The sequence below is a fragment of the Triticum aestivum genome, chromosome 7A (genome assembly GCF_018294505.1).
Source record: "Triticum aestivum cultivar Chinese Spring chromosome 7A, IWGSC CS RefSeq v2.1, whole genome shotgun sequence".
Taxonomy (NCBI): domain Eukaryota; kingdom Viridiplantae; phylum Streptophyta; class Magnoliopsida; order Poales; family Poaceae; genus Triticum; species Triticum aestivum.
Genome location: NC_057812.1, coordinates 455,087,809 through 455,159,897, shown reverse-complemented (window position 1 = coordinate 455,159,897; position 72,089 = coordinate 455,087,809).

The window sequence follows — 72,089 nt, the reverse complement described above, 5'->3', positions numbered from 1 at the left end:
TGTGTCAGCGCTCAAGGTGGTGAAGGAGTTCCTCCAATGTCGCATTGCTCCTCTCCAACGCCACTCTCGCAGGATGTGGGACTTTGCGGGGCATAGAGACCGCATGCGGTTTCAGGAGGAGGACTTGGCGCCTGAAGTGCTGCGGACGGTGCTCAGGGTCTTGACTGGCGATCCTTCCCTGGGCAGCCTTCAGAGCAATGGTGTCCTCTTGTATCTTTGCTCCGGCAGGGCCGATTTTGTGAGGCAGATGCCCAGCTTTGACGAGTGGGGACTGCACCCGGCTGGCTTCATGGGGCCCCGCAAGAACCCAACCGCTGTAGTTGCTTCCCCTTCTGCCCACAGCGGTCCTTCCTTGGGCGACAGGGCGGGGAGACGAGAACCGCGGGAGTTGAGGCGACCGATGTTGAGGTGCCGACGCTGCGACAAGCCTCGAAGGCGGCGTCTCCCGAGGCCCACCCTGGAGCGGCGGTGGGTGCGGAGTCGCGGCTTATGGTTCCTGACGCCGAGGCTCCCGAGGCCCCAGCCGTTCCTCGTGAGGCGACGCCTGATGGCGCCCCTCAGGATGACTCCTCCAGCGCTGATTATCTTGACGCTTCTTCTGCACCAGAGGCCGACCCCTGCGCCGAGCGCTTAGGTCGGTTCCGCGTAGACTTCGTGGCCCTCTGCAAGAGAAAGGAGGCCTTGGGTGGCGACGACCGCCCTTGCCACTTGTTGAAGCGCAGGAAGTACTTTGCCATGGACGAGTAAGTCTTCTTCTTTCTTTGCTCATTTACTTTGCTATCCCTGCGACTGATTGTGGCCCTTTCAGATCCTGCCCTGCGAGACTCGCCGAGTCAGCCCGGGAGCCATCCCCCCAAGTTTCGCCTTCTCCGCTGGCCCTGGGCTCACCGAGCTCGAGCGGCACCCCTGCTGCCAGACCGGTTGATGGAGTGGTCCGTTCCATAGGGCACCTCGAGCCTGCACGCCCGCTGTCCTTTCTTCATGAGTCCTCCTAGGGCACATCCGGCTTGCCCCGCGTTCCTCCTCTAATCATAGATGGTGAATGGTTGAAGTCTGTCTTTGGCTCCTCCTCTGTGGGTGGACCGATGCCAGGCCTGATTCCTAGAGAGGTCCGTTCAGTGATGGCTAGGGCGCCAGCCCCCAGCTCCGCGCCGGGAGGGGGGCTTGCTGCATTGGGGCCCTCTGCATGCTCCGGTGGAAGAGGGTGATGCGGATGACGTGCTCAGGCGCGTCCGGGAGCGACGCGCCCTTCGCGAAGAGTTCCTCCAGAGGGCGGCGGATGCGGTGAGCCGGATCAGGGCAGAGCTTGCTAACGAGGATGCGTGCCTGGAGGCCGAGGGTTTGCGCCTTGCTGAGAAGAGGCACAAACTAAGGGTAGCCGTCGCCCTCGCGCGTCACCAACGTGATCTCGACAACGCGAAGGCTGAAGCGTCGCTGGTAGCTTCACGGGAGGCCTGCTCCCAGGCCGTTGAGGAGGCTCGGGAGGTAGACCGATGACGCAAGGATGCGGAGGAGCGCGCATGGGAGCTCCAAGCCTGGAGAAACTCCCTGGAGCAGCAAGTGGAACTGCGCCAGGCGGCCCTTGAGTCGATGGGGGGGGCCCTCTGTTGACCGGGTGGAGCTTCTGAAGCGCGAGGAGGCGCTGATGCTGGAGGCCGCCGAGCGCAATCTTGACCTTGAGCGGTTGGAGACGAGGGAGCGCCTGGTGGCTCGGGCGGAGGATGACGTTTCTGCGCGTGAAGCCCGGGCCCAGGAAGAAGTCGATCGCCGTGTGGCGGAGGCTCGCTCGGCCTTCGAGCGTGAATACGAGACGAGGTTGGGGCTGATCAGGGCCGAGGCTGAGGGTAGGACCGCAGCCCTCAGGGCCAAACTGGCCGAAGCGACGCGACGTGTGGACTCCTCCGCAGCCGCCCTCAGCGCGGCACAGGCGGAGCTATCCTCTTCCCGGGCCAAGCAGCTTCTTCTCCAACAGAGGGTTGATGACGCCGAGGCCGTCGCGCAGCGGAATGAGGACGAGATCCGTCGGCGGCGGGTTCTAGAGCATGAGCATGCCCCCATTATTCAAACGCTCAGAGAAAGGGCCAACACAACTTTGGGCAACATCTGCGAGGCTGCCACTAAGGAGCCGCACGAGGTCAACTACGCCGACAACCTCCAGTTTTTCACCGATGTGGTGACGCTTCTGGAGAACCACTCTGAAAGGTCCCATTGGCTTGTCGAAGAGAGGAGCCGAGCCTTGCTCGGGCATGCATTCTCCCGCGTCTTCAGCTATCTACTGGGCAAGGAACCCCACTTCGACTTCGACGCTGCCATTGCACCCTTGCCCATAGCCGTCCGGGGCGACCTGGCGCGATGGGTGGAGGACAATGTGGACGCCCTCATCAGGGCCTTTGCGTCTGATGATGACGGCGTGGTCGTGGCCGCCAATGAAGGCGGTGTTGTGGACGAGCCTGGCGCTGACGGGGATGCTGGCGGCGGCAATGTCAACGACGCCAGTGATGCCTCCGAGGATGCCCAAGAAGACGCCGTGAGTGATATGTCCGACTGACCGCATGTCGCTGCTGTTTATCCTGCACGAAGAAGGTTCGGGCTTAGCCCTGAAGAATGTAAGAGCATTTTGGGAGGAGAAGCCCCTCATGTAAAGGTTTGCAATTAGTACCCTGGTAAGCATAATGTTGCATGTGAACTTAGCCGCTGGCCCGGTGATGGGTCAGCTGTCTTGTGTACCTTCAGACCCCGACGAGTCCCGAGCGGGCCTGCGGGGGCCACCGCACCTCGGGTGTCTTCTGATTAACTTGTAGATTCTGCGATGAAAACCTCCGGAAAGGGTGCGGTAACAACGGTCCTGGTTGTAAGCGTGCCTGGCCCGGACCGGCTCGCGAAGGGCTCGCGAGGGGGGGGGCAGCCGATGCTAACTTTGGACGCAAAGCCGAAACCAGAACGCGAGAGATTGCTCGAACGAGACTAAACACCCCTTCCCCAAACACACGCAAGCATCAAGCTCAAATCCAACTTAAATCCAAATCGAAGAACTTTGTCAACAAGGAAAGGCAAAAGCAAAAGGCCGCGTCCGGCACCTAGTCTAGTATTCGACGTCTTCTCACCAGCGTGGAGCTAAGTGCTGCCACTGGGCGTGGGCAGGAGCCCCCGAGGCCCGAGGACGGCTCTCCGGAGACTCCGGGGCGTGTACAGCCCCACTCATTATTACGTGAGAGTGTCACAGGCGGCGAGCTTCACAGGCACTGGGCCTTCTTCACAGGTACCAGCCTTGTTTCATATTGCCAGACAAGGGCCCTGCCTTGCGCCTCACTCTGCCGCCATCGACAGCGACCGAAAACCAGGACGACGCCAATGGGGTAGAGCGGTCGCCAGCGGTTCCCCCGATGACCACGGGTCCCCTGCCGGGGGCAGGCCCTGGGGCAACTCCCCGGCAGGGGGCCTACCTCCTGAGAACGCCTTGCTCCGACCGCCATGGGGACGAACCCGAATCTCGGCCCCTCTCCTGCAGCCCCCTGCGCCCTCCTCTTGAGGGGTATGAGGCTGCAGGATTGGGGCAACCACCTGCTGCGGCGACATGTATCTCCTGCGACCCATGGTTAGCATAAGCTTCCTCCTGAGGGATGAGTGGTACCCGATAGTTGCCGCCGCTGGTGTGGTTGTCGAGGCTCTCCTGGGTTTCCTGAAAGAGCTCAGCCCCTGGCGTCTCCTCGCCCCAGCCTGGCCCGAGGAATGAGCCGTGATCTTCTTCCAGTGCGCACCCTTGATCCACCATGCGGGGCACATAAGCTTCTGGGGCCACCGCCCCGTGCGCCTCGTCGTAGCGCCCCGCATGCCACGCAGCCTGGCTTGGAGCGCCGTCTTGGGGGTGATGGCACGGCGGTCCACCGAAGCCAAAGGCAGCGGCGTGCACCCCTTCGCTGGCCAGAGAAGAGGCCGGCGTGACTTGTCGCCCAGTGCCGGCGGAGGTGTTGACGCTGAAAGGGCCCTGGAGTCCGCTGGAAGTTGCGTGCGCGCGCATGACGCCGCCATACGGCCTGCCGGGAGCCTGCGGTGGCAGCTGGACGCAGAAAGGAGGTGTTCCTGAGGCGGCGGCATCCAGGAGCTCGGCTACTCGCTCCAGCAACACGTCGCGGCCGCCCTCCAGCAGCCGGCACCATAGCAGCTCTCGGGCCACCATGAGCGCGGCCCTGGAGTTCGCTTGCTCCCGTCGGGTGTACGGCGCCGTGGCCGCAGCGTGGTTTGAGGCCCTTGCTGTGGCCCGCACCTGCCATGGTGTGAGGGAAGGCGGCGTCTGGCCGCGTTGCCCGCGCCCCGCAGCGCCCTACGGAGCGCGGGCTGCCTGAGGCGCAAGGTTGAGGTCGCCCTGGGTTGGTGACATGGCGTGGGCGGGCCACGCTGCCCAGCGGTCGGTGTTGGCAACCGGGTCGCTTGACATCTGAACGGCGAGGTGACGGAATGTGAGGCGGAGGAAGAAGGATTCCGGTGCACCCTTACCTGGCGCACCAAAAGTCGGATTTCGGGTTACGGCAGACCCTTGAGGTTCGAACACTGGGTGCGCGTGGAGATCTCTCCCCTTCCGATCTATGTCCAATCTCCTCGCGTGATCTAAGCTGGGAACAACGAACAACACAAGGGACACGAGGTTTATACAGGTTCGGGCCACCATTGTGGTATAATACCCTACTCCAGTGTGTGGTGTGGTGGATTACCTCAGGGGCTGATGATGAATAGTACAAGGGAAGAACAGCCTCGCGAGAGGTGTTCTTGAGCTGGTGTGATGAACTGCTTGGATGAGTCAGTCGCCTCTCTCTCTGCTCTTGGGTGTGTCGATCTCTCTCTCGATGTCTCGATCGATGATCCTCTACCCTGTGGTGGCTAGCTCTATTTATAGAGGCCCTAGGCCTCTCCCCAAATAATGAGCGGGAAGGGCGCCAACAATTGGCCATTTTCAAGGGGAACATCTAGTACAAGTTATCCTGACAAAAGGTGGTCTTTGGCTACCAAAAGCACTGGTGATGACGCCGTCTTGGGCTCCACGGTGACCTCCGTCCTGCCGCTATGTTGGTCTTGGTCTCGTTGCACTGGAATGGCAACCTTTGCCCGGTGCCTTGGCCTGTGCTTGCCCCCTTTGCACCAAAGGGGAAACAAGGACACTGCGCAGGCCGACGCCCACCTAGCGCCCGCCTGGTCTCGATCGTCATGGCTTGCATCACGGGCTCCTCGCGAGGTACCCCTGCCTTGATCTCTTCGCCTCCTCGCGAGCCTGCCTGATGTGGCTGCCTCTGAGGAAGCTTCCTATCGTCCGCCCTACAAGGCTTGGCCCCTCGCGAGGGTCTTGAGCTTGAGCTGATGAAGATGGGCCGCGCTGGGCCCCCACTTGAGCCACGCCGCAGGCCGCACGCAGGCAAGTCTGGGGACCCCCGTTCCCAGAACGCCGACAAATAGGATCATTATAAGTGGCAGTCTTTTCTTCAACTTTAATAGGTGCAGCTACTTTTACTTTAATGGGAGGATGATATTTAAACCACTTATCCCTAGGGAGATCAACATGAGTAGCGAAAGATTCACAGAAAGAAGCTACTATTTCAAAGTCAAGTCCATATTTAGTGCTAAATTTACCGAAAACATCGGTATCTATAAAAGATTTAACACAATCAAACATAGGTGTCATACCTGACTCCTTACCTTCGTCGAGGTCCAATCTTTAGAGTTGCGTTTAATTCTTTCCAAGAAATCCCATTTGAATTCAATAGTCTTCATCATAAAAGAGCGAGCACAAGAAGTATCGAGCATGGTGCGATTGTTATGAGAAAGCCGAGCATATAAATTTTGAATGATTATTTCTCTTGGAAGCTCATGATTGGGGCATGAATATAACATTGATTTAAGCCTCCCCCAAGCTTGAGTGATGTTTTCTCCTTCGTGAGGCCAAAAATTATATATATAATTGTGATCACGATGAACAAGATGCATAGGATAAAACTTCTGATGAAATTCCAATTTCAATCGTTTTTAGTTCCATGATCCCATATCATCGCATAGCCTATACCATGTCAATGCATCTCCCTTCAAAGATAAAGGGAAGACCTTCTTCTTAATAACATCATCGGGCACACTTGCAAGCTTAAATAATCCACGAACTTCATCCACATATATTAGGTGCTCATCAGGATGCATTGTTTCGTCTCCTGCAAAAGGATTAGCTAGCAGTTTTCCTACCATACCCGAAGGAATCTCAAAGTAGACATTTTAATTTTCAGTAGGTTCAATAGGTTTAGGAGCAACTCTTTGCTCTACTGGTCGGGGTGAAGATACCCCGAACAAGCCCCTCAGAGGATTAGATTCCATAGTAAAAAGTGACAGTAAATTTCAGCACACTATATAAATCCTTACCAAATTAGACCTACCAAAGGTGCTTCACTCCCTGGCAACGGCGCCAGAAAAGAGTCTTGATGACCCACAAGTATAGGGGATCTATCATAGTCCTTTTGATAAGTAAGAGTGTCGAACCCAACGAGGAGCAGAAGGAAATGATAAGCGGTTTTCAGCAAGGTATTCTCTGCAAGCACTGAATTTATAGGTGACAGATAGTTTTGTGATAAGATAATTTGTAACGAGCAACAAGTGAAAAAAGTAAATAAAGTGCAACAAGGTGGCCCAATCCTTTTTGTAGCAAAGGACAAGCCTGGACAAACTCTTATATAGAGAAAAGCGCTCCCAAGGACACATGGGAATATCGTCAAGCTAGTTTTCATCACGTTCATATGATTCACGTTCGGTACTTTGATAATTTGGTATGTGGGTGGACCGGTGCTTGGGTGTGGGCCCCCTCTGGAACTTCTTGCGCTCAGTATTTTTTATATATTCTAAAAATAGCTTCCGTGAAGTTTCAGGACTTTTGGAGCTGTGCAGAATAGGTCTCTAATATTTGCTCCTTTTCCAGCCCAGAATCCCAGCTACCACCATTCTCCCTCTTTATGTAAACCTTGTAAAATAAGAGAGAATAGGCATAAGTATTGTGAAATAATGTGTAATAACAGCCCATAATGCAATAAATACGGATATAAAAGCATGATGCAAAATGGACGTATCAGCCGGGGAACCTCTTGGTAGCTTCCTTCTTCACGCATGGGCACACGACGTGGCGGATCACGCCGCGGGACCGCGCGTCTTGGGCGAGGACACCGTCTTGACGCGAAGGGGGCGGTGGCGCTCCGTGAGCTGCTCGTCTTGGCACGAGGGCGCCGTCTTGATGCGGAGGCGGCGGAGGCGCTTCGTGAGCTACATCCCCCGTGGCTGGAGGTGGGCGAGGCATCGAGAGGGATGGTGCAGGAGAGCCCCTAGCGGCGCTGACGAGCTCAGCGATGTGGCCTAACCAGTCCTCATAGAGGTCGTCGACCGGGTGGTAGCGCAGGAGCTCGCGTGCCATGAGCAGCGCAGCCTGCGCGTCCGTGGGTGCGCAGCGAGCGTGAGACGATGAGCCAGCCGGAGTCAGCGACGGGGTGGAGGTGCGGCCGTCCTGCCGCACGGAGGGGTGCAGTGATGATGCTTGTTGCTTTTTCGCTGCCGGGCCGGTAGCGGCGTTGGCAACAGTAGATGGAGAACGACGGGGAGGCCCACCGATAGGGGTTGTCTGAGCGATACGGGCGGCGAGGGTGGCCCGACGCTCGGCGCGGGCTCGACGCGCGTCTGACATGGATGCGGTGGAGCAGTGGTAGACGGATCAACCGAAGGAAAGCTTCAGCACACCCCTACCTGGCGCGCCAAATGTCGGATTTCAGGTTCCAGCAAAACCCTTGAGGTTCGAACACTGGGGTGCGCACGAAGATCTCTCCCCCCTCTAGCTCACGCCCTCACCGCGATCTCAAGGCTTAGCGCGTCGAACTCGCAGAACAAAGGGACACAAGATTTATACTGGTTCGGGCCACTGATGTGGTGTAATACCCTACTCCAGTGTGGTGTGGTGGATTGCCTCTTGGGCTGAGGATGGACAGTTACAAGGGAAGAACAACCTCCTGAGGAGAGGTGCTCTTGTGCTTGGTGAGTTTGTGTGGTGGCCTTGGTGGAATGGATCCGGTCCAAGATGAGATGCCTCCCTATGGTGGTGGCTAGTCTAGTCCTATATATAAAGGCCCGGGTCCTCTTCCCAAATATTAGGCAGGAAGGAATCCCACAATGGCCAATTTGAAGGGGGACAGCTAGTACAAGCTATCCTGACAAAAGATGGTCTTCGCCTGCCAAAGCCTCTGGTGCTGACGCCGTCCTGGGCTGCGGAGTGACCTTTGTCCTGCCGTCCTGCTGGTCTTGGTCTCATTGCACCAATATGTAAACCTTTGCCTGATGCCTCGGGACTCCTCGCCTGCGCTTGCCTCTTTAGCACCAAAGAGGAAACGAGGACACTGTGTGCATTGGCGCCCGCCTGGTGCCCTCCAGGCCTTGGTCGTCATGGCTTGCGTCATAGGAACCTCGCGAGGTGCCCCTTGCCTTGATCTCTCCGCCCCTCACGAGCAGCCTGGTGAGGCCGCCCCCGAGGAGGTTTTGTGTCGTCCGCCTCATGAGGCTCGGGCCCTCACGAGGGTATTGAGTGTTTGCTAGTGAAGATGGGCCGTATGGGGCCGCTGACAGAGCCACGCCGTGGGCCGCAGGCAGGCAAGTCTGGGGACCCCCATTCCCAGGATGTCGACACCGCTGATGGCCCAAAGTGGTCAGCATCACTGTTTGCTCCTGGTCGCGGTGTTGGATGAGACACCCGGCTCTCTCCGACTTACTCTTGAGAAGACATCTTGATCTAAATCTGAAGCAGAACAGTTCGAAACAAAAACAGGAGATATTTGCGTGGTACGGTGGTCAAAACCTTTGGGAGATTATATAATGAATTTTTACTGACCAAAAGAAGTATTGTGTAAGAAAACGGAGTCCGGAGGGCACACGAGGTGCCCACGAGGCAAGGGGCGTGCCCAGGGGGGTAGGGCACGCCCTCCACCCTCGTGGATGCCTCGTGTCCTTTCCAGACTGATTCTTATTTTCCTATTTTCTTAAATATTCCAAAACGAAGAAAAATTGCTATTAGAACTGTTTTGGAGTTGTTTTACTTACCATACCACATACATCTTCCTTTTCGAAGGCTGAAACATTCTAGAAGGTGTCCCTTATAAACTGCTCCGGGGTTACAGTTTCAATGACAATAGTTTCAACATTTATAGGATTACTTGAGATATAATGTTTGATTCTTTGACCGTTCACCACCCTCGGATTTGTGCCTTCAAAGTTGTTGACTTTTATGGCACCGAAATGATAGACCTCCTCAATAACGTAAGGACCTTCCCATTTAGAGAGGAGTTTTCCTGCAAAAAAATCTTAAACGAGAGTTGTATAACAATACATAATCACCTACATTAAACTCACGTTTTTGTATCCTTTTTCATGCCATCTTTTAACCTTTTCTTGAAACAGTTGGGCATTCCCATAGGCCTGGGTTCTCCATTCATCAAGTGAGCTAATGTCAAATAGTCTCTTCTCACCAGCAAGTTTGAAATCATATTGAGCTCCTTAATGGCCCAATATGCCTTATGTTCTAGTTTGAGAGGTAAGTGACATGCTTTTCCATAAACCATTTTATATGGAGACATACCCATATGATTTTTATATGCAGTTCTATAGGCCCATAATGCATCATCAAGTTTCTTGGACCAATTATTTCTAGATCTATTAACAGTCTTTTGCAAAATTAATTTAAGCTCTCTATTACTCAGTTCTACTTGACCACTAGACTGTGGGTGATATGGAGATGCAATTCTATGATTAACATCATACTTAGCAAGCATTTTACGGAAAGCACCATGAATAAAATGTGAACTACCATCAGTCATTAAGTATCTAGGGACTCCAAACCTCAGAAAAATAACTTCTTTAAGCATCTTAATAGAGGTGTTATGATCAGCACTACTAGTTGGAATAGCTTCTACCCACTTAGTAACGTAATCAACAACAACTAAAATATGTGTATACACATTAGAGGAAGGAAACGGTCCCATATAATCAAAGCCCCAAACATCAAATGGTTCAATAACAAGTGAATAATTCATAGGCATTTCTTGATGTCTACTAATATTACCATTTCTTTGACATTCATCACAAGACAAGACAAACTTACGGGCATCCTTGAAGAGAGGAGGCCAATAAAAACCGGATTGCAATACCTTATGTGCAGTTCTATCTCCAGCATGGTGTCCTCCATAAGACTCGGAGTGATACTTGCTCGGATTTGTTCCTGTTCATGCTCAGGTACACAATGTCTAATAACACCATCTACTCCTTCTTTATAAAGGTGTGGGTCATCCCAGAAGCAATGTCTTAAATCATAGAAAAACTTTTTCTTTTGCTGGTATGTGAAACTAGGTGGTATAAATTTATCAACAATGTAATTAGCATAATCAGCATACCATGGAGCAGTACGAGAAGCATTTATGACAACTAATTGTTCATCAGGAAAGCTATCATCAATAGGTAGTGGGTCATCAAGAACATTCTCTAACCTAGACAAGTTGTCTGCAACGGGGTTCTCAGCTCCCTTTCTATCAATAATATGCAAATCAAATTCTTGTAGTAGGAGAACCCATCTAATAAGTCTAGGTTTAGCATCTTTCTTTTCCATAAGATATTTAACAGCATCATGATCAATGTGAACAATTACTTTAGAATCAACAATATAAGGTCTGAACATATCATAAGCAAATACAATCGCTAAAAATTCCTTTTCAGTAGTAGCATAATTTCTCTGGGCACTGTCTAGAGTTTTACTAGCATATTGGATAACATTTAATTTCTTATCAACTCTTTGTCCTAAAACAGCACCTACAGCATAATCACTAGAATCACACATAATTCAATGGGTAAATTCCAATCAGGTGGCTGAACAATAGGTGCAGAAATCAAGGCTTTCTGAAGTATTTCAAATGCTTCTACACAATCATCATCAAAGACAAAAGGAACATCTTTTTGTAAGAGATTATTCAGAGGCCTGGAAATTTTTGAGAAGTCTTTAATGAACCTCCTATAAAACACGGCATGACCAAGGAAATTTCTTATACCTTAAATGTCTTTAGGACACGACATCTTTAGGAAACTTCAATACCTCTTTTAGAAATTTTATGCCCCAAGACAATACCTTCATTAACCATAAAGTGGCACTTCTCCCAATTCAAGACAAGATTAGTTTCTTCACATCTCTGCAAAACATGATCAAGGTTGCTTAAGCAATCAAGAAAGGAAGTTCCATATACAGAAAAATCATCCATGAAAACCTCAAAAATCTTTTCACAAAAGTTAGAGAATATAGCAGTCATGCATCTTTGAAAGGTAGCAGGTGCATTACATAAACCAAAAGGCATACGTCTATAAGCAAAGCTACCGAAAGGGCAAGTAAAAGTGGTCTTTTCCTGATCCTCTTTTGACACATGTATTTGAGAGAAACCGAAATAACCATCTAGAAAGCAAAAATTTGTATGTTTAGATAACCTTTCTAGCATTTGATCAATAAAAGGTAAAGGGTAATGGTCCTTTTTAGTAGCTTTATTTAGTTTGCAAAAATCAATTACCATTCTATAACCTGTAACAATTCTTTGTGGGATCAATTCATCTTTATCATTAGGAACAACAGTAATACCTCCCTTCTTAGGGACACAATGGACAGGACTTACCCACTGACTATCAGCAACGGGATAAATTATACCTGCCTCCAGAAGCTTTAGTATTTCTTTTCTTACCACTTCTTTCATCTTAGGATTTAACCGTCGTTGGTGATCAACAACCGGTTTAGCATCTTTTTTCAATTTTATTTTGTGCTGGCATAGAGTGGGACTAATGTCCTTAAGATCATCAAGAGTATATCCAATAGCAGCACGGTGCTTCTTCAAAGTTTTCAATAATTTCTCCTCTTCTTGCTCTGAAAGGTTAGCACTAATAATAACAGGATATATCTTCTTTTCATCAAGATAAGCATATTTAAGAGTATCAGGCAATGGTTTAAGCTCAAACACGGGATCACCCTTGGGTGGAGGAGGATCCCCTAGAATTTCGACAGGCAAGTTTTGTTTCAAAATAGGTCCCTGTTTAAAGAATACTTCATCTATTTCCCTTCTTTCATTCATAAACATATCATTTTCATCGTCTAGCAAATATTGTAATAAAGGATCATTAGGAGGCACGACAATAGAAGCGAGACCAATAATTTCATCTTTACTAGGCAATTCTTTATCATGGGGTTGTCTATGAAATTTAGCAAAATTAAAGTCATGAGACATATCCCCTAAACCAACAGAAACAATATCCTTTTTGTAGTCTATCTTAGCATTAATAGTATTCAAGAAGGGTCTACCAAATATAATGGGACAAAAGTCATCTTGTGGGGAACCAAGAACAAGAAAATCAGCAGGATATTTAACTTTCCCACATAAGGCTTCAACATCTCTTACAATCCCAATCGGTGAAATAGTATCTCTATTGGCAAGCTTAATTGTAACATCAATACCTTCTAACTCTGCAGGTGCAATATCATGCATAATTTCTTCATATAAAGAATGAGGTATTGCACTAGCACTAGCACCCATATCACATAAGCCATGATAGCAATGATCTCCTATTTTAACAGAAATAATAGGCTTTCCTACAACATGTCTATGTTTATTTTTAGTATCTGGTCTAGCAATTCTAGCAGCTTCATCACAAAAGTAAATAACATGCCCATCAATATTATCGGCCAAGAGATCTTTAACCATAGCAATACTAGGTTCAACTTTAATTTGCTCAGAGGGTGTAGGTGTTATAGTATTAATCTTGCGAACCACAATTGAAGATTTAGCATGATCATTTACTCTAGTAGGGAAAGGTGGTTTCTCAATATAAGCGGTAGGAACAATAGGATCAACATTATAAGTGATAGTCTTTTCTTCAACTTTAATAGGTTCAACTACTTTTACTTCAATGGGAGGATTATATTTAAACCACTTCTCCTTAGGGAGATCAACATGAGTAGGAAATGATTCACAGAAATAAGCTACTATCTCAGAGTCTAGTCCATATTTAGTGCTAAATTCACGGAAAACATCGGTATCCATAAAAGATTTAACACAATCAAACTTATGGGTTATACCTGACTCCTTACCTTGGTCGAGATCCCAATCTTTAGAGTTGCATTTAATTCTCTCCAATAAATCCCATTTGAATTCAATAGTCTTCATCATAAAAGAACCAGTACAAGAAGTATCGAGGATGGAGCAATTATTGAGAGAGAGCCGAGCATAAAATTTTTGAATAATAATTTCTCTTGAGAGCTCATGATTGGGGAATGAATATAACAATGAATTAAGCCTCCCCCAAGCTTGAGCGATGCTTTCTCCTTCGCGAGGCAAAAAATATATATAATTACGATCACGATGAACAAGATGCATAGGATAAAACTTCTGATGAAATTCCAGTTTCAATCGGTTGTAGTTCCATGATCCCATATCATCACATAGCCTAAACCATGTCAATGCCTTTCCCTTCAAATATAAAGGGAAGACCTTCTTCTTGATAACATCCACAAACTTCATCCACATAGATTAGGTGCAAATCGGGATGCAATATTACATCTCCTGTAAAAGGATTAGCTAGCAGTTTCTCTATCATACCCGAAGGAATTTCAAAGTAAAATTTTTTAGTATGTTGAGGAGCAAATCTTTGCTCTACTGGTTGGGGTGAAGATACCCCGAACAAGCCCTCAAAGGATTATGTTCCATAGTAACAAGTGACAGTAAATTTCAGCACACTATATAAAATTTTCCTTACCAAATTCCACCTACCAAAGGCGCTTCACTCCCCGACAATGGCGCCAGAAAAGAGTCTTGATGACCCACAAGTATAGGGGGTCTATCGTAGTCCTTTGATAAGTAAGAGTGTCGAACCCAACGAGGAGTGATACGTCCATTCTGCATCATGCTTTTATATTGATATTTATCGCATTATGGACTGTTTTTTCATTTTATGTCACAATACTTATGGCTATTCTCTCTTATTTTACAAGGTTTACATAAGGAGGGAGAATGCCGGCAGCTGGAATTCTGGGCTGGAAAAGGAGCAAATATTAGAGACCTATTCTGCGCAACTCCAAAAGTCCTGAAACTCCACGGAACATCTTAAAATAAATAAAGAAAAATCCTCGCCAAAGATGAAGGCCAGGGGGCCCACACCCTGCTCACGAGGGTGGGGGCGCCCCCCTAGGGCGCGCCCCCTACCTCGTGGGCCCCCTGGTGGCTCTCCGACGTCCATCTTCTCCTATATGAAGTCTTTCGATGAGAAAAAAATAAGAAGGAACTTTTCGGGACGAGACTCCGCCGCCACGAGGCGGAACCTTGGCGGATCCAATCTAGAGCTCCGGCAGAGCTGTTCTGCCGGGGATACTTCCCTCCGGGAGGGGGAAATCATCACCATCGTCATCACCAACGCTCCTCTCATCGGGAGAGGGCAATCTCCATCAACATCTTCACCAGCACCATCTCATCTCCAAACCCTAGTTCATCTCTTGTATCCAATTCTTGTCTCAAAGTCCGGGATTGGTGCTAGTAGGTTGCTAGTAGTGTTGATTACTCCTTGTAGTTGATGCTAGTTGGTTTATTTGGTGGAAGATCATATGTTCAGATCCTATATGCATATTATTACCCCTCTGATTATGAACATGAATATGCTTTGTGAGTAATTACGTTCGTTCCTGAGGACAAGGGAGAAGTCTTGCTATGAGTAGTCATGTGAATTTGGTATTCGTTTGATATTTTGATAAGATGTATGTTGTCTAGCCTCTAGTGGTGTTATGTGAACGTCGACTACATAACACTTCACCATTATTTGGGCCTAGAGGAAGGCATTGGGAAGTAATAAGTAGATGATGGGTTGCTAGAGTGACAGAAGCTTAAACCCTAGTTTATGCGTTGCTTCGTAAGGGGCTGATTTGGATCCATATGTTTCATGCTATGGTTAGGTTTACCTTAATACTTTTGTTGTAGTTGCGGATGCTTGCAATAGAGGTTAATCATAAGTGGGATGCTTGTTCAAGTAAGAACAGCACCCAAGCACCGGTCCACCCACATATCAAATTATCAAAGTATCGAACGCGAATCATATGAACGTGATGAAAACTAGCTTGACGATATTCCCATGTGTCCTCGGGAGCGCTTTTCCTATTATAAGAGTTTGTTCCGGCTTGTCCTTTGCTACAAAAGGATTGGGCCACCTTGCTGCACTTTATTTACTTTTGTTACTTGTTGCTCGTTACAATTTATCCTATCACAAAACTATCTGTTACCACTTATTTCAGTACTTGCAGAGAATACCTTGCTGAAAACCGCTTATCATTTCCTTCTGCTCCTCGTTGGGTTCGACACTCTTACTTATCGAAAGGACTACGATAGATCCCCTATACTTGTGGGTCATCAAGACTCTTTTCTGGCGCCGTTGCCGGGGAGTGTAGCGCCTTTGGTAGGTGGAATTTGGTAAGGAAAAATTTATATAGTGTGCTGAAATTTACTGTCACTTGTTACTATGGAAAGTAATTCTCTGAGGGGCTTGTTCGGGGTATCTTCACCCCGTCCAGTAGAGCAAAGAGTTGCTCCTCAACCTACTGAACCTATTGAAAATGAAACTCCTTTTGAATTTCCTTCGGGTATGATGGAAAAACTGCTAGCTAACCCTTTTACAGGAGATGGAACAAAGCATCCTGATGAGCACTTAATATATGTGGATGAAGTTTGTGGATTATTTAAGCTTGCAGGTATACCCGATGATGTTGCTAAGAAGAAGGTCTTCCCTTTATCTTTGAAGGGAGACGCATTGATATGGTATAGGCTATGTGATGATATGAGATCATGGGACTATAAAAGATTGAAGTTGGAATTTCATCAAAAGTATTACCCTATGCATCTTGTTCATCGTGATCGCAATTATATATATAATTTCTGGCCTCGCGAAGGAGAAAGCATCGCTCAAGCTTGGGGGAGGCTTAAATCAATGTTATATTCATGCCCCAATCATGAGCTCTCAAGAGAAATAATTATGCAAAGTTTTTATGCTCGGCTTTCTGAAAACAATCGCACCATGCTCGATACTTCTTGTGCTGGCTCTTTTATGATGAAGACTATTGAATTCAGATGGAATTTATTGGATAGAATTAAACGCAACTCTGAAGATTGGGACCTCGACGAAGGTAAGGAGTCAGGTATGACACCTAAGTTTGATTGTGTTAAATCTTTTATGGACACCGATATTTTCCGTAAGTTTAGCACTAAATATGGACTTGACTCTGAGATAGTAGCTTCTTTCTGTGAATCTTTTGCTACTTATGTTGATCTCCCTAAGGAGAAGTGGTTTAAATATCATCCTCCCATAGAAGTAAAAGTAGCTGCACCTATTAAAGTTGAAGAAAAGACTGTCACTTATAATGATCCTATTGTTCCTACTTCTTATGTTGAGAAACCACCTTTCCCTGTTAGAATAAAGGATCATGCTAAAGCTTCAACTGTTGTTCGTAAAAGCAATATTAGAACTTATACACCTCCTGAGCAAGTTAAAGTAGAACCTAATATTGCTATTGTTAAAGATCTCTTGTCTGATAATATTGATGGGCATGTTATTCAGTTCGAAGGTGAAACTGCTAGAATTGCTAAACCTTGTGATAAAGATAAACATAGACCTGTGGTAGGCGTGCCTGTTATTTCTGTTAAAATAGGAGATCATTGTTATCATGGCTTATGTGATATGGGTGCTAGTGCTAGTGTTATACCTCATGACTTATACGAAGAAATTAAGAATGAAATTGCACCTGCTGAGTTAGAAGATATTGATGTCACTATTAAACTTGCTAATAGAGATACTATTGCACCAATTGGAATTGTTAGAGATGTTGAAGTCTTGTGTGGGAAAACTAAATATCCTGCTGATTTTCTTGTTCTTACTTCTCCACAAGATAGCTTTTGTCCCATTATATTTGGTAGACCCTTCTTAAATACTGTCAATGCTACCATAGATTGCACAAAGAATGTTGTTACTGTTGGCTTGGATGATATGGTTCATGAGTTTAATTTCTCTAAATTTAGTAAACAACATCGTGAGGAAGAATTACCTAGTAAGGATGAAATTATTGGTCTTGCTTCTATTGCCGTACCTCCTAGTGATCCTTTAGAACACTATTTGCTAGACCATGAAAATGATATGTTCATGAATGAAAGAAGGGAAATAGATGAAGTATTCTTTAAACAGGAACCTATTCTGCAACACAATTTGCCTGTTGAAATTTTAGGGGATCCTCCTCCACCCAAGGGTGATCCCGTGTTTGAGCTTAAACCTTTGCCTGATAATCTTAAATATGCTTATCTTGATGAAAAGAAGATATATCCTGTTATTATTAGTGCTAACCTTTCAGAGCATGAAGAAGAAAGATTATTGAAAACTCTGAAGAAGCATCGTGCTGCTATTGGATATACTCTTGATGATCTTAAGGGCATTAGTCCCACTCTATGTCAACATAAAATAAATTTGGAAGCAGATGCCAAACCAGTTCGTGATCCTCAACGACGTCTGAATCCTAAAATGAAAGAAGTGGTAAGAAAAGAAATACTCAAGCTTCTGGAGGCAGGTATAATCTATCCCGTTGCTGATAGTGAGTGGGTAAGTCCTGTCCATTGTGTCCCTAAGAAGGGAGGTATTACTGTTGTTCCTAATGATAAAGATGAATTGATTCCACAAAGAATTATCACAGGTTATAGGATGGTAATTGATTTCCGCAAATTAAATAAAGCTACTAAGAAAGATCATTACCCCTTACCTTTTATTGATCAAATGCTAGAAAGATTATGCAAACATACACACTATTGCTTTCTAGATGGTTATTCTGGTTTCTCTCAAATACCTGTGTCGGCTAGAGATCAATCAAAGACTACTTTTACATGCCCTTTTGGTACTTTTGCTTATAGACGTATGCCTTTTGGTTTATGTAATGCACCTGCTACCTTTCAAAGATGCATGATGGCTATATTCTCTGACTTTTGTGAAAAGATTTGTGAGGTTTTCATGGACGACTTTTCCGTCTATGGTTCCTCTTTTGATGATTGCTTGAGCAATCTTGATCGAGTTTTGCAGAGATGTGAAGAAACTAATCTTGTCTTGAATTGGGAAAAGTGCCACTTTATGGTTAATGAAGGTATTGTCTTGGGGCACAAAGTTTCTGAAAGAGGTATTGAAGTTGATAAAGCCAAGGTTGATGCTATTGAAAAGATGCCATGTCCCAAGGACATCAAAGGTATAAGAAGTTTCCTTGGTCACGCTGGATTTTATAGGAGGTTCATTAAGGACTTCTCAAAAATTTCTCGGCCTCTGACTAATTTATTGCAAAAAGATATACCATTTGTCTTTGATGATGATTGTGTAGAAGCATTTGAAATACTTAAGAAAGCATTAGTCTCTGCACCTGTTGTTCAGCCACCTGATTGGAATTTACCCTTTGAAATTATGTGTGATGCTAGTGATTATGCTGTAGGTGCTGTTCTAGGGCAAAGAGTTGATAAGAAATTAAATGTTATTCATTATGCTAGTAAGACTCTAGACAATGCTCAAAGAAATTATGCTACTACTGAAAAAGAGCTTTTAGCAGTTGTATTTGCTTGTGATAAGTTCAGATCTTATATTGTTGATTCTAAAGTAACTATTCAAACTGATCATGCTGCTATTAAATATCTTATGGAAAAGAAAGATGCTAAACCTAGACTTATTAGATGGGTTCTCTTGCTACAAGAATTTGATTTGCATATTGTTGATAGAAAGGGAGCTGAGAACCCCGTTGCAGACAACTTGTCTAGGTTAGAAAATATTCTTGATGACCCACTACCTATTAATGATAGCTTTCCTGATGAACAATTAAATGTTATAAGTACTTCTCGTAGTACTCCATGGTATGCTGATTATGCTAATTATATTGTTGCTAAGTTTATACCACCTAGCTTCACATACCAGCAAAAGAAAAAGTTTTCTATGATTTAAGACATTACTTTTGGGATGACCCACATCTTTATAAAGAAGGAGTAGATGGTGTTATTAGACGTTGTGTACCTGAGCATGAACAGGAACAGATCCTACGCAAGTGTCATTCCGAGTCTTATGGAGGACACCACGCTGGAGATAGAACTGCACATAAGGTATTGCAATCTGGTTTTTATTGGCCTACTCTCTTCAAGGATGCCCGTAAGTTTGTCTTGTCTTGTGATGAATGTCAAAGAATTGGTAATATTAGTAGACGTCAAGAAATGCCTATGAATTATTCACTTGTTATTGAACCATTTGATGTTTGGGGCTTTGATTATATGGGACCTTTTCCTGCCTCTAATGGATACACACATATTTTAGTTGCTGTTGATTACGTTACTAAGTGGGTAGAAGCTATTCCAACTAGTAGTGCTGATCATAACACTTCTATTAAAATGCTTAAGGAAGTTATTTTTCCGAGGTTTGGAGTCCCTAGATATTTAATGACTGATGGTGGTTCACACTTTATTCATGGTGCTTTCCGTAAAATGCTTGCTAAATATGATGTTAATCATAGAATTGCATCTCCTTATCACCCACAGTCTAGTGGTCAAGTAGAGTTGAGCAATAGAGAGCTCAAATTAATTTTGCAAAAGACTGTTAATAGGTCTAGAAAGAATTGGTCCAAGAAACTTGATGATGCATTATGGGCTTATAGAACTGCATACAAAAATCCTATGGGTATGTCTCCGTATAAAATGGTTTATGGAAAAGCATGTCACTTACCTCTCGAACTAGAACATAAGGCATATTGGGCTATTAAAGAGCTTAACTATGATTTTAAACTTGCCGGTGAGAAGAGGTTATTTGATATTAGCTCACTTGATGAATGGAGAACCCAAGCTTATGAAAATGCCAAGTTGTTTAAAGAAAAAGTTAAAAGATGGCATGACAAAAGGATACAAAAGCGTGAGTTTAATGTAGGTGATTATGTATTGCTATACAACTCTCGTTTAAGATTTTTTGCAGGAAAACTTCTCTCTAAATGGGAAGGCCCCTATGTTATCGAAGAGGTCTATCGTTCCGGTGCCATAAAAATCAACAACTTCGAGGGCACAAATTCGAAGGTGGTAAATGGTCAAAGAATCAAACATTATATCTCAGGTAATCCCATAAATGTTGAAACCAATATTATTGAAACCATAACCCCGGAGGAATACATAAGAGACACTTTCCAGAACGTTCCAGACTCCGAAAAGGAATAGGTATGTGGTGCGGTAAGTAAACCGACTCCAAAACAATTTTTAAGGCAATATTTCTCCGTTTTGGATTATTTAGAAAAATAGAAAAATAAGTAGCACTACGGGAAGGACACAAGGGCCCCACGAGGGATGTGGGCGCGCCCTACCCCCCTGGGCGCGCCCCCCTACCTCGTGAGCACCTCATGTGTCTTCCGGACTCCGTTTTCTTGCACGTTACGTATTTTGGTCGGTAAAAATTCATTATATAACCTCCCGAAGGTTTTGACTCCCCTATCACGCAAATTTCCTTTGTTTTTGTTTGCGAGCTATTGCCGCCGCAGATTAGAGCAAGATGTCTTCTCAAGAGTCAATTGGGGAGAGCCGGGTATCTAATTCGGCACCGGAACCAAGGGCAAACAGCGACGCTGACCACTTTGGGCCAGCAACGGAGGAGGAGATGGAGGCTGACTTGATGAGAGTAGATGCCATGGAGGATCAAGAAGTCACCTCTCGCCTCCGAGCTGGGTTCACGATGGGGGAACTACAGAGCTCAGCTATTCCAAACTCGGTTATCCCTTCTAATGTTAGATTTCTTTCTTATGAAAATATGAAGAGGAGTGTCACTTGTTCTCCCGCAGCTATGCAACACCCTTGGGTGCAAGGAGCTTTAGCTGTCACAGGAAAGCTTCGTAAGGAAATAATGGACCTCAAACAGCAAGTCAATAAGCTCGAGGAGGAGAACCGCATCCTGAGGGGAATCATCGCCAAGAATATTACACCAACAACAAAGAAGGAGACATAATCACATGGGTATGGGCACTCCCCTTGGCAACTGCCAAGCTTGGGGGAGGTGCCCCGGTATCGTATCACAATCACAACTCCTATCTTTACCGTTTTTCTTAGTTCGATCCTATTAGTAGTATCTTGATCTAGTAGAATAAAGTTTATGGCATGATCTAGTTTTGAGTTTTGCTTTATGATCTCTCTATGTAATCGAGTTTGTGAACTATATATAAGAAAGATTAGTGTTGAGTCAAGGGCTTGATTGTTTTGCCATGATCTCGGCTGAATAAAAGAAAAGAGAAAAAGAATAAAAAGAAACAAAAAGTTCATATTGATCTTATTGAGAGTAATGACTTCACATAGAAAGAGTATGATGATTAAAAGTTGTTGGGAGTTGGCAGACATAGCTTTGGTCATTGTTGCAATTAATAGGAAGTAATAAGGAAAGAGAGGTTTTCACATATAGATATATTATCATTGACATCTTTTATGATTGGGAGCACTCATTAAAATATGACATGCTAAAGAGTTGATGTTGGACAAGGAAGACAACGTAATGAGTTATGTCTTTCTTATATCTGAGATAAAGTATGTTGTCATGGATCCTCTAACTTGTTGAGCTTGCCTTTCCCCCTCATGCTAGCCAAATTCTCAGCACCAAGTAGAAATACTACTTGTGCTTCCAAATACCCTTAAACCAGTTTTGCCATGAGAGTCCACCATATCTACCTATGGATTGAGTAAGATCCTTCAAGTAAGTTGTCATCGGTGCAAAGCAATAAAAATTGCTCTAAATATGTATGATTGATTGGTGTGGGAGAAATAAGCTTTATACGATCTTGTGATGTGGAAGTAATAAAAGCGACGGACTGCATAATAAAGGTTCATATCACAAGGGGCAATATAAAGTGACGTTCTTTCGCATTGAGATTTTATGCATCCAACCATAAAAGCGCATGGCAACCTCTGCTTCCCTCTGCGAAGGGCCTATCCTTTATTATTATCTTCTACCTTATGCAAGAGTCATGGTGATCTTCACCTTTTCTTTTTCATTTTATCCTTTGGCAAGCTCAGCATGTTGGAAAGAACATGATATATATATCTAATTGGATGTAGGGGAGCATGAACCATTATTGTTGACATTACCCTTGAGGTAAAAGGTTGTGGGGCAAAACTATAAGCCCCTATCTTTCTCTGTGTCCGATTAAAACTCCGTAACCACAAGTATCGCGTGAGTGTTAGCAATTATGGAGGACTAAATGATAGTTGAGTATGTGGACTTGCTTTTTAGCTCTGACATAGACTCTTTCTGATGTTATGATAAATTGCAATTGCTTCAATGACTGAGATTATAGTTTGTCGGAGCCCAATAAGGTTTATGATTTATACTTTTGCATTGTGAATAGATCATCACTTGAACATAAGTAATCATATGACAAAATCTATATATGTTGCTGTTATGAGAATAATCATGATGCCTTCATGTCCGTATTTTATTTTTATCGACGCCTCTACCTCTAAACATGAGGACACATTTATTGTTTTCAGCTTTTCGCTTGAGGACAAGCGAGGTCTAAGATTGGGGGAGTTGATACGTCCATTGTGCATCATGCTTTTATATCGATATTTATCGCATTATGGACTGTTATTTCACTTTATGTCACAATACTTATGGCTATTCTCTCTTATTTTACAAGGTTTACATAAGGAGGGAGAATGCCGACAGCTGGAATTCTGGGCTGGAATAGGAGCAAATATTAGAGACCAATTCTGCACAACTCCAAAAGTCCTGAAACTCCACGGAACGTCTTAAAACAAATAAAGAAAAATCCTCGCCAAAGATGAAGGCCAGGAGGCCCATACCCTGCTCACGAGAGTGGGGGGCACCCCCCCTAGGGCGCGCCCCCTACTTCGTGGCCCCCCTGGTGGCTCTCCGATGCCCATCTTCTCCTATATGAAGTCTTTCGATGAGAAAAAAATAAGAAGGAACTTTTCGGGACGAGACTCCACCGCCACGAGGCGGAACCTTGGCGGATCCAATCTAGAGCTCCAGCAGAGCTGTTCTGCCGGGGATACTTCCCTCCGGGAGGGGGAAATCATCACCATCTTCATCACCAACGCTCCTCTCATCGGGAGAGGGCAATCTCCATCAACATCTTCACCAGCACCATCTCATCTCCAAACCCTAGTTCATCTCTTGTATCCAATTCTTGTCTCAAAGTCCGGGATTGGTGCTAGTAGGTTGCTAGTAGTGTTGATTACTCCTTGTAGTTGATGCTAGTTGGTTTATTTGGTGGAAGATCATATGTTCAGATCCTATATGCATATTATTACCCCTCTGATTATGAACATGAATATGCTTTGTGAGTAATTACGTTCGTTCCTGAGGACAAGGGAGAAGTCTTGCTATGAGTAGTCATGTGAATTTGGTATTCGTTTGATATTTTGATAAGATGTATGTTGTCTAGCCTCTAGTGGTGTTATGTGAACGTCGACTACATAACACTTCACCATTATTTGGGCCTAGAGGAAGGCATTGGGAAGTAATAAGTAGATGATGGGTTGCTAGAGTGACAGAAGCTTAAACCCTAGTTTATGCGTTGCTTCGTAAGGGGCTGATTTGGATCCATATGTTTCATGCTATGGTTAGGTTTACCTTAATACTTTTGTTGTAGTTGCAGATGCTTGCAATAGAGGTTAATCATAAGTGGGATGCTTGTTCAAGTAAGAACAGCACCCAAGCACCGGTCCACCCACATATCAAATTATCAAAGTATCAAACGCGAATCATATGAACGTGATGAAAACTAGCTTGACGATATTCCCATGTGTCCTCGAGAGCGCTTTTCCTATTATAAGAGTTTTTCTGGCTTGTCCTTTGCTACAAAAGGATTGGGCCACCTTGATGCACTTTATTTACTTTTGTTACTCATTGCTCGTTACAATTCATCCTATCACAAAACTATCTGTTACTACTTATTTCATTACTTGAAGAGAATACCTTGCTAAAAACCGCTTATCATTTCCTTCTGCTCCTCGTTGGGTTCGACACTCTTACTTATCGGAAGGACTACGATAGATCCCCTATACTTGTGGGTCATCAAGGAGCAGAAGGAAATGATAAGCAATTTTCAATAAGGCATTCTCTGCAAGCACTAAGATTATCGGTAAGAGATAGTTTTGTGATAAGGTAATTTGTAATGGGTAACAAGTAATAAAAGTAAATAAGTTGCAGCAAGATGGCCCAATCCTTTTTGTAGCAAATGACAAGCCTGGACAAACTCTTATATAAAGGAAAACGCTCCCGAGGACACATGGGTATTATCGTCAAGCTAGTTTTCATCACGCTCATATGATTCACATTCGGTACTTTGATAATTTGATGTGTGGGTGGGCCGGTGCTTGGGTACTGCCCTTCCTTGGACAAGCATCCCACTTATGATTAACCCCTATTGCAATAATCCGCAACTACAAAAAAGTATTAATGTAAACCTAACCATAGCATGAAACATATGGATCCAAATCAGCCCCATACGAAGCAACACATAAACTAGGGTTTAAGCTTATGTCACTCTAGCAACCCATCATCTACATATTACTTCCCAATGCCTTCCCCTAGGCCAAAATAATGGTGAAGTGTTATGTAGTCGACGTTCACATGACACCACTAGAGGAGAGACAACATACATCTCATCAGAATATCGAAGGAATACCAAATTCATATGACTACTTATAGCAAGACTTCTCCCATGTCCTCAGGAACAAACGTAACTACTCACAAATCATATTCATGTTCATAATCAGAGGGGTGTTAATATGCATAAAGGATATGAACATATGATCTTCCACCAAATAAACCAACTAGCATCAACTACAAGGAGTAATCAACACTACTAGCAACCCACAGGTACCAATCTGAGGTTTTGAGACAAAGATTGGATACACGAGATGAACTAGGGTTTGAGATGAGATGGTGCCGGTGAAGATGTTGATGGATATTGACCCCCTCCCGATGAGAGGATCGATGGTGATGATGATGGTGATGATTTCCCCCTCCCGGAGGGATGTTTCCCCGACAGAATAGCTCCGCCGGAACCCTAGATTGGTTCCGCCAAGGTTCCGCCTCGTGGCGGCAAAGTTTCGTCCCGAAAGCTTGCTTATGGTTTTTTCCCGGGCGAAAGACCTCATATAGCCAAAGATGGGCACCGGAGGCCTACCAGGGGGCCCACGAGGCAGGGGGCCCGCCCAGGGGGTAGAGCACGCCCCCACCCTCGTGGATGGTGGGTGGCCCCCCTCTCGTGCTTCCTTCGCCCAATATTTTTTATATATTCTGAAACTGACTTTTGTGAAGTTTCAGGACTTTTGGAGTTGTGCATAATAGGTCTCTAATATTAGCTCCTTTTCCAGCCCAGAATTCCAGCTGCCGGCATTCTCCCTCTTCATGTAAACCTTGTAAAATAAGGGAGAATAGGCATGAGTGTTGTGACATAATGTGTAATAACAACCCATAATGCAATAAATATCGATATAAAATCATGATGCAAAATGGCCGTATCAGTACCCGCGAGTGATGTGAAGTCGGGTTGATTTGGAGGATACCCGCAAGTTTTCAATGCGGCGCGGCCGGTCATTCTTAGCCCTTCCCGCAAGTCCATGAGACGGGGCGATGGGATCACATATCATGGATCATTGATCATTATCGCACTACCAAGACACTAACGGTTTGGATATTTGATCCGAGTAGGCATTTGGCCTTTTTCGCACGAACCACCGCGCGGGAGTAAGTATGGGCACTCTTCATCGTATGTATCAGCCGAAAGTTCAACGGACCTCAACGATGGAACGACGTGCGCCGGGTTGGACTGGAAAGCCTTGCTTGTATAAGGGGGATATGTCTGCTCACCGGCCGCATACGCAACATGCAGGATTGCAAAGGGCGATGGCCCATGACCCCTTCACATTTAGGATGTAGACCAGCGTGCTGGCCTCTCTATTGAGCCTAGGTAGGACAATGATGTGTTGATCAGCCAAGGCCGGTTATGACCTGATGGTGTGTCTGACCAGAGTTGATCAAGCGTGTTGGGTAAGTTGGTGCACCCCTGCAGGGAAGTATTCTATCTATTCGAATAGCTGTCTCCATGGTAACGGAAGCTCAGAGTTATCCCGATTGATACAACTAGAACTGGATGCTGAGGCATGTAATGGAAATGATGGCTCCGCGATTGTTTCCTCGCGGGGAGTTGAGGAATTGATCTCTGGGCATGTTACAACATACTTACTATTATTATCATATGCCACTCTTATCTCTTCTAATGTTGTAATATACTTGGAGCTGCTTGAGATGCTAGTCTTCAATAGGCTAGGCTTTCCCCTTCTCTTCTGGCATTCTGTAGTTCAGTCCACAGATACTACCCATTTCATTGACACCGATGCATATGTAGTGTAGATCCTTGCTTGCGAGTACTTTGGATGAGTACTCACGATTGCTTTGCTCCCTCTTTCCCCCTTTTTCCTTTCTTTCCGGATGTCGCAACTAGATGGTGGAGCCCAGGAACCAGACACCATCGTCGACGACTACTACTACTACTACGAGGGTGCTTACTACTACATGGAGGCTGCTGACGACCAGGAGTAGTTAGGAGGCTCCCAGGCAAGAGGCCTTGCCTTTTTGATCGTTGTTGCTTTTGTGCTAGTTTTCTTAAGGCAAACTTGTTCAACTTATGTTTGTACTCAGATATTGTTGCTTTCGCTGACTCTTGTGTATTCGAGCTTATGTATTCGAGCCCTCGAGGCCCCTGGCTTGTAATATAAAGCTTGTATTATTTTAATTTATGTCTAGAGTTGTGTTGTGATATCTTCCCGTGAGTCGTTGATCTTGATTGTACACATTTGCGTGTATGACTAGTGTATGATTGAATCAAGGGGTTCACAAATTGTTAATTGCAACAGGCTTAACGGCATCCTAATTCATGTTTTGTAAGTTTGTATCCATTGAAATACAACTCTTTAAAAATGGATTCAACTATTAATTGCAACATGCTTAATGGCCATTGAAACTGGTACTGTTAAAAATGCAATTGGCAGAGTTAAAAATCACAAGGCAGGTGCTGCCAGAGCAGATAATGGCCTAGTTATCTATAAAAAGGTAGGGAAAATAGATAAAACATGTTAGGCATGTTTACTTCAACATGCTTAATAACTCGACCGTACAAAACATAGCCATTAATTGCAACTAGTATTAGTAAGATTGAACTAGTGAGTACATACTTGGTAAGTCCTGAGAGGTAGTTTCTGGGGCACTTCATCTTGGCCAGAGCCCGCCCAAAGTCAGCGGCGGCGGAGGCGAGTTGTTCCTCCGGGTCGAAGCGTGGATTAGTGCCACTGACACATGTACCTACAGGCAACCAGTAAATGGTAGAGGTTAGACTGCAATTGCACAAATGATATGAAATACTATAAGACATGGGATGCAGCTAACCTCGATGGCAAACAACAGCATCGGCCGTTATGACCCTGCGTAAGTACATGGACAGGCATGTTAAGTACAACAGGGTTAGCAATCACCAAAAATAGCAAATGGGCAACATCACTAGTATATCTTCATTGCGGAGAGTAGCATGGTAGCAAAGGGAAAGATTAAAAAATGGATACAACTGTTTATTGCAACAGGCTTAACAACATCCTAAGTCATGTTTTGTAAGTTTGCAGCCATTGAAATACAACCGTCTAAAAATGGATTCAACTGTTAATTGCAACAGGCTTAATAGCCATTGAAACCGGTACTGATAAAAATGCAATTGGCAGAGTAAAAAATCACAAGGCAGGTGCTGCCAGAGCAGATAATGGCCCAGTTGTCTATAAAAAGGTAGGTAAAATAGCTAAAACATGTTAGGCATGTTTACTTCAACATGCTTAATAACTCGACCATACAAAACATAGCCATTAATTGCAACTGGTTTTGGTAAGATTAAACTGGTGAGTACATACTTGGTAAGTCCTGAGAGGTAGTTGCTGGGGCACTTCATCTTGGCCAGAGCCCGCCCAAAGTCAGCGGCGACGTAGGCGAGCTGTTCTTTGCTACCTCTTGAGCATGCGTTGGTTTTCCCTTGAAGAGGAAAGGGTGATGCAACAAAGTAGCGTAAGTATTTCCCTCAGTTTTTGAGAACCAAGGTATCAATCCAGTAGGAGACTACACGCAAATCACCTAGTACCTGCAGAAACAAATAAGAACCTTGCAACCAACGCGATAAAGGGGTTGTCAATCCCTCCATGGCCACTTGCAAAAGTGAGATCTGATAAAGATAATAAGATAAATATTTTTGGTATTTTTGTTGTATAGATTGAAAAGTAAAAATTAAAAGGAAAAGTAAATAGTAAACTAGAATTGTAGATCGGAAACTTATATGATGTAAAGTAGACCCGGGGCCATTGGTTTCACTAGTGGCTTCTCTCAAGATAGCATATATTACAATGGGTGAACAAATTACTGTCGAGCAATTGATAGAAAAGCGCATAGTTATGACAATATCTAGGCATGATCATAAACATAGGCATCACGTCCGTATAAAGTAGACCGAAACGATTCTACATCTACTACTGTTACTCCACACATCGACCGCTATCCATCATGCATCAAGAGTATTAAGTTCATAAGAACAGAGTAACGCATTAGGCAGGATGACATGATGTAGAGGGATAAACTCAAACAATATGATATAAAACCCATCTTTTTATCCTCGATGGAAACAATATAATACGTGTCAGTTCCCTTTCTGTCACTAGGATCGAGCACCGCAAGATTGAACTGAAAGCTAAGCACTTCCCCCATTGCAAGAAAGATCAATCTAGTAGGCCAAACCAAACTGATAATTCGAAGAGACTTACAAAGACATCAAATCATGCATATAAGAATTCAGAGAAGAATCAAATAATGTTCATAGATAATCTTGATCATAAACCCACAATTCGTCTGATCTCGACAAACACACCGCAAAAAGATTACGTCGAATAGATCTCCAAGAACATCGAGGAGAACTTTGTATTGAGAACCAAAGAGAGAGGAGAAGACATCTAGATACTAACTATGGACCCAGAGGTCTGTGGTAAACTACTCACACATCATCGGAGAGGCTATCGTGTCGATGTAGAAGCCCTCCGTGATCGAATCCCCCTCCGGCAAATCACCGGAAAAGGTCCCCGGATGGGATCTCACGGGTATAGAAGGTTGCGACGGTGGAAAAGTGGTTTCGTGGCTCCCCTAGATGTTTTCAGGGTATAAGAGTATATATAAGCGAAAGAAGTAGGTCGGTGGATCTCCATGGGGCCCATGAGGGTGGGGGCGTGCCTACCCCCCAGGGAGAGCCGCCCTACCTCGTGGCCGCCTCGCTGCTTCCTTGACCTCCACTCCAAGTCTCCTGGATTGCGTTTGTTCCAAAAAAGATCCTCGCGAAGGTTCCATTCTGTTTGGATTCCGTTTGATATTCTTTTTTTGCGAAACACAGAACTAGGCAAAAAACAACAATTTGCATTGGGCCTTCGATTAATAGGTTAGTCCCAAAAATAATATAAAGGTGCATATTAAAGCCCATTAAACATCCAAAACAGATAATATAATAGCATGGAATAATCAAAAATTATATATATGTTGGAGACGTATCAAGCATCCCCAAGCTTAATTCCTGCTCGTCCTCGAGTGGGTAAATGATAAAAACAGAATTTTTCATGTGGAATGCTTTCTAACATAATTTTCAATGTAATTTTCTTTATTGTGGCATGCATATTAAGATTCGAAAGATTCAAGACAAAATTTAATATTAACATAAAAACAATAATACTTCAAGCATACTAACCAAGCAATTATGTCTTCTCAAAATAACATGGCCAAAGAAAGTTATCCCTACAAAATTATATAGTCTGGCTATGCTCTATGTTCATCACACAAAATATTTAAATCATGCACAACCCCGATGACAAGCCAAGAAATTGTTTCATACTTTTGATGTTCTCAAACTTTTTCAATCTTCACGCAATACATGAGCGTGAGCCATGGATATAGCACTATAGGTGGAATAGAATGGTGGTTGTGGAGAAGACAAAATGTTGAAGATAGTCTCACATCAACTAGGCATATCAACAGGCTATGGAGATACCCATCAATAGATATTAATGTGAGTGAGTAGGGATTGCCATGCAACAGATGCACTAGAGCTATAAGTGTATGAAAGCTCAAAAAAATAAAACTAAGTGGGTGTGCATCCAACTTGCTTTCTCACGAAGACCTAGGGCATTTTTAGGAAACCCATCATTGGAATATACAAGCCAAGTTCTATAATGAAAAATTCCCACTAGTATATGAAAGTTACATCATAATTAAGAGACTCTCTATTATGAAGATCATGGTGCTACTTTGAAGCACAAGTGTGGAAAAAGGATAGTAGCATTGCCCCTTCTCTCTTTTCTCTCTTTTTTTATTTGGGCTTTTTTATGGCCTCTTTTCTTTTTCTTTCTTTCTTTCTTTCTTTTTTTCGTCCGGAGTCTCATCCTGACTTGTGGGGGAATCGTAGTCTCCATCATCCTTTCCTCACCGGGACAATGCTCTAATAATGATGATCATCACACTTTTATTTACTTACAACTCAAGAATTACAACTCGATACTTAGAACAAAATATGACTCTATGTCAATGCCTCCGGCAGTGTACCGGGATGTGCAATGAATCAAGAGTGACATGTATGAAAGAATTATGAAGGTGGCTTTGCCACAAATACGATTTAAACTACATGATCATGCAAAGCAATATGACAATGATGGAGCGTGTCATAATAAACGGAATGGTGGAAAGTTGCATGGCGATATATCTCATAATGGCTATGAAGATCTAACATCCCAAATTTTCAATTTGGAATGTTATACATTAGGTCATCTTTGCATATCATATTTTATTGCATTTTGGCTTGATCCTAGAAATTCTACGCAACTCAAGGACCCACGGAGAGAGTTGGGGGATTTCGTTATTTTCATATTTGAGTTTTTCTCGAATTTGGAAAAGAGGATCGTTTGACTTTAATTATTTTCTCTTCGATATTTATTTTATAAAAATAAAAGAGAGCGGATAAAATGACTTCCTCAAAATAAAGAAATATTGGAGATTTAATGTTACAATCAACTAAGAGTTCTATTCGGATTTTTATCGCTATTTTATTTGAATTAGGAAAAATATGTGTTTTTCAAAATTGCATTAGAGGCCCAAATAAATGTTCTACTTGTGCGGTAGATTTTTAGACGACCGGGAAAATTTATTTCAGGATTTTTGGAGTCCGTTTAGTATTTCTTTTATTTGTTTTTCTGTGCAGAATTTTTTTCAAAAAAAAGAGGAAACCGACTTTCGGCCATACCCGCCCGGGAATCCGCCCCGGGGGGGGGGGTTTATAAGCCGCGGAGGCCACAGCCCCGCAGCCCACCAGCCCGCCCCGCCAAAACCCTAGCCGCGCCAGCCTGCCCCCGCCCGCGCCGCGCGCCGCTGCCGCCGCCGACCCGCCGGAGCCGCGCCGCCGCCTCGCCACCTCGCCGTCGTTGCTAGAGTTTGCCGCCGCCGGTTTCCTTTGGCCGGTTTTGTTTTTCGGTTAAAACCTAGATGCGTTTTTTTATTATTTAGATCGGTTTTATTTTTCCGGTTTAGTTATATAGCGGACGTTCATCCATACGTTCGTTTTAACGAACGGATTTTTGCCCGCTAGCCGCAGACAGCGAACGTTCGTTCGTTAGCATGTTCGTCAGTTTTTCTTTTTCTTGGATTTTTTCGCGATTATTTTCGATCGTGATTTCTGATCCGATTTTCATTTTAGTTTAACTTTTCGCTCATTTATCGGAATCAGGCGATTCAAGCGCCTAGAGTTTCGTCTCGAAGCCCTCTTTCTGTTTAATCAACTTAAACAAGTTTTTGCTACTGTAAAATTTGACTTTAGCCCTCTTCTTAAGTTGAACTTTCTGGTTAGATATTCTTATTTGAGTTTTACCCGTGCATTTTTGCTTGATTGCTTATTGTATGCTTGTTTGATTGTGATAGAGTACCCGGAGTGCGAAGCGTGCTACTACGAGTCTCTAGGTTTCACGGATCATCAGCAAGGCAAGTAACACTTTGATCATACCTCTTTACTACCTAGTTTTATTGCATTAGATCAATCCTCAAACAATTGCATGATTAGGATCTGATTAATGTGGGTTTTGGGAAGTAGATGAGGTAGTACCTATTCACCTGTTTAGTATCAAACCTTTGGGAATTACTTCTACATTGCTTATATTGCTATGCTATGCTCGTAGACGTGGCTTGGGTTTGAGTGTATTCATGACAGATGTGAGTATTGTTAATTAATGGTTAACTTAAGGTGGCAACTTTAATACACATCTGGGTGGATTGAGGCACCCGGGGAACCTAGTGTTGCCTGTATTTTTGGAAATCCCGGGGTACCGTGTGATTCTCCTATGGACTGCCACCCAGGCTCAAAGGGATCATAAGATTATTCATGCTAGAAACTTCTGTGTGCAGCCACATGCCATTATGGGCTCTGGCATAGTTGAGTAAGTTGTGGAAAACCTTTCCATGATGGGCTAGCAGATGTGGAGGATTGTAGGTGTACAGGCCTATCTATCGGTTAAGGGGACCTCTTCGGAAAGACTGTGTCTCGGTCATCCGTTTCTCAAACATCATGCAATGCGAGAAATTCAACGGAGGAGAGCGAGTCTTGTGGGGAAAAGTGCGCAAACCTCTGCAGAGTGTACAAACTAATCATGGTTAGCCGTGTCCCCGGTTATGGACATCTTGAGTATCTAGTTCTTGGATTATCATGTGGATCTCATCACTCTTAATATAATTTGATTGGGTTTAATGATGATGTTTAATTGGGATTGAGTTGGGTGAACCTTCTCAATGTTTAACAACCACCGTGATAGTTAAATAAAATTTATTCCTTTGTTGTAGGAAAAAAATGGCTTTCCGCAAAACATATTAACCATACAGCCTCCACCAGCCATATATGCATGTAGTGATAGCATTATTCTGTTCATTACTCTCTTGTGTTACATTGCCAGCATATTCCATGTGCTGGCCCGTTTCGGGCTGCAACGTATCATGTTGCAGACTTTTCAGACGAACAATAAGGAGCCTTAGGTCGTGGTCTTTCACTCAGTGATGCCGTTGGAGTTGATGGACTCACTTTATCTTCCAAGCCTTCCGCTGTTATTGTATTAGATGGCCTTAAGCCATATTTATTGTAATAAGTTCTATTTTGAGACATTCGATGTAATAAGTGTGTGATTGCTACTCTGTTATAAATCCTCAAGTACGGTGCGTGTCAGCATTACCGATCCAGGGATGACACTGATTCAGTGAGATCAGACTGTTTGAGGTCTGGTCGCTACAAGATGGTATCAGAGCACACGCTGACTGTAGGACACGACCACTAAGCTAAAGCCCTAGATCACTACTCTCTTCTCATTCATGACTCCTCTCCATTTTCTAGTCTTTAGGATGGCGGACGCAAGAAACAAGTTTGCACTACCAGATGAAGACACGCCTTTTGGACGCCACTTAAAAGAAGTCACTAGGTACCTGAACATTGGAATACCAAGCTTCACCGGGACTTACAACGCCACTTTACCAGAAGAGAAGCGTTGGATGATTCGAGTTCAAGTTCCAGGAAGGACATTCACGCCAGTCACTGAGCCCATAGAGTTTTCCTTTGATGAACCAACCTGGAGTCTAGGAAAGAGTATGGCAGCCCACATCACCATGGGACGCATTGGAGAAGTTTACCAAAAGGATATCAAGGATACTATATACCAGATTTGTGGGTGCCGAGATGAGCAATGGGAGATGATTAGCACCAAGAAGGATAGATCCATTGCAGCTTTCATCCAAGAGTTAAACCAGCACATTCGTCGCCAGGAGAACCAGATGTGTGCAGGCATGATAGATCTGAAGAAGGCGATGACCAGGATCACGCAACTGGAGGAAGAACTCAAGTCTACACATGATGGATACGAGGAGGAAATGATGATACTAGTGGAGATGAATGATGATCTGACAAGGAAGCTAGGTGTATTCATGGGAGACCCCGCGCCAGGAGGAGAAGACGATGATTCTATTTGCCCGGAGAACTACATCATCATCGACGACACCGACTCGGACCCCGACGATAGCGATGATGACTATGTTGATGAAGTTGGAGCGGATATTACAGAGTCTTCCACCGATCAATTTTTCTAGTCGACCACCATATCAGTAGTAGTATTCCACCATGTATATAGTATAGTCCGAGCACTTTTGTAACGATAGTTCTAGACTGATTGTATGCCCTTGCTTAATTGATTGAGTGATATGATTGTGTTTGTCTCATGTGCATATGGGTAGTGTTTTCTCACTAGACCTCATTCTATTCTATTCTCTTCCCTCTAAACCCTCAGATGCCTCCGAGACGTGACCCCGGATTTACCTTTCCATCGGAGCTCACTCAGTTGATCCAGCAGCAGAATACCTTGATGCAGTTGTTAGTTCAGAACCAAGGCAACAACAGCAACAACAACAACCCACCACCACCACCCCCAGCTGACAACTTAGCCCGTTTTCTGAGGTTGCAGCCGCCGGTGTTTTCTAGTAGCACCGAGCCGATAGTGGCAGATGATTGGCTCTGCATGATTGGAAGGCAGTTAACCACTGCAGGATGCATAGATGCTGAAAAGGTGTGTTTTTCCGCGCACCAACTGGATGGACCAGCAGCCTCATGGTGGGAGAATTACACTGTCACCTATCCTATAGCCAATGTTACATGGGACCAGTTCCAGTAGGCTTTTCAAACTCGAGAGGACCCTACAGCATAACCATGGAGGTCACAATCACACTAGAGGAAGTTCACACAACCATAGTGGCTCCAAGAGCGGAAATGGTAATGGAGGAAGCAATGGACAGAACCGCTCCAACCCAGCAACCCCCACCAAGAAAGATCTAAGCCACGTTACTTGCTACAAGTGCCAGAAGACAAGACATTACGCCAATGAATGTCCTTAAGCTAACAACGGAAATGGAAAAGGAAGTTCTGGGAAGAATCCCAACCCTTTCAACAGGGAACAAGTGAACCACGCTAACATGGAGGAGATTGAAGCCCAGCCAGATGCAGTAATAGGTATGTTTTTGGTTAAGTCATTTACTGCAGTCATTCTTTTGATATTGGTGCATCGCATTCATACATATCAAGGGGATTTGTGGATAAGTATAAGCTGCCCACCAAAGTTCTTAGTACACCTATGTTAGTGAGCTCGCCAGGAGCAGAGTATATGGCAAGCCAAGAATGTTTTCAGATGCCATTGACCATAGGTAGGCATGTTTTCCCCTCAGATCTGATAATTTTGGAGTCTCAAGGTTTGGATGTGATTCTGGGTATGGATTGGCTATCAATGTATGGAGGAAACATCGATTGCACCAGTAAGTCGATCTTGCTCACCACCCCAGAAGGAAGAAGGATCAAGTATGTATCCCGGCATGTGCCGATTAGGACTCAAGTAAATTCCTTATCAAGAGTTGTATAGGTGGAAGTACCAGTGGCGAGGGATTTCCCGGATGTATTTCCAGAAGAGTTGCCAGGCATGCCACCGGATAGAGACATCGAGTTTTTGATTGAGCTTTTGCCAGGCACAGGGCCAATATCTAAGAGACCGTACAGGATGCCCGCACAGGATTTAGAGGAAATTAAGAAGCAGATTAATGAGTTACTGGATAAAGGATATATTCGCCCAAGCTTGTCACCTTGGGGATCACTAGTACTTCTAGTGGAGAAGAAGGATGGATTGTTGATTATCGAGGATTGAATGAGGTGACGATCAAGAACAAGTACCCACTACCAATGATCAATGATTTGTTTGATCAGCTGCAAGGAGCTAAGGTGTTTTCCAAGATCGACCTGCGATCAGGGTACCACCAGCTGAAGATTCGAGAGCAGGACATACCTAAGACAGCTTTTACCACGAGGTACGGGCTATATGAGTATACTGTTATGTCATTTGGCCTGACTAACGCACCTGCCTATTTTATGAACATGATGAACAAGGTGTTTATGGAGTTTTTGGATAAGTTCGTAGTGGTGTTCATTGATGATATTCTGGTCTACTCGAAGAATGAAGAGGAGCATAAAAAGCATTTGCGATTAGTACTTGGGAAGCTTAGAGAACATCAGCTATACGCCAAGTTCAACAAGTGTGAGTTTTGGTTGAAGGAAGTTGGATTCCTTGGACATGTTATATCTGGAGAAGGAATAGCGGTAAACGCCACCAAAGTCGTCACTGTGACAAATTGGGAGGCACCCACGTCAGTTGGAGAGATCCGGAGTTTTCTTGGACTCGCAGGATACTACCAGAGGTTCATTGAGAATTTCTCGAAGATTGCAAAGCCTATGACGGAGTTGTTAAAAAAGGACACCAAGTTCAAATGGACTGAGGAATGTGAGGCCAGTTTTTAGGAGTTGAAGAAACGCTTGGTTACATCACCAGTGTTGATCCTGCCAGATCAACGCAAGGATTATGAAGTGTATTGCGATGCTTATCATCGAGGACTTGGAGTAGTGCTTATGCAGGAAGGAAGAGTTGTTTCATATGCCTCACGACAGCTTAAAACCCATGAGTTAAATTATGCTACGCATGATTTGGAGTTAGCATCCGTAGTGCATGCGTTGAAGACTTGGAGACATTTTCTCATCGGAAACCATTGTGAGGTATACATGGATCACAAGAGTTTGAAGTATATCTTCACGCAGGAGGAGTTGAATCTCAGTCAGAGGAGATGGTTGGAACTCATTAAGGATTATGACATGAAGTTGCACTATAATCCCGGAAAGGCTAACGTAGTAGCCGACGCGTTGAGCTGCAAGAGTCATGTCAATACACTCATGACCGGAGAGTTACCCAAGGAGTTAGCAGACAATCTTCGCGAGCTATGTTTGGAGATAGTTCCGAGAGGTTATGTAGCAGCATTGGAGATTCAGTCTACTTTGATGGATAAGATCAGAGAAGCTCAGAAGACGGACAAGGAGATTGCCGAGATAAAGGAAAGGATGAGCAAAGGAAAGGCTAAAGGATTTCGTGAGGATGAGCACGATACCTTATGGTTCGAGGACCGCGTATATATGCCAAATGATCAGGAGATCAGGAAGCTGATTTTGCAGGAGGCCCATGATTCTCCATATTCGATTCACCCAGGAAATACTAAAATGTACATGGATTTGAAGGATAGTTTCTGGTGGACCGGAATGAAGAAGGATATTGTGGAGTATGTAGCAGTTTGTGATGTATGTCAGAGAGTGAAGGCAGAGCATCAGAAGCCAGCAGGATTGCTACAACCATTGCCGATACCCGAATGGAAATGGGACAAGCTAGGTATGGATTTTATCATGGGATTGCCCAGGACTCGTTCAGGCTATGAATCGATATGGGTTGTAGTCGATCGTTTGACGAAAGTAGCTCATTTCAACCCAGTGAAAACCACCTACACAAGTGCTAAGTTAGCAAAGATATACATGACCGGGATCGTATGTTTGCACGGAGTTTTGAAGACCATTGTATAAGATAGAGGAAACCAGTTTACCTCAAAGTTTTGGAATCAGTTGCATGAAACTTTGGGAACCAGGCTAGAGTTCAGTACAGCTTTTCACCCGTAGACAGATGGACAGACTGAGAGAGTCAATCAGATTTTGGAGGACATGTTGAGAGCTTGTGCGCTAGACCATTGATCTAGTTGGGACGACAATTTGCCTTACGCAGAGTTCTCTTACAACAACAGCTATCAAGCCAGCTTGAAGATGGACCCTTTCGAAGCATTGTACAGAAGGAGGTGCAGGACACCGTTGTTGTGGGATGAAGTTGGAGACCGACAATTGTTTGGACCAGATTTGATTAAAGAGTCTAGAGAGAAGGTTAAGCTAATTTGCGATAGACTCAAGGTAGCCTAGTCCAGGCAAAAGAGCTATGCGGATTCTAAATGCAAGGAAACAGTTTACGAAGTCGGAGACGGAGTGTATCTTCGTGTATCACCCCTTCGAGGAGTGAAGCGCTTTGCAGTTAAGGGAAAGTTAGCACCACGTTTTGTGGGACCATACAAAGTTTTGGAACGTATGGGAGAAGTTGCTTACAAGTTGGAATTGCCTAAAGGATTGTCAGGAGTTCACGATGTGTTCCAAGTTTCTCAGTTGAAGAAGTGCCACACAGAGATTGCTGATATTCCTCTAAGAGATACAGTGCCACTGGAAGCGATACAGTTGGATAGCGATTTGACCTACGAGGAAAAGCCAGTCAAGATTCTCGAGTTTGCCAGCCGAGTTACACGCAGCAAGGTTATCAAGTTTTGCAAGGTTCAGTGGAGCCACCATATCAAAGATGAAGCCACCTGGGAACGCGAGGAAGACCTACGGAAAGATCACCCTCACCTATTTTCTAGCCAACCCGAATCTCGAGGGCAAGATTCATCTTAAGGGGGTATGTAACACCCACGATGCGGCTATATCTCCTACGTGTCGGAGCACGACTTAGAGGCATAGCCGCATAGTAGGCATGTCGCAAGAGGGGTAATCTTTACACATCCCATGTACTGAATAAGAAAGGGATAAAGAGTTGGCTTACAATCGCCACTTCACACAATACATAAATATAGCATTACATCATCCAGAATACAATCAAGGTCCGACTACTGTCAGGACCCCGACTCAATGTCACATCGATCTAGCCGGTAACACCTCATATCACTTTGCGGCCTCACGCACGGTATCCCCACGGGTGTCGCCTTACCTTTGCCCGGGACCGTTTGCGCCATAGTCAGTCTGACCAGTTTCAGCACTGATGGCTTTGTTGACCAGTTTCTGAAAAGATGTGCACTCATGCAGACGGAGGTCACGACGAAGCTCAGGACTAAGTCCCTTACGGAACCTTGCTTGCTTCTTGGCATCAGTAGACACTTCCTCAGTTGCATATCGTGCGAGATTACCAAACTCCCTGCTATAAGCATCCACAGAAAGTCGGCCTTGGGTGAAACTGCAAAATTCTTCACGTTTACGGTCCATGAGACCCTCCGGAATGTGATGTTCACGGAAAGCCTCACTGAACTCAGCCCAAGTAGTGACATGGCCCGCCGGGCGCATAGCTCCATAATTCTCCCACCATAGACTGGCGGGGCCTTCAAGATGATATGCAGCAAAGGTGACCTTGTCAGCCTCCGCTACCAGCACGGAACGCAGTTTGTGAGCGATACTGCGAAGCCAGTCATCAGCGTCGAGAGGCTCGACGGAGTGGTGGAACGTGGGTGGATGTAATTTGATAAAATCACTGAGTGACACCACGTTAGTCCTCTGATGGTGTGCTGTGTTCTGTTCAATACGCTCCAACAAACGGTTGGTCTCCCGCTTGTTTCTCTCAACTTCCATCATAACCTCGGCTAGTGAAGGAGGATGAGGCAGATTTGCATCCCTGACTTCACTGCCTTCGGCCTGCTCTTGAGAAGCAGGGTTAGCGCGCGTGTTGACCATCCTAGGTAAACAAGACAACGATTTGTCAGGATGATAAAATTCCAACATAGGATACAAAATGTAAGGAATAACTCGGAATGCAAGATGATCATCCGTATGACATGGTAGATACAGAAACTGCTTCTTTATTCCACCGTCATACACACCATACAGGGTTTAGTACAAGACCAAACAAGTACTATTACGGTGAAAAGAGGATTACATCTCATCGGAGGCATCCCAAGCTCCTATACATTATTTTTCTACACCTCCGGAAAGAGTACAAGCTAGGTCATATCCCACGAGTCACGCGGGACGATAGAAGACACAGCTAGTGCGAACTAGTGATACTACCGCTAACTCAGACCGATCCGTAGTAGTCCTCGTAGAAGTCACCTCCATAGTCTGGAAGCTCAACATGATCATCCGGAAACAGACGATCTCGCGGAGCTTGTGGACCATAGGGGCTAGGATGAGGTCTTGGACCAACAGACGGTGGCCTGCGGGGACCGCGAGGTGGGGTGATGCCTCCTACATCACGCCAAACCATCACGTCTGGCAGAGCAGATCTCACAGGATAGAGATCGCGCATATCTGAATATCCAGCTTGCACCGCCGGTGCGAACCGAGTCAAAGTGGCCCAGTGGTCAGCACGGGTATTGAAGAGCTCTAACCTCAAGGCCCGATTTTCACGGTCCTTATCCTCGAGCATCTCAGCAGTGGTGCGAGTCCGTGAATCCTCCTGAGTGGGGTCAGCATAGATAGCCTGGAGATACCCTTGTGCTCCCGGAAGTGATCCTGGCATATACCGGAAATCAGAGTCCCGAAATAGTCCAGATCTGACTCGCATAATGGTCATCATAGAGTAGGCGGCGTCCTGCACAGCCATCTCAATAGTAACCCCGAGTCCATAGGAGCAGTGAAGGGGCTCGGTGGATCCAGGATAGGATGGAAATATCCTGACAGTGCAGAGATACTGGCTCTTATTAAAGTCTCGGAATTGCTCTTCGACCGTGTACTCAGGATACCAGCGGTATCCAACCTCAGTCATTACCCTGACCAACTTGGCAGTATGGCCGGGTACATCTAGGCATCGAGTCAGGCGAACCACTTGATTGAGGTCGCGAGTGGCCATCTGAAAGCACAATCATAATGCAAAGGCATTAGAATTTCTAGCAAAATTTCGGCAGCATAACAGCTGTAAATGCTCAAGAAGGATTTTGAGACATTTGACAAAGGATTACATACACACTCATCATCATCATAACAAAGTTCTGAATCCATTCTAACAACATAATGTGGTAGTAGAACTGAACTAGGCTTGTATCCATCAAACTTATAAGGTACTACTGATTAGTAACACGTGATCCTGATAGAGAGAATAGATCCTAATTCCTTATCCCCCGGTGGAAGAATGGACTGACTCAGATCAGAATGTCATAAGATAAAGGAGTAAAAAGAGCCTTACATTCCAACCCACAAACAATTCCCCTACATATAACTAAAGAATTTCTAGACTCAACATCGACCAGTTTGGCTTGGAGAACCTACAGGCAGTCCGGCTCTGATGCCAACGCTGTCAGGACCCCGACTCAATGTCACATCGATCTAGCCGGTAACACCTCATATCACTTTGCAGCCTCACGCACGGTATCCCCACGGGTGTCGCCTTACCTTTGCCTGGGACCGTTTGCGCCTTTTGGCTCACGTATATGATAGTGTCGCTAGCATCCATATGATAAGGAGTCCGGGCTGACATGACTAGTCGTAAACCCAAAGTGGCACAGACTTACAGGGACAGGCATCCATGACCCAGCTTCGAACGTGTCGGTCATCAGCAAGTGGGTCCGGGCTGTAGCACTGGGCTAGCAGGACTCCGGTAAACCGGGCTGTAGCGGGCTAACAGGACTCCGGTACTCATAGCGTGACATTTCCCCGAAGGGACAGACACAGGAACGAAGAAGGACACATGCCGGCCAGCCTAAGTGTTCCAGAGCAGTAGCAAGCTACCATGGCTCAGCGGTAACACTAGGAGACATTTCCCGGTAAGAGAGGCTACTGAAGATAAACAACTAGATAGTCAGATCCCACACATACCAAGCATTTCAATCATACACACAATATGCTCGATATGTGCGAATACAACGAAGCATCACAACATGACTCTACGACACAAGTACTTTATTTAAGGCTCAGGGAGCCATACATACCATACACAAAGGTACGGGTCTCACGACCCAACATACAAGTCATACAGTCATACAAACCAGCAGCGGAAGTAACTTGTCTGAGTACAGACAACTAGTAAAATAAAAGAGGCTTGGAAAGCCTAGCTATACTATGTGGTCCTTCACAAGCTCAGGGTCACCACCTGGGTCTTTAGCCTACTCGTTGATGTCAACGTCTACATAGAACCCATCAGAAGGGGTTGCAGCGTCTTCTGTAAAAATGTAAATTATAGCAACATGAGTACAAAGGTACTCAGCAAGACTTACATCAGATCCTACATACATGCATATTATCAAGAAGGGTTGGTGGAGTTATTGCAGCAAGCCAGCTTTGACTCTTGGCTAGACTATCCTACGATACTCCAACTTGAAATGGTTTTGCGCACACGAGTCCACTACTCACCAATTCAATACACTACCGAGGATCCACCTCCGTCTTCCTACGGAAGAGCCAACCTCGGCACTCACACTTATCTTGAGGCTTTTAGTAGTTTCCATTTACTTGTCTATGAACTGTATAGGCAACCAAGTAGTCCTTTACCGCGGACGCGGCTATTCGAATAGATTATGATAACCCTGCAGGGGTGTACTTCTTCATACATGTTTCCACCACTTAGCGTCTGCACACGACATGTGCTCGGCAGACTTCAAGCGAAAGCCGACGTGGGTGTAGACCACGACCTACCTAAACACTTAAGCCTCTAGTCCAGGTTTATCGCCTATTCAGGTTCCATCCGCAGGGAGTCCGGCCGAGGTTTCCCATACGGCCCCGAACGATGTGAACAGGGTTCCCGAGATACCTAACGGGTATTCGGTACACCGTGCCACGTACCTACCGCATCACAGCCCACCCCTACGGTCAGCGCTGTCCACGGCCTCCAGTAGGCTACAAACACCAGAAACTACTTGCAACTCCTGGACAGAGAGCTAGGGTGAATAAGAAGTCGAGCGGGGTCATATTTCAGGGCCCAATGCATGGTAGTAGCTGTATCTTAAATCACGCATACAGATCTCAGTGCTTAAGGTCGGCTTCAATGAAACAACCCACCATGTACTCCTACATGGCCTCTCATCGATACCTTTACCAAATCGTGTTCACCACACCACTCTCATTACCGACATAAACATTTCACTCTAGCCCATCACCCAGATGAACCAGACCTGACACGACTCTAAGCATAGCAGGCATAGCAAGGTAGGAACAACACATACATATGGCTCAAACAACTCCTACACATGCTAGTGGGTTTCATCTAGTTACTGTGGCAATGACAGGTCATGCAGAGGAAATGGGTTCAACTACCGTAGCACACAGCAGTTTGAAACGTGTTGTCTTAATGCAGTAAAAGAGAGCAGGAGCGAGAACATGGGATTGTATCGATATGATCAAATGGTTGGTTGCTTGCCTGATGGTTCGATGCACTGATACGGTTCTTCGTTAGGGTAATCACGGTACTCCTCGGAGGCAGAACCTGTCGCAAAGGACACCGATACACAACCATCACCAAACAATGTGCAACAATATGATGCATGCATGAAACATGGCAATATGAGTGTGTTGGGCTAATGCAACTAAAACCAGAAGGGTTTGAGCAAATTTGAATCAAGGATTCAAATTTCAAATTCAAATATGGCCTTTTAAAGTGCTTTTCCTTGTTCTGCTTAAAACATCAATTTAACTTGTTTGATCATGCATGAAAATAGTACAGATGGATAGATTGGATTTTTCTGATCATTTTTCATATATAATTTGTCCAATTTGGAGTTACAGAATAAAAGTTATGAATTTTTGAAGTTTAAATAATATTCTGGAATTTCCTGATTTAAATTAAATCCAGAAAATCAATTACTGCGTCAGCCTGACGTCAGTGTGACGTCAGCAGGTCAACGGAACAGGTCTGGGTCAAACCTGACAGTGGGTCCCGCATGTCAGGGTGGTTATTTTAATTAAGATTTAATTAAAACTAATCCTGTATAATTAACAGGGCTGGGCCCCACCTGTCATTGACTCAGGGGAGTCAACCAGGGCCCACCCGTGGTCAAAGTCAAAGCCAGCGACGCCGGCGTTTAGCCGCCGGCGAGCCCGACGCGGCGGCGGGAGTGGTTTTGGCCATTTCGGCCACCAAATGGGCCGCGGAGACCACCGGAGTGGAGCTGAGGACAAACCGCAGCTCTTGGCGGAGTCCGTTGGGGTCGGGGTGGCCGGAGTTGGCACCGGCGACGACTTTGGCGGCCACCGGGGTTCGGTCGAAGATGAACTTGGCGCTAGAGGGGTCGGTGAGGCTCGTGGAGTGGCTAGCTAGGTGTTGTGGGACTCGGTGAGTAAGATGGACACCATCTTGTGGCCGGAGTGTGGCCGGAAGCACGTCGGCGACGAGGTCCGCGACGGCGCGTGCGGGTGAGCTTGGTGTGCTCGCTGTGGTGCACGAGAGAGAGAAAGAGAGGAAGGGGAAGTTAGCCCAGCTCACTGCGGTCTTGATGGAGAGGACGGCGTGGTCGGGGACGAGCTGCTGCGGCGGCGACGGCGAAGGGGATCTCCGGCGATGGCGGTTCGGGCGAGGTTGGTGCGGCGGCTTCGGGGCACGCGAGCGCTCGGGGCTCGACTAGCTCGAAGAAGTGGAGGACGGCGGAGCTTCTGGACACGGTGGCGCGGCGTGGAGACGAAGGGGAGCACGGCTACGGCGGAGGTGCGGCGACGGTGGCGTCGGCCATGGCGTGGGAGCGCGAGGGAGAGGAACTGGGGGCGAATGGAGGTGTCCAGGAGGGTCGGGGCGCGACGTGGAGCTCGTCCAGGCCATCAGGGCGGCGAGAGGGGGAGGCAGGGCGGCGTGCAGCTGCGTGGCGAGCTGCGGTGCCGCCGCCGAGCACCTTGGCTGCCTGCTTGGCGAGCCAAGCAGCTCGCTGGAGCGGTGGCCGGGCTGGGCCGGCCAGGTGGGCCCGCGGTGGCGCCAGGTAAGTTTTCCCCTTTTTTTCTGTTTCTGTTTTTATTTAATATATCTGCAACTTTGTTGAATTTAATAAAATACCTAGGCAACTTCAAAAATCACCAAACTATTCCTAGCCCATAGTTGGATTATTTCCAACATGAAACATTTTAGTTTGGAGATATTTGAGCATTTAAATATTTTATATAATTTTAAATGCCCAAATTCAAATATTTATGATTTAATTCAAAAACCCTAGGATGGCCTAGGAAAATGTGCACCACTTTTGGCAGAGGTTCTGAACCAAGACAAAAATGATGGGCATTTTAGAAGGGCATTTCAGGTTCATTGAAAATTATTTTAGTAACCCTAGTTGGTTTCAGAGGGGACTGGGGGTTCTGTCATCCCCATTTCAAGTTTCTGATGAAAAAGTAAACATGATGCAACACTCTAATGCATGGCTAACTAGGATGTGACAACTACGGAACCAAATAAAGAAAGACAACCCCTAATGCTAGATCCCCGATCGTCCCGACTGGGCTCCACTACTGATCAACTGGAAACGAAAAACAACACAATGAACATGATCTTCATCGAGCTCCCACTCGAGCTCAGTTGCGTCATCTGCACTGGTATCATCGGCACCTACAACTGTTTTGGAAGTAATCTATGAGTCACGGGGACTCAGCAATCTCACACCCTCGCAATCAAGAGTATTTAGGCTTATGGGTAGGAAAAGGTAGTGAGGTGGAGCTGCAGCAAGCACTAGCATATATGGTGGCTAACTTACGCAAATGAGAGCGAGAAGAGAAGCAAAGCATGGTCGTGAACTAGAAGTGATCAAGAAGTGATCCTGAAAGCTACTTACGTTAAAGCATAACACAAGAACCGTGTTCACTTCCCGGACTCCGTCGAGAAGAGACCATCATGGCTACACACGCGGTTGATGCATTTTAATTAAGTTAAGTTTCAAGTTTTCTACAACCAGACATTAACAAATTCCCATCTGCCCATAACCGTGGGCATGGCTTCCGAAAGTTCAAAAACCCTGCAGGGTGTTCCAACTTAGCCCATCACAAGCTCTCACGGTCAACGAAGGATATTCCTTCTCCCAGGAAGACCCGATCAGACTCGGAATCCCAGTTACAAGACATTTCGACAATGGTAAAACAAGACCAGCAAGACCGCCCGATGCGCCGACATCCTGATAGGAGCTGCACATATCTCGTTCTCAGGGCAACACCGGATGAGCGCTCCGTACAACTAAAACCAACCCTCAAGTTTCCCCGAGGTGGCGTTGCAAAGGACTCTAGTTCGGACCAACACTTAGACAAGCACTGGCCCGGGGGGCTTAAAATAAAGATGACCCTCGAGAGCGCGACTCCCAAGGGAAAAGTATGTGGTGGTGAGGCAAATGGTAAAACCAAGGTTGGGCCTTCATGGAGGAGTTTTATTCAAAGCAAACTGTCAAGGGGTCCCCATAACACCCAACTGTGTAAGGAACGCAAAATCAAGGAACATAACACCGGTATGACGGAAACTAGGGCGGCAAGAGTGGAACAAAACACCATGCATAAGGCCGAGCCTTCCACCCTTTACCAAGTATATAGATGCATTAATTAACAAAAAAGATATTGTGATATCCCAACATATCCATGTTCCAACATGGAACAAACTTCATCTTCACCTGCAACTAGCAATGCTAGAAGAGGGGCTGAGCAAAGCGGTAACATAGCCAAACAACGGTTTGCTAGGAAAGGTGGGTTAGAGGCTGACATGGCAAAATGGGAGGCATAATATAGCAAGTGGTAGGTATCGCAGCATAGCAATAGAGCGAGAAACTAGCAAGCAAAGATAGAAGTGATTTTGAGGGTATGGTCATCTTGCCTGAGATCCCGCAAGGAAGAAGAACTAGTCCATGAAGAAGACAAACGGACGAAGTCGAACGAATCCTCACAAACACGACGTTATCGGAACTAACCCGAAGAAGCAATACTGGAAAGAAGCAAACAACATAGTAAACAACCATCACATAAACATGGCATGATGCGCAACCAAGTATCATGCATGTCCGGTTTAATTAGGCAGGGCATGGCAAAGTGCACAAACAAAACTACAAGTTAAGTGGAGCTCAATATGCAACGAGTTGCATATTGACGGAACACCACATGACTTATTTAGTTCTCTCCCGTTTATGTACTCAACAATATTAAATGTTGGTTAGCATGGCAAGAGGTGAAGCATACATAAACTAACTATCTAGTCAAGTTTAAATGAGGCCGGAAATAACAAACCACAATTCCGGTAAATCCTCATGAGCATATATTAGATTTGGTATTGTTCTGCCCTAAAGCATATTTTAGAGTTGTTAAACATGGAAAGCAATGCCACCATGTTAAACTAGGCAATTTTCTACCCCATTTACATATAAAGATTATTTAAATCCGAGCTACGGTTAATTAGTTATGAAATAAATCATTTTACATGGCAACATGGGAAAATATATGCAAACATCATTTTAAACATTTTAAACATGCATGAAAGTTGGATATTATGAAACTAGATGAAATTTTAGTCATTTTACATATATAAATTATTTACATCCGATGCACGGTTGTGAAGTTATTAAATGCATGAAGTTACAGGGTTTTCTGTAAAACTGTAATCTCCTCGAAAATGATTAAATTCGTCCAAAGAAAAAAAATGTTATACGGGCCGAATCTGAATGCACTGCTAGCCCTGCTGGCCCAACAGAGAGGGGGGCTGTGGGGGCTCACATTGGCCTGCGAGGCCTAGCTGGAGAACGCCCTGGCGCTGGGCCTTAAGGCGATGCAAAGGGGGCGGCCCATATGCACTACCACTCGTCCTCCCCGCTCGAATGAGCACAGAAAATAGAGGAGGCGGCGCACAGCATGGCAGTGTCCAACGACGGGTCCCGGGGGCGCAGACCAGCAAGGAGGTGACTGGAGGTTGTAGATCCGAGCACGGGACGACAAGGGCAACCGGATCCTGGGCGGAGAAGGCCGGCTCGAATTGCGAAGGGCATAGAGAGAGAGAGAGACCATGAGAGAGCAGAGAGACAGAGAGGGAGCGACAAAGAGAGAGGAAGGCAGGGAAGGCGGTCTAGCGGACGAGGGAGCCCCTCAAGCATGGGCTCTCGGGCACGGGGCGGTGGCCTGGTTTCGGGTGTGGGCGATCTCTTGAGTGGCTCGAGGCAGAGGCACCATGGATCGAGAGAAAGGAGTTCGTGTTTGTCTGCTCGTGCACGGGCATGACGAGAAGGAGGCTGCGACGCGAGGCTTGGTGTGGTACTGCTGCGCGAGGAGTCCGGCGAGGTCCGGCCGGAGCGGCGAGGAGACAGGAGGGGCAAGCCGTGGAGGCCTCGGGCGGCTGCAGGGGCTCGGGCTCCTCGATCCAGATCGAGGCAAGGAGGGGCTATGCTCTGGATTGGCTGGTTGGTGAAAATGAGGAGATTAGATGGGTGAGATCCCGATGGGACCAGGAGGTGGCGGCGGGATGGATGGAATGGACGGGACAGGCTAGTGGTCTAGGGTTAGGCTATATATAGCAGGTGGATTATGTTAGGGGCTGTCGGATCCCTCCGATCGTAATCGGACGATCGAGAAATAAATAGTTGGGAAGTCCAAATGGGAAAAAGGAGATGTTTTGTAGATGTTTGGGGATGATCCGAATCCAACGGGGACGACTGCCCGGGTCGGGTCCGGGACAGCTTTCGGACGCGCGCGCGAGGAGGGCCGCGGGCTGACGAAAGAGGTTAGGTTGGGCCTGGCGGTATGTAGTGGACTGTGTAGACGGTCTAGGGAGGAAAAAGAGGGAAAGCCCGGCACATGTTTCCGGATACCGGAAATGTCCGACGTATGGCCGGCTATACTGTCGCTATATTTATCCGCTGGGGCATCAAACGAACTCCGAATGCAATGAAACTTGGCAGGCGGCCTATTGACAACATAACAACACCGCATGCCAACTTTCAACCCATTCTGAGAACATTATCCGGCCACTTATAAAATAATATTTCGGACATGCCGCAGGCGCGTGTGAGTGTGGCTGGGCTCAGAACGGACAACAGAAAGAACTGGGGAACCGGGACGGATGCAAGTTTTGAAAACACGATGATGCAATGCACATGATGACATGGCGAGATGCAACACGCAAGCAAATGACATGGCAAAGACAACAAATAACTGGAAGACACCTGGCGCAACGGTCTCGGGGCGTCACAACACTCCACCACTACGAGAGGATCTCGTCCTGAGATCTAGGATGGCACCGGAGGGAAATGGAAGAGAAAGAGAAGAGGTAAAACTAAGTTGCTTCTTTGACCAATGAGTGAAACCAAAGAACCTTGCGAGGTTGAACCATTTGAGAAAAGAAAACAACAGAGATGATCGAAATTGAAAACACTCTGTTAGAAAAGAGGAACACAGAACATTACTAGAGCCTTGTAGGTTGAAAGACATAAGAAAAAGGGTTGCAATGGACAAGAAGTACATGCAAGCACTCCGGTAGAAATGAGATGTACAAGGAACAATAAAGGTCAATTACGACAACACTCCGGTTAAAACAAGATAGAGAAGGAATAAGAATGATATAATTTGGACAGCACTCCGACTGTAAATGGAAGGAATTGAATATGAACTTGGGAAGATAAGAGCATACTTGATGAAATGAACAACACACTGCTCCAGTACTATTGAAAGAATGGCACAAGAGGTAAGAAATATTTCAGACATCACTCCAGTTGAGAAGGGAGGCAAAACTTGACAAAATGGGAAGAACTTGAAAAGAGGGCACGACACTCCGGTTAAATGGATAAGAAAAGGGAAAGAACATGATCTTTGACAAAAATGGGATGATGAGTGAAGAGAGCAACATCGCTATGCCTCCGAAACGAAAGAATATAAGTTGAATCGTTGGAAAGGAAAGAATTGAGAAGAAAATGACAACTTCTGCCACTACTGATCTTGGAAAGCACCCTTCCAAGAAGGTTATGACGAAGTTTTTGGGAAATGAACAATGAAAAGAATAAACTTGTTGTGGGCTTATTGAAAACATCTCAAAAACTTGAGGTGAAAACCTGCCACAAACGGAAACAATTGCTTGCTTTAGAGCGACGAAGAGATGAAAACATCTTTCATCGCGAGAATAGGAGGAAACTTGGATTATTGATAAGCACCCCAATAGCAACATTCCTTAGGGAAGGTTTTAGGTGAAATATAACCCAAGATAACTACAATGAAGAGATTGATGGGTTTAAGATACCCCATTCTTGACAACATGTGAATCATGAAACATGAACTCAAGTTATGACGAATGACATAGCACCACCTCAAATGATACGGTAGAAAGAATTGCACTTCGGAATGCAAGATGAAGAAGGCTTGAACTCCTCAAACAAAACATGTGTTGGGCATCATGTTTATTTTAGAGTATATCTTGGCGGATCTTAGCTCCGAGAGAAATCTTGAAGAACAATTGAAGAATGAAAAGTATCCTTGCAAACCATCATGTTGAGCCTTCGTGAAGAACTCCCGTAATAAAAGAATGATCAAAAGGAAGTGAAGGATGAAAAGAATAAGACTTGAAGCCTTGCAATGATTAGATGGAGCTTTGAAATGATATAACCAAGAAAAACTTGGAACTCCGAAAAGAAAAGATAAAGCATCTCGGAGCGATAATGTGATATGATGAACCACTCCGGAAAGAAGAAACTAGATCACTTGGATGAAACAATAATAAGAATTACGTTATGCGTATCCTTCACCAATTAAATTGATGAAGAGCAAACGGATTTGGCATACTACTTATTCTCGTAGAACGGATTAATATAGATATGGCGCAAACTTGGGAAGGTCTTCAACGGACCACCGGTAGGATTTGAAAACAACGAATGAATTGATATGAAAACAAAGGAAGAAGAATCTTGAACAAACCACCATAAGGATTGAAAATGAAAGTAGCGAAGGCACAATTCATCGGGAAGAATTGGAAAATGAATGAAGATACTTGCTAGCATTTAGATACATGAGAACGAAGAGATCCTGAACTGATTATAGGATATTTGAACAATGCACCAGTAAGATTTGTATAACGAGAGCTGAAAGCTGGAACGAATAATATTTGAAAAGATGGCCTTCGGAGGAAAGAAATGGAAACAACTCATGAAATGCTCCGGATGGGTGAAAAGAATTCTCAAAATCAAAAAAACTATGAGAGGATGGCGTCAAGCTTGAACTATGCATCTCTGAGAGAACGGATAAGATATGGAGGAAAACCCTTCTTCGGTCTTCAAATGTTGAGAATGATGATGAGAAACACCACCATGAATTGTTGAGATACTCCGGAATAATGCAGAATATAAAGTTTGAATCAACAATGAAAGGAATTTGAAAGGTCTTGGAGAAAGACATTTGACTGATGATAACTCATCCTTACGTCAACCTTTGAAATGAATTTGAGAATAGCTCCAAGAAAATAGAAGAGTTAGGTAAGATCCTGGGAAAGAACTATGGGTTAGGGCCCACTCAAAAGATACACTGTTGAAATGGTTTTGAAGAGAGATTGCACCGGTTCAATTAAATAGCTTGAATGAGATAACATGCTCGAAAGAGCTCGAACGAATGGAGAGACTTCCCATCAATAAAAGGATACTCGATTAAGACATCTGATTCCTTGAAGGAAAAGGGGGGGGGTGGGTGGGAAAAACAAAGGCAACTTGGGAACGGATGAAATGAACACCGTTGGGAAACCGAGAGGTGATCTTGCGGATATTGGAAAAGATCGGATCCACTTGAAGAGAAGCACACCAGTTGGAAAAGAATTGGCATGACAATCTCGATAAGCAAGAAGGATTAGCATCCACATAGAAATATGAGGACACCGCTTAAGGAAGGTATGGAATCAACACTTGACATTGAAGCAACTCGAATACCACAACTCAAAACAAAACAAAGGATTATCTTGCAAAATAAGGCGAAACAAACATATGATAGAGATTTCGTCCGAAGTTTTCGTGGTGGGTGTCGGATTTCGGGTTCCGGCAGACCCTGGAGGTTCGAACACTGGGGTGCGCGCGGAGATTTCGCCTCCTACCTCCCTGCACCCCTCCGCCACGCTAGGATCAAAGCTACGAAAAGAACAACACGAGGGACACAGGGTTTATACTGGTTCGGGCCACCGTTGTGGTGTAATACCCTACTCCAGTGTGTGGTGTGGTGGATTGCCTCTTGGGTTGATGATAGTGGACAGTACAAGGAAGAACAGCCTTGCGAGGGTCTGTTCTTGGCTGGGGCGATGAACTGCTGGGAGAGTTCAGCCACCTCTCTCTCTCTCTCTCTCTCTCTCTCTCTCTCTCTCTACCACCTCTCTACTTGTCGAGCCCTTGGAGGAGACTGAGCCGAACCCCCCTTTGCTACGCGGGTGGCTGGTCCTATTTATAGTGGCCCTGGTCCTCTCCCCAAATATTGAGCGGGAAGGGAGCCAACAATGGCGGGCTAATTTGAAGGGGGACAGCAAGTATCTGCTATCCTGACAAAAGTAGTCTTCGTTTGCGCAAAGCTCTGGAGATGACGCCGTCTTGGGCTCCACGGTGACCTCCGTCTCGTAGTCCTCCTGGTCTTGGTCTTGTTGCACCGAAATGGCAACCTTTGCCTGATGCCTCGGTACTCCGCGGCTGCGCTTGCCCCCTTTGCACCAAAGAGGAAAGGAGGACGCTGCGCGGGCTAGCACCCGCCTAGCGCCCTGAGTTGTCATGGCTTGCGTCATGGGCACAAGGCGAGGTACCCCGCCTTGATCTCTCCGCCTCCTCGCAGGCAGGCAAGTCTGGGGACCCCGTTCCTAGAACGCCGACAGTAGCCCCCGGGCCCAAGGCGCGCCCGGCGCCCGGACTTGGCCGTGCAGGGAGACGGAAGGGCAAGAGCGAAGCGCGGCGGGCCCTAACAGCCTACGGCCTTAGGCGCCGTGCGGCAGTTGATTGGACGTGGGCGGCACTGTTCCCCCGCGCCCTCCTTATTTTGCTCCTTGCTAGGCGGACCTGTAGTCGTACACAGCCGTTCCCCTTTTATCGCTCGAGCGCTTCCTGTCCTTCCTCCGCTCGAACCCTGGTTTCTGTTTTCAATTCAATCTCGAATCCTCGCCCCCCTTTCCTATCGCCATGGCCCCGACGAAGAAGGGAAGAGGGAAGAATCCCGTGTCTCCGCCACGCCCGCCGCCGTTGGCGGCCCCCGCCGAGGGCTTGGGTAAGGTCAGCTTGGCTCTGGCCACCATCTTCAATGAATGCGGGAGAACGACGGCCTGGCCCGCGTCCCACTTCTCCATCGACAGGATAGTTACCGAGGTCCCATATTTTGCCGACGCCCTGTGGGCAGGTCTGGTTCCCCCCTTTTCTGATTTCTTCAATGTCGTGCTCTCCCACTATCAGATCCACATGCTGCATCTAAGTCCTGAGTCCATCACCCTCCTTTCGGTCTTCGCCTTTGTTTGCGAAGCCATGGTGGGCATCCCTCCTTCGGTTGCCTTGCTGCGCCACTTCTTCTCGCTGCATCTTGTTGACCATACCCAATGCTAGGCGTGCGTGAGCTTCGTTGCCGCGCCTGAGACTGCCGCCTCAGGGATTGACTTCAAGCTCCCCCTGCCCGCGGTTGGGTTCCGCGAGCGGTGGCTGTATGTGGACGCAGGGGTGCCCAGCCCCCTGCTATCGGAGCCGACCTCGCCTGCTGTCCCCAATTCTGGCTGGGGCTAGGAGACGCTCGAGAGCCCCCGGCTCGTCTTCGTCTGGCGCCGCTTCGCGCTCTTGAGGTCGCTTGGCGTGACAGCGCCCAAGGTGGTGAAGGAGTTTCTGCTATGCCGTGTTGCTCCCCTTCAACGCCACTCTCACCGGATGTGGGCCTTCCGTGGGCGCGAGGATAGTATGAGGCTCCAGGAAGAGGACCTGGCTCCTGAGGTGCTGAAGACGGCGCTCTTGACCCTGGCTGGGGACCCCAACCCGGCAGCGTCCGGCAGGGAGGGGCCTTGCTTGTACCTCTGCCAGAGCAGGGTCGACTTTGTGAAGCAGATGCCTGCCTTGATGAGTGGGGGCTGCGCCCTGCCGGCCTTCAGGGGTCTCGCGAGAATCCGGTGGTGGTGACTGCCCTTCCAGTCGGCCAAGGCGACTCGTCCTCGAGTGGCGGAGCAGGGAGGTACGAGGCGCCAGAGGCCGAGGGGGCTCCCGGCGTGGTGACGGCACCGGGCGAGGCTCATGAGGAAGCAGTTATCGGGGCCCGTACCGCTGAGGCTGAGGGTGACAAACAGCTGCCCTCTGCGCCTGCGACTGGGCCCCTGAGGCTCCAGCTGCTTCTCTTGGGGAGGCGATTGGCGGCGCACATCAGGCAGGCGCCCCTGACGCTGATCGTCTTGACGCTCCATCCTCGTCGCAGGTCGGTCCCTGTGCCCGACTCTTAGGCCGCTTCCGCGTGGACTTTGGGGCTCTCAGGAAGAGAAGGGAGGCCTTGGGCGATGGTTACCTTGTCGCCTGCTGAAGCGCAGAAAGTACTTCACCACTGATGAGTAAGCCTTCTCCTTTCCCTGCTCCTGATCCTTCCGTTGCTCTCACTGACGCTTGCTCCGCAGGCCCCTTCCAGCCGAGCTTGCTGAGACGGCTGAGGGGCCGTCCCCTTTGGCTTTGCCCCCTCCACCGTCCTCGAGCGCCTCGAGTAGCGAAGCCCTTGTGGTGAGGGCGATCGAGGAGGCGGACCATCCCGAGGCGTATCGTGGCCTCGCGCACCTCGCGATCCTCCTTCGCGAGCCTTCTCGTGGCATAGCCAACCTGCCATGGGCTTCTCGCCTGGTCGTGGACTGCGATTAGCTGAGGCGCTTCCTGCTCTCTTCTCCTGAGGTCGGGCTGGCCCCAGGCCGGGCTTCTGACACGGCGTGCCCGGCCGTCGCGAGGGCGCCAGCCCCAGCCCCAGCCCGGAGGGGGAGCGCTGACCTGCAGCCCCCGGCGCTTGCTTGGGGCAGATGATGGTGTGGAAGACGTGCTTGAGCGCGCTCGGGAGCGTCGCACTCTCCACCAAGGATTCCTTCGAAGGGCGACTGACTAAGTGAGCCTGCTTGGTGAGGAGCTTGCTGATGAAGACGCGCGCCTTGAGGCCGAGGGCCTGTGCCTGGCTGCAGAGAGGCGCGAGCTGGAGGGCGCCATCGCCCTTGCGCGCTGTCAGCGTGACCTTGATGAAGCAGAGGCCAAGGCGTCATTGGTGGCCTCTCGGGAGGCCCGATCTCGGGCTGCTGAGGAAGCTCGGGAGGCTGACAGGCGGCGAACGGCTGCAGAGGAGCGGGCTCGGGAGCTCCTGGCCTGGTGCCACTCGCTGGAGGAGCAGGTGGATCTGCGCGAGGCAGCCCTCGCGCCGATGAGGGTGGCCTCCGGCGACTCGGCGGAGCTCCAGAAGCGTGAGGAGGCGCTAACGCTGGAAGCCGCCAAACGTACCCGCGAGTATGAGCGTCTGGAGACGAGGGAGCACTTGGTGACGCAGGCGGAGGATGATGTCGCTGCACAGGAAGCCCGTGTTCTGGAGGAGGTCGGACGTCGGGTGGCGATGGCGCGTTTGAACCTCGAGCACGAGTTCGAGGAGAAGCTGGGGTTGGTCCGGGCCGAAGCCGAAGGCAGGACTGCTGCCCTGAGGGCCACGCTGGAGGAGGTGATGCGGCGGGCCGATGCTTCCCGGGCCGCCCTTGAGGTGGCGCAAGGTGGGCTAACCACCTCCCAGGCTGAGGTGCTCCTTCTTCGCCAGCGGGTGGAGGAGGCTGAGGCCGTCGCGCGCCAGAACGCGGACGAGATACGTCAGCGGCGGCTCCTGGAGCATGAGCACGGCCCCATGCTGACCATGCTCCGGGAGAGGGCCAACGCGGCCTTGGGCAACATCTGTGAGGAGACCGTTGGCGAGCCGCACGCGGTTAACTACGCGGGCAACCTTCAATTCTTTACTGACGTGGTGACGCAGCTGGAGGCGCGGTCGATCAGGGCTGACAGGTTGGTGGAGGAGAGGAGCCGCGCCCTGCTCAGGCGCGCCTTTTCTCGTGTCTTCAGCCATCTCCGGAGCATGGATCCCCACTTTGATTTCGACGCCGCCATCGCCCCAGTCCCCCAGGCCGTCCGAGGTGAGCTGGCGCACTGGGTGGAAGACCATGTGGAGACTCTTATCAGGGCCTTCGCCTCGGACAACGACGATGCGATCGTGGCGGCCGACGAGGGCGGCGTGACAGGCGGCCCTGACGCCGCTGGTGGCAACGCGGGCAGCGGGGGTGAGTTCAGCAACGCCAGCAACGGCCCCGATGGCGCTCCTGAGGACGCATTGGGAGATTCATCCGACTGATTGCGCATTGTTCCTGCTTACCCTATATGAATAGGACTCAGGTTTTGGCCTGATAGCTGTGAGAGCATTTTGGAGGGGGAGCCCCTCATGTAAAACTTGTGCTTATCGTATCAGTAGAAGCTACATTGTCCATGCGCCCGCGCCAAGTGGTTGGCTTAAGCGACGTGCTGCTCGGCTAATTTATCTTTGTCCCGTGCTGGCTCTGGGGCAGCCCGCAGGAGGCTGCGGAGCCGGGAGTGTTTCCTAATTAAATCCGTCAGACCTGCAGTAAGACGCCGTCCTGAGAGGACGCGACGGCGGCAGTCTGGGCTGCGCACGAGCTAGGCCTGACTCGGCTCGCGAGGGGCTCACGGGGGAGGCAGCGGAGGCGAAGCGGTAACCGAAACGCGAGAAATTGCTCGAACGAGACTAAGCACCCCTTCCCCGAACACACGCAAATCTCAAATTCGAATCCAACTTGAACCCAATGGGGGAAAGCGACAGCCAAAGGGAAGAGCAACAAAAGCAAACAAAAGGCCGCGTCCGGCACCTAGTCTAGTCTTGGACGTCTTCTCACCAGCGCGGAGCTAAGTGCTCCCACTGGGCGTGGGAGAGCCCCAGGGCCTGAGGCCGGCACCCCTGAGACTCCGGGGCGTGTACAACCCCTCTCATTATTACGTGAGAGTGTCACGAGGCGGCGAGCTTCACAGGCACTGGGCCTTCTTCACAGGTACTGGCCTTGCTTCATATCGCCAGATGAGGGCCCCGCCTTGCGCCACACTCTAGTGCCATCAGCAATGACCAGAAACCAGGACGCCGCCCGATGGGGTAGAGCGGTCGCCAGCGGTTTCCCCGACGACCACGGGTCCTCCGCCGGGGGCAGGCCCTGGGGCACCTCCCGAGTGGAGGGCCTACCTCCTGAGAACGCCTTGCTCCGAACGCCGCGGTGGCGATGTCGGATCCCTGCCTCTCTCCTGCAATCCATGGTTAGCGTATACCTGCTCCTGAAGAATTATCGGTACCCGATAGTCACTGCCTCCAGCGTGGCCAGTGGGACCGTCCCGGGGCTCCTGGAAAGGCTCAGCTTCTAGTGCCTCGTCCCCCCAGCCTGGGCTGAGGAGCGAGCTTTATCCGTTCTCGTGAGGGTGTCCTTGGTCCATCATGAGGGGCACGTACTCCTCCGGCGCCGTCATCCCGAATGCCTCGCCGTAATGCCTCGCATGCCACGCGGTCCTGCCTGACGCGCCCATCGCAGGGTGGCAGCGCGGCCGCCCGCTGGGGCCACGGGTCGCGTTGAGCCCTTCTTCTTCGCAGACCGGGGGCGGGGGCAGCGCCGCCGCCGGTCCAGCGCTGACAGCCTTGCTGGCGTCGGAGTAGCCCTGGAGCCCGCGGGCGCGCGCGGGGCCCCTGCGTGGGTCGCCCTGGGCTTGAGATGGGAGCTGGGTGGAGAAGGGGTGAGCCCCCGAGGCGGCGAAGCCCAGGAGCTCTGCCACTCGCTCCAGCAGCATGTCGTGGCCGCCCTCCAGCAGTCTGCACTGCAGCAGCTCTCGAGCCACCATGAGTGCGGCTCTCGAATTCACCTGCTCCCGGCGGGTGTACGGTGTTGTGGTCGCGGCGTGATTGGAGGCCCTCGCTGCCGACCGCGCCTACCGCGGTGTAAGAGTTGTCGAAGCCTGTCCGCATCGCCCGCGGCCCGCAGCGCCCTGCGGACCGCGAGCTGCCTGGGGCACGGGGTCGCCGAGCGGTTCTGCGCGGGCGGGCCATGCAGCCCATGGGTCTGGGTTGCCCTCCTGGTCGCCGGGCATGGTGATGGCGACGCGACGGGGCACGGAGCGGTGGAAGACGAATTCCGGCGCACCCCTACCTGGTGCGCCAAATGTCAGATTTCGGGTTCCGGCAGACCCTTGAGGTTCGAACACTGGGGTGCGCACGGAGATTTCGCCTCCTACCTCCCTGCACCCCTCCGCGACGCTAGGATCAAAGATACGAAAAGAACAACACGAGGGACACAGGGTTTATACTGGTTCGGGCCACCGTTGTGGTGTAATACCCTACTCCAGTGTGTGGTGTGGTGGATTGCCTCTTGGGCTGATGATAGTGGACAGTACAAGGAAGAACAGCCTTGCGAGGGTCTGTTCTTGGCTGGGGCGATGAACTGCTGGGAGGAGTTCAGCCACCTTTCTCTCTCTCTCTCTCTCTCTCTCTCTCTCTCTCTCTCTCTCTCTCTCTCTCTCTTTACCACCTCTCTACTTGTCGAGCCCTTGGAGGAGACTGAGCCGAACCCCCCTTTGCTACGCGGGTGGCTGGTCCTATTTATAGTGGCCCTGGTCCTCTCCCCAAATATTGAGCGGGAAGGGAGCCAACAATGGCGGGCTAATTTGAAGGGGGACAACAAGTATCAACTATCCTGACAAAAGTAGTCTTCGCCTGCGCAAAGCTCTGGTGATGACGCCGTCTTGGGCTCCACGGTGACCTCCATCTCGTAGTCCTCCTGGTCTTGGTCTCGTTGCACCAAAACGGCAACCTTTGCCTGATGCCTCGGTACTCCGCGGCTTCGCTTGCCCCCTTTGCACCAAAGAGGAAAGGAGGACGTTGCGCGGGCTGGCACCCGCCTGGCGCCCTGAGTCGTCATGGCTTGCGTCACAGGCACCTCGCGAGGTACCCTGCCTTGATCTCTCCGCCTCCTCGCGAGCCAGCCTGACGAGGCCATGCCTGAGGAAGCTCCATGTCATCCGCCCCGCGAGGCTTGGCCCTTCGCGAGGGTCTTGGGTTTGTGCTGGTGAAGATGGGCCATACTGGGCCCCCCTTTGAGCCACGCCGCAGGCCGCAGGCAGGCAAGTCTAGGGACCCCCGTTCCCAGAACACCGACAGTGGGGCCCACACGGGCTCGATCGTACATCACCAGCATGTACAAGGCAGTGCACATGACATATGAAGCGTCCCCGAGTCAGCATAGCCAAGGACTCTTTAAGACACAACGAGACCAATGTAAAACCAACCGTGGATAGGTGGACCACTAGACGTCGAACCCCAATCTCATATCATGCATCTGTCGGAAAGATATCCTAGGAGCTACTTGAATTCCCACTTATAAACTCCCGAAACTTTCTGGTTATGCAATCAGGTGTTGGGGATACAGGGGAAGCATAATATCTCACCCAAAACTAGCAATCCTACATCCAGCTGTATCCATCCTTCAACGCATAACCAAGAAACCTTTGGAAATCATTTACCTCAACCTTCGAAAAGCATCTGTTATACGAGTTATGGCAATACTCCCGAACTCCCGCCCCAGTACTGGGTGGCGTCAAGGTTATCTCACCAACAGCTGCATATCAGAGTTCGATGTCGGCAAAACTCAGGTATTCCAGAACTGCAACGATAAAATTGTGACGACAACACCTCGGAGCTCAACTCCCCGGGACACTGCCACAACCCCTAAATGTCAGGAGGCACCAAGAACAATGTTCTCATCAAAAAACCATCGGACCAATTCCAAGATACTCGCGTGATCCTAATTTTTTTAGTGAAATTTGAGGAGAGAAGAGTCAAAACTCTACGTCAGGAGGCCTCACCAGAGTGACGAAGGGACTGAGGAGTAAAAAGAATCCTACTCTCCGATATATATTATCCTAAGACTCAAAACATTTTGTTCTAGACTCAACAACGTCAGCGATTCGATCAAGCAGGGGGCTCCTAAGTCGGGGAAGGCTCTGATTACCAACTTGTAACACCCACGATGCGGCTATATCTCCCACGTGTCAGAGCACGACTTAGAGGCATAACCGCATTGTAGGCATGTCGCACGAGGGGTAATCTTTACACATCCCATGTACTGAATAAGAAAGGGATAAAGAGTTGGCTTACAATCGCCACTTCACACAATACATAAATATATCATTACATCATCCAGAATACAATCAAGGTCCGACTACGGAACCAAATAAAGAAAGACAACCCCTAATGCTAGATCCCCTATCGTCCCGACTGGGCTCCACTACTGATCAACCGGAAACGAAAAACAACACAATGAACACGATCTTCATCGAGCTCCCACTCGAGCTCAGTTGTGTCATCTGCACTGGTATCATCGGCACCTACAACTGTTTTGGAAGTAATCTATGAGTCACGGGGACTCAACAATGTCACACCCTCGCGATCAAGAGTATTTAAGCTTATGGGTAGGAAAAGGTAGTGAGGTGGAGCTGCAGCAAGCACTAGCATATATGGTGGCTAACTTACGCAAATGAGAGTGATAAGAGAACAAAAGCACGGTCGTGAACTAGAAGTGATCATGAAAGCTACTTATGTTCAAGCATAACACAAGAACCGTGTTCACTTCTTGGACTCCGCCGAGAAGAGACCATCACGACTACACACGTGGTTGATGCATTTTAATAAAGTTAAGTTTCAAGTTTTCTACAACCGGACATTAACAAATTCCCATCTGCCCATAACCGCGGGCACGGCTTTCAAAAGTTCAAAAACCCTGCAGGGGTGTTCCAACTTAGCCCATCAGAAGCTCTCATGGTCAACGAAGGATATTCCTTCTCCCAGGAAGACCCGATCAGACTCGGAATCCCGGTTACAAGACATTTTGACAATGGTAAAACAAGACCAGCAAGACCGCCCGATGCGCCGACATCTCGATAGGAGCTGCACATATGTTGTTCTCAGGGCAACACCGGATGAGCGCTCCGTACAACTAAAACCAACCCTCAAGTTTCCCTGAGGTGGCGCTGCAAAGGACTCTAGTTCGGACCAACACTTAGACAAGCACTGGCCCGGGGGGGGCTTAAAATAAAGATGACCCTTGAGAGCGCGACTCCCAAGGGAAAAGTAGGTGGTGGTGAGGCAAATGGTAAAACCAAGGTTGGGCCTTGCTAGAGGAGTTTTATTCAAAGCGAACTGTCAAGGGGTCCCCATAACACCCAACCGTGTAAGGAACGCAAAATCAAGGAACATAACACCGGTATGACGGAAACTAGGGCGGCAAGAGTGGAACAAAACACCAGGCATAAGGACGAGCCTACCACCCTTTACCAAGTATATAGATGCATTAATTAACATAAAAGATATTGTGATATCCCAACATATCCATGTTCCAACATGGAACAAACTTCATCTTCACCTGCAACTAGCAACGCTAGAAGAGGGGCTGAGCAAAGCGGTAACATAGCCAAACAACGGTTTGCTAGGAAATGTTGGTTAGAGGCTGACATGGCAAAATGGGAGGCATGATATAGAAAGTGGTAGGTATCGCAGCATAGCAATAGACCGAGCAACTAGCAAGCAAAGATAGAAGTGATTTCGAGGGTATGGTCATCTTTCCTGAGATCCCGCAAGGAAGAAGAATGAGTCCATGAAGAAGACAAACGGATGAAGTCAAACGAATCCTCACAAACACGACGTTATCGGAACTAACCCGAAGAAGCAACACCGAAAAGAAGAAAACAACATAGTAAACAACCATCACATAAACATGGCATGATGCGCAACCAAGTATCATGCATGTCCGGTTTAATTAGGCAGGGCATGGCAAAGTGCACAAACAAAACTACAAGTTAAGTGGAGCTCAATATGCAACGAGTTGCATATTGACGGAACACCACATGACTTATTTAGTTCTCTCCCGTTTATGTACTCAACAATATTAAATGTTGGTTAGCATGGCAAGAGGTGAAGCATACATAAACTAACTATCTAGTCAAGTTTAAATGAGGCCGGAAATAACAAACCATAATTCCGGTAAATCCTCATGAGCATATATTAGATTTGGTAATGTTTTGCCCTAGAGCATATTTTAGAGTTGTTAAACATGCAAAGAAATGGCACCATGTTAAACTAGGCAATTTTCTACCCCATTTACATATAAAGATTATTTAAATCCAAGCTACGGTTAATTAGTTATGAAATAAATCATTTTACATGGCAATATGGGAAAATACATGCAAACATCATTTTAAACATTTTAAACATGCATGAAAGTTGGATATTATGAAACTAGATGAAATTCTAGTCATTTTACATATATAAATTATTTACATCCGATGCACGGTTGTGAATTTATTAAATGCATGAAGTTAGAGGGTTTTTCTGTAAAACTGTAATCTCCTGGAAAATGATTAAATTCGTCCAGAGAAAAAAACGTTAGACGAGCCGAATCTGAATGCACTGCTGGCCCTGCTGGCCTAACAGAGAGGGGGGCTGTGGGGGCTCACATTGGCCTGCGAGGCCTAGCTGGAGAACGCCCTGGCGCTGGGCCTTAAGGCGATGCAAAAGGGGCGGCCCATATGCACTACCGCTCGTCCTCCCCGCTCGAACGAGCACAGAAAACAGAGGAGGCGGCGCACGGCATGGCAGCGTCCAACGACGGGTCCCGGGGGCGCGGACCAGCAAGGAGGTGACTGGAGGTTGTAGATCCGAGCACGGGACGACAAGGGAAACCGGATCCGGGGCGGAGAAGGCCGACGGCGTCGACCTGCGAAGGGCATAGAGAGAGAGAGACCATGAGAGAGCAGAGAGACAGAGAGGGAGCGACGAAGAGAGAGGAAGGCAGGGAAGGCGGTCTGGCGGACGAGGGAGCCCCTCAAGCATGGGCTCTCAGGCGCGGGACGGTGGCCTGGTTTCGGGTGTGGGCGATCTCTTGAGTGGCTCGAGGCAGAGGCACCATGGATCGAGAGGAAGGAGTTCGGGTTCGTCCGCTCGTGCACGGGCACGACGAGAAGGAGGCTGTGACGCGAGGCTTGGTGTGGTACTGCTGCGCGAGGAGTCCGGCGAGGTCCGGCCAGAGTGGCGAGGAGACAGGAGGGGCAAGCCGTGGAGGCCTCGGGCGGCTGCAGGGGCTCGGGCTCCTCGATCCATATCAAGGTAAGGAGGGGCTATGCTCTGGATTGGCTGGTTGGTGAAAATGAGGAGATTAGATGGGTGAGATCCCGATGGGACCAGGAGGTGGCGGCGGGATGGATGGAATAGACGGGATAGGCTAGTGGTCTAGGGTTAGGCTATATATAGCAGGTGGATTAAGTTAGGGGCTATCGGATCCCTCCGATCGTAATCGGACAATCGAGAAATAAATAGTTAGGAAGTCCAAATAGGAAAAAGGATATGTTTTGTAGATGTTTGGGGATGATCCGAATCCAACGGTGACGACTGCCCGGGTCGGGTCCGGGACAGCTTTCGGACGCGCGCGCGAGGAGGGCCGCGGGCTGAGGAGAGAGGTTAGGTTGGGCCTGGCGGTATGTAGTGGACTGTGTAGACGGTCTAGGGAGGAAAAAGAGGGAAAGCCTGGCACATGTTTCCGGATACCGGAAACGTCCGACGTATGACCGGCTATACTACCGCTATAGTTATCCGATGGGGCATCAAACAAACTCCGAATGCGAAGAAACTTGGCAGGCGGCCTACTGACAACATAACAACATCGCATGCCAACGTTCAACCCTTTCCGAGAACATTTTCCGGCCACTTATAAAATAATATTTCGGACATGCCGCGGGCGCGGGCGAGTGTGGTTGGGCTCAGTACGGACAACAAAAAGAACTAGGGAACAGGGGCAGATGCAAGTTTTGAAAACATGATGATGCAATGCACATGATGAGATGGCAAGATGCAACACGCAAGCAAATGACATGGCAAAGACAGCGAATAACTGGAAGACACCTGGCGCAACGGTCTCGGGGCGTCACATGGTAGGTTTGTAACATCCCAAATTTTCAATTTGGAATGTTATACATTAGTTCATCTTTGCATATCATATTTTATTGCATTTTGGCTTGATCCTAGAAATTCTACGCAACACAAGGACCCACAGAGAGAGTTGGGGGATTTCGTTATTTTCATATTTGAGTTTTTCTCGAATTTCGAAAAGAGGATCGTTTGATTTTAATTATTTTCTCTTTGATATTTCTTTTATAAACATAAAAGAGAGGGGATAAAATAACATCCTCAAAATAAAGAAATATTGGAGATTTAATGTTAAAATCAAATAAGAGTTTTATTCGTATTTTTATCGCTATTTTATTTGAATTAGGAAAAATATGCATTTTTCTAAATTGCATTAGAGGCCCAAATAATAGTACACCTTGTCCGGTAGATTTTTACACGACGGGGAAAATTTATTTCAGGATTTTTGGAGTCCGTTTAGTATTTCTTTTATTCGTTTTTCTGTGCGGAATTTTTTTTAAAAAAAGAAGAGGAAACCGACTTTGGGCCTTACCCGCCCGGGGATTCTGCCCCGGGGGGGGGGGCTTTATAAGCCGCCGAGGCCGCAGCCCCACAACCCACCAGCCCGCCCCGCCGAAACCCTAGCCGTGCCAGCCCGCCGCGCCGCCCCGCCGCTAACCCGCCAGAGCCGCGCCACCGCCTCGCCACCTGCCGCCAGAGCCGGAGTTCGCTGCCGCTGCTGGTTTCCTTTGACCGGTTCAGTTTTTCAGTAAAAACCTAGATGCGTTTTTTAGTATTATTTAGATCGGTTTTATTTTTATTTATCCGGTTTAGTTATATAGCGGACGTTCGTCCGTACGTTCGTTTTAACGAACGGTTTTCGCCCATTAGCCACAGACAGCGAACATTCGTTTGTTAGCCTGTTTGTCAGTTTTTCTTTTTCTCGGATTTTTTCGTGATTATTTTCGATCGTGATTTCTGATCCAATTTTCGTTTTAGTTTAACTTTTCGCTCGTTTATCGGAATCAGGCGATTCAAGCGCCTAGAGCTTCGTCTCAGAACCCTCTTTCTGTTTAATCAACTTAAACAAGTTTTTGCTACTGTAAAATTTGACTTTAGCCCTCTTCTTAAGTTTAACTTTCTGGTTAGATCTTCTTATTTGAGTTTTACCCGTGCACTTTTGCTTGATTGCTTATTGTATGCTTGTTTGATTGCGATAGAGTGCCCGGAGTGCGAAGCGTGCTACTATGAGTCTCTAGGTTTCACGGATCATCAACAAGGCAAGTAACACTTTGATCATACCTCTTTACTACCCAGTTTTATTGCACTAGATCAATCCTCAAACAATTGCATGATTAGGATCTGATTAATATGTGGGTTTTGGGAAGTAGATGAGGTAGTACCTATTCACCTGTTTATTATCAAACCTTTGGGAGTTACTTCTACGTTGCTTATGTTGCTATGCTATGCTCGTAGGCGTGGTTTGGGTTTGAGTGTATTCATGACAGATGTGAGTATTGTTAATTAATGGTTAACTTAAGGTGGCAACTTTAATACACATCTGGGTGGATTGAGGCACCTGGGGAACCTAGTGTTGCCTGTATTTTTGGAAATCCCGGGGTACCGTGTGATTCTCCTATGGAGTGCCACCCAGGCTCAAAGGGATCACAAGATTATTCATGCTAGAAACTTCCTTGTGTAGCCACATGCCATTATGGGCTCCGGCATAGTTGAGTAAGTTGTGGGAAACCTTTCCATGATGGGCTAGCAGATGTAGGGGATTATATGTGTACATGCCTATCTATCGGTTAAGGGGACCTCTTCGAAAAGACTGTGTCTTGGTCGTCCGTTTCTCAAACATCATGCAGTGCGAGAAATTCAACGGAGGAGATCGAGTCTTGTGGGGAAAAGTGCGCAAACCTCTGCAGAGTGTACAAACTAATCATGGTTAGCCGTGTCCCCGGTTATGGACATCTTGAGTATCTAGTTCTTGGATTATCATGTGGATCTCATCACTCTTAATATAATTTCATTGGGTTTAATGATGATGCTTAATTGGGATTGAGTTGGGTGAACCTTCTCAATGTTTAACAACCACCATGATAGTTAAATAAAATTTATTCCTTTGTTGTAGGGAAAAATTGGCTTTCCGCAAAACATATTAACCATACAGCCTCCACCAGCCATATATGCATGTAGTGATAGCATTATTCTGTTCATTACTCTCTTGTGTTACATTGCCAGCATATTCCTTGTGCTGACCCATTTCGGGCTGCAATGTATCATGTTGCAGACTTTTCAGACGAACAGTAAGGAGCCTTAGGTCATGGTCTTTCACTCAGTGATGCGATTGGAGTTGATGGACTCACTTTATCTTCCAAGCCCTCCATGTTATCATATTAGATGCCTTAAGCCATATTTATTGTAAAAAGTTCTCTTTTGAGACATTCAATGTAATAAGTGTGTGATTGCTACTCTATTATAAATCCTCAAGTACTGTGCGGGTCAACATTACCGATCCAGGGACGACACTGATGCACAGAGATCAGACTGTTTGAATTCTGGTCGCTACAGGAAATGCCATAATAGGTAGGTATGGTGGCTGTTTTGAGAAAGGTAAATGGTGGGTTTATGGTACCGGCGAAAGTTGCGCGATACTAGAGAGGTGTTACGCCCTCGATGCGGCTATATCTCCCACGTGTTGAAGCACGACTTAGAGGCATAATCGCATTGAAAGCAATGTCGCAAGTGAGGTAATCTTCACACAACCCATGTAATACATAAGGGAAAGATACATAGTTGATTTACAATCACCACTTCACACAATACATGAATAAAGCATTACATCAACCAAACACTCATGGCCCGACTACGGCGCCAAAATAAAAGATAACCCAACATGCGACATGGTCCTGATCACCCCCAACTGGGCACCACTACTGATCATCAGGAAAAGAAACATAGTATCGTTGAGAGTCCTCATCGAACTCCCACTTGAGTTCGAGCGCGTCACATGGAGCGGAATCGTCAGGCCCTGCATCTGGTGTAATAGTAATCTGTGAGCCACAGGGACTCAGCAATCTCGCACCCTCGCGATCAAGACTATTTAAGCTTATAGGTAAGGCAAGGTAAATATGTGGAGCTGCAGCAAGTGACTAGCATATATGGTGATTATCCTGTTCGCAAAAGAGAGCGAGAAGAGAAGGCAAAGCGCGAGCGAGAAACTAGAGAGCAACCTGCGCAAGCATTACTCCAACACCGTGTCCACTTCCCGGACTCCGCCGAGAAGAGGCCATCACGGTAACACACTCAGTTGATTCATTTTAATTAAGTTAAGGTTCAAGTTATCTACAACCGGACATTAACAAATTCCCATCTGCCCATAACCGCGGGCATGGCTTTCAAAAGTTCAAATCCCTGTAGGGGAGTCCCAACTTAGCCCATGACAATCTCTCACGGTCGACGAAGGAATAGACCTCCTCCCGAGACGTTCCGATCAGACTCGGTATCCCAGTTCTTCAAGACAACTCCAATAATGGTAAAACAAGTCCAGCAACACCACCCGCTATGCCGACAAATCCCGATAGGAGCTGCACATATCTCGTTCTGAGGGCACACCGGATAAGCTAAGCGTACGGGAGCCAACGTAACCCAAGTTGCCAAGGGACGGCCCCGCACGGTGCTCTAGGTTGGACCAACGCTCGAAGGAGCACTGGCCCAGGGGGGTTTAAAATAAGATGACCCTTGAGTCCGCGAAACCCAAGGGAAAAGGCTAGGTGGCAAATGGTAAAACCAAGGTTGGGCATTGCTGGAGGAGTTTATTCAAGGCGGATTGCCAAGGGGTTCCCATTATAACCCAACCGCGTAAGGAACGCAAAATCCGGGAACATAACACCGATATGACGGAAACTAGGGCAACAAGAGTGGAACAAAACACTAGGCGAGAGGCCGAGCCTTCCACCCTTTACCAAGTATATAGATGCGTTAAGATAACATGGCAATATAATGATATCCCAACAAGTAAATAATGTTCCAACAAGGAACGGTCTCCAATCTTCACCTGCAACTAGCAACGCTATAAGAGGGGCTGAGCAAAGCGGTAACATAGACAATCAATGGTTTGCTAGGACATGGTGGGTTAGAGGTTTGACATGGAAATTTGGGAGGCTTGAAAGCAAGTGGTAGGCATCGTAGCATTGGCATAGCAAAAGAGCGAGCAATCTAGCATAGCAAAGATAGTAGTGATTTCGAGGGTATGATCATCTTGCCTGAAATCCCGCAAGGAAGAAGAACGAGTCCATGAAGAAGACAAACGGACGTAGACGAACGGGTCCTCACAAACACGACGTTACCGGAACCAACCCGAAGAAGCAAACACCAGAAAGAAACACACAACATAGTAAATAACCAATACATGAACATGATATGATATGCGGGATGCGGTATGCGATGCATATGCAAGATTTGACAAGGGATGCATGAACCTGGCCTCAACTTGGAAATTCAAGTGTGCCACTGGAAATATGAGATGAAATCGCTTGAAAACGATATAAAGAACGCTGGAACCGGAGTTACAGTTTGGAAATGGCAAGCAATTCAAATATGGCACCGGTCTGCGATATACAGCAAGTAGCCATCTAAATGCAACAAGTTAAACATGCTACAGCACCCAAACATGGCATCAAAATACATGGCAGGGATCCATTCATGATGCTTAACAAAAGTCTAGCACTGAGCTACGAACAATTCATCCATTAACAGGTTCAAACAAGCATGGAAAACATGCATATGGTAAACAGATTTCAGACTTAGTGAAATTAACACTTGTCTGGAATTTCAGATCAGATAGCACTCTTCGGAGCAACAAAACTACATTCTACACGCCCTGAACATGGCAAAGTAAAGCATGGCATGGAGCTACTCAAAGAGCTTAACAAAAGTCCCTTAGTGACCTTGAGCCAAAAGGGATCATAAAATACAATTGCAAGCATGTGAACATGGCAAAAACATAATCAGTTCTCAAACTTAGTGAAAACTGGAGCATGCTGAAAACAGATATCAAGTAGGCATGTTTACGAGCTCGATGCACTCACTACGGAGCAAGTCATGACAAGATAAGCATACACCCATCAAGAATACACATTATACAAGCTATACATGGCAAGAACAATAGCATAGCATGCACGGATCAACTACAACATCTTCGGCAAAATTGCTAACAAGTAGACAATCTGCTCAGATTCACGAAATAGCAAAAGTAGAGCTCAATTGACTCAAGCTAGGGTGCTCCATAATTGCAAAAAAGACACGGATGGATAGAGCACTACAAGATTAACAAAACATCCTTACTGATCATCCTCAAAAGAGGCACAGATCACTAGGAAACAACATGAACATATGGCCATATGAGATAAACAGGTCAAGGACTTAGTGGAAATGCTAAGTCCCTGAAATCAGCATTACCAAGTGCCTCACTTTGCAAGCTTCTGCTAGTCACCACACACATCACAAAAATACATGGGTTGCACCTCTGGAAAGATGGCAAAACCCTTAACAAAACATATGTAGAGCTCATGGGCATATCATGCACACAATAATGATGGCAAAAATGACAAATATCTAAATGGAGCAGCAGATCTGGCAATTATCTCAAGTAGCACTCTTCTAACAGCATTTCGGGCATCAAGATGAACTCAAATGAAAATGATGCAATGAGATGAAATGATGTACTTTCTGAGACAAACATTTTGATATGCTATATGCCCAAAACGGAGCTACAGATGCAAAGTTACGATGCTATGAACATGTGCATAATAATTAGGGTTTCGTGAGTAGAAAGTCAACCGAGGCAAACGGATCTCAGATCCAGATCGTGCCGACACTTTTCATGCAGGCAGCCCGAGGTTCACCGGAGGCGGATCTCGCCGGAAGGAAGGACGGGGAGGAGCTCTGGTGGCCGGATCCGGAGCATTAGGCGGCGGTGGCGGCGGGGCGCCTCGGTGGCGGCAGCGGGGCCGCGCCGGCGAAGGGCGGCGCCGGCGGGAGGGAGCGGTGGCGCCGGACGGCGACCCTGGCCGGCAAAGGCGGCGGCGAGAGCAGCGCGGCCGCGGGCGGGCGCGGATGGCGGCGCCTCTGCAGCGCGGGAGGCGAGGCGCGCGGGTGGCGACGGCCGGCGGATCTAGGCCCGCGCGGGCCTGCCTCGGGCCCCGCGGGCCGGCGGCGGTGGGAGGATGAGAGAGAGGGCGGTGGGGTGAGGTGGCGAGGCCGGATTGGCTGAGGGTGAGGGCGGACATGTTCGGTCGCCGGGCGGACATGTCCGGCGGCGCGAGGGAGAGGGAGGCTAGGGTTTCATCCGCGAAAATGGACGGGGAGGACATATTTATAGGTAGAGGGAGCTAGGAGAGTCCAAATGAGGTGCGGTTTTTGGCCACGCGATCGTGATCGAATGACCGAGAGGATGGAAGGGGTTTAGGTGGGTTTTGGGCCACTTTGGAGGGGTGTTGGGCTGCAACACACATGAGGCCTTTTCGATCCCTCGGTTAACCGTTGGAGCATCAAACGAAGTCCAAATGGTACAAAACTTGACAGGCGGTCTACCGGTAGTAAACCAAGGCCGCTTGGCAAGTCTCGGTCCAATCCGGAAATGTTTAATCCCCACACACGAGAAGAAGGTAGAAATGACCACCGGAGGAGAACGGAACGCCGGATTGCAAAACGGACAACGGGGAAAATGCTCGGATGCATGAGACGAACACGTATGCAAATGAAATGCACATGATGACATGATATGCAATGCATGACACGCAAGCAATGACAAGGCAACAACAGCGAATAAATGGAGGACACGTGGCACATCGGTCACGGGGCATTACAAGAGGCTAGCAATGGTGAAAGGGTGAGAGTGCGTATAATCCATGGACTCAACATTAGTCATAAAGAACTCACATACTTATTGCAAAAATCTATTAGTTATCAAAACAAAGTATTACGCGCATGCTCCTAGGGGGATAGATTGGTAGGAAAAGACCATCGCTCGTCCCCGACCGCCACTCATAAGGAAGACAATCAAAAAATAAATCGTGCTTTGACTTCATCACATAACGGTTCACCATACGTGCATGCTACGGGAATCACAAACTTTAACACAAGTATCTCTCAAATTCACAACTACTCAACTAGCATGACTCTAGTATCACCATCTTCATATCTCAAAAAAATCATAAAGAATCAAACTTCTTATAGTATTCAATGCACTTTATATGAAAGTTTTTTATTATACCCATCTTGGATGCCTATCATACTAGGACTAATTTTATAGCCAAAGCAAATTACCATGCTGTTCTAAAAGACTCTAAAAATAATATAAGTGAAGCATGAGAAATCTATAATTTCTATAAAATAAAACCACCATCGTGCTCTAAAAAGGTATAAGTGAAGCACTAGAGCAAAATTATCTAGCTCAAAATATATAAGTGAAGCACATAGAGTATTCTAATAAATTCCGATTCATGTGTGTCTCTCCATAATGTGTGTACATCAAGTATGATTGTGGTAAACTAAAAATCAAAGACTCAAATCATACAAGACGCTCCAAGCAAAACACATATCATGTGATGAATTAAAATATAGCCTCAAGTAAAGTTACCGATAGACAAAGACGCAAGATGGGATGCCCTCCGGGGCATCCCCAAGCTTAGGCTTTTGGTTATCCTTGAATTTTATCTTGGGGTGCCTTGGGCATCCCCAAGCTTAGTCTCTTGCCACTCCTTGTTCCAAAATCCATCAAATCTTTAGCCAAAAACTGGAAAACTTCACAACACTAAACTCAACAGAAAATCTAATGAGCTTCGTTAGTATAAGAAAAAAACCCACCACTTTAAGGTGATGTAATGAACTCATTCTTTATTTATATTGGTGTTAAACCTACTGTATTCCAACTTGTCTATGGTTCATACCCCCCGATACTAGCCATAGATTCATCAAAATAAGCAAACAACACACGAAAAACAGAATCTGTCACAAACAAAACAGTCTGTACTAATATGTAGGTTTCGAATACTTATGTAACTCCAAAAATCCCGAGAAATTAGGACATCCTAAATAATTTGTATATTGATCTACTGCAGTTGGAATTGGTATTTTATCACTCTCTGGTAAATAAATCAAATTTATTCTCATGAGCGCATACTTTCTGTTTTTTCCAGCAAGATCAAATAACAATCACACAAGAAGATCCTAAAGGCTTTACTTGGCACAAACACTAATTAAAACATAAAAAACACAATCATAACAGAGGATATATGAATTATTTATTACTAAACAG